At 34.7% G+C, this 71,432-nt stretch overlaps 10 protein-coding genes across 11 annotated transcripts in view; 6 read left to right on the plus strand and 4 right to left on the minus strand.

Moving 5' to 3' along the window:
- Positions 1–1,836: 1,836 nt before the first annotated feature.
- On the plus strand, positions 1,837–3,630 carry LOC120277469 (cytochrome P450 CYP82D47-like). The gene is made up of 2 exons (XM_039284329.1): positions 1,837–2,843; positions 2,919–3,630. Exons 1-2 carry the CDS (start codon positions 1,908–1,910, stop codon positions 3,510–3,512), a joined length of 1,530 nt encoding a protein of 509 aa, XP_039140263.1. The 5' UTR covers positions 1,837–1,907; the 3' UTR covers positions 3,513–3,630.
- A 6,907-nt stretch (positions 3,631–10,537) lies between these two features.
- LOC120277468 (cytochrome P450 CYP82D47-like) lies at positions 10,538–12,562 on the plus strand. Its single transcript, XM_039284328.1, has 2 exons — positions 10,538–11,586; positions 11,672–12,562. Exons 1-2 carry the CDS (start codon positions 10,630–10,632, stop codon positions 12,290–12,292), a joined length of 1,578 nt encoding a protein of 525 aa, XP_039140262.1. The 5' UTR covers positions 10,538–10,629; the 3' UTR covers positions 12,293–12,562.
- Positions 12,563–17,527: 4,965 nt separating this feature from the next.
- Positions 17,528–20,282, minus strand: LOC120277791. Its single transcript, XM_039284631.1, has 2 exons — positions 18,356–20,282; positions 17,528–18,222 (listed from the first exon to the last, which is right to left on the minus strand). The coding sequence occupies exons 1-2, from the start codon at positions 20,280–20,282 to the stop codon at positions 17,528–17,530; spliced, it is 2,622 nt and encodes an 873-aa protein (XP_039140565.1).
- Positions 20,283–21,350: 1,068 nt separating this feature from the next.
- On the plus strand, positions 21,351–24,282 carry LOC120278126 (transmembrane protein 147). The gene is made up of 7 exons (XM_039285043.1): positions 21,351–21,510; positions 21,633–21,702; positions 21,806–21,865; positions 22,433–22,547; positions 23,358–23,473; positions 23,699–23,823; positions 23,973–24,282. The coding sequence occupies exons 1-7, from the start codon at positions 21,434–21,436 to the stop codon at positions 24,094–24,096; spliced, it is 687 nt and encodes a 228-aa protein (XP_039140977.1). The 5' UTR covers positions 21,351–21,433; the 3' UTR covers positions 24,097–24,282.
- LOC120278127 lies at positions 24,250–24,957 on the minus strand. Its single transcript, XM_039285045.1, has one exon. The coding sequence runs from the start codon at positions 24,801–24,803 to the stop codon at positions 24,429–24,431; it is 375 nt and encodes a 124-aa protein (XP_039140979.1). The 5' UTR covers positions 24,804–24,957; the 3' UTR covers positions 24,250–24,428.
- Positions 24,958–25,521: 564 nt separating this feature from the next.
- On the minus strand, positions 25,522–31,911 carry LOC120277792 (putative B3 domain-containing protein Os03g0621600). The gene is made up of 11 exons (XM_039284632.1): positions 31,866–31,911; positions 31,665–31,778; positions 31,090–31,582; positions 30,819–31,015; positions 29,573–29,813; positions 29,310–29,317; positions 28,667–28,973; positions 28,440–28,573; positions 27,755–28,019; positions 26,841–26,974; positions 25,522–26,171 (listed from the first exon to the last, which is right to left on the minus strand). The coding sequence occupies exons 2-11, from the start codon at positions 31,773–31,775 to the stop codon at positions 25,875–25,877; spliced, it is 2,187 nt and encodes a 728-aa protein (XP_039140566.1). The 5' UTR covers positions 31,776–31,778; positions 31,866–31,911; the 3' UTR covers positions 25,522–25,874.
- A 1,079-nt stretch (positions 31,912–32,990) lies between these two features.
- Positions 32,991–36,150, minus strand: LOC120277996. Its single transcript, XM_039284871.1, has one exon. The coding sequence runs from the start codon at positions 35,926–35,928 to the stop codon at positions 33,241–33,243; it is 2,688 nt and encodes an 895-aa protein (XP_039140805.1). The 5' UTR covers positions 35,929–36,150; the 3' UTR covers positions 32,991–33,240.
- A 6,596-nt stretch (positions 36,151–42,746) lies between these two features.
- LOC120276684 (CCG-binding protein 1) lies at positions 42,747–45,455 on the plus strand. The gene is made up of 3 exons (XM_039283356.1): positions 42,747–43,003; positions 44,706–44,779; positions 44,865–45,455. Exons 1-3 carry the CDS (start codon positions 42,787–42,789, stop codon positions 45,177–45,179), a joined length of 606 nt encoding a protein of 201 aa, XP_039139290.1. The 5' UTR covers positions 42,747–42,786; the 3' UTR covers positions 45,180–45,455.
- Positions 45,456–67,304: 21,849 nt separating this feature from the next.
- On the plus strand, positions 67,305–67,955 carry LOC120277793 (dof zinc finger protein DOF1.6-like). The gene has a single exon (XM_039284633.1). It carries the CDS (start codon positions 67,305–67,307, stop codon positions 67,953–67,955), a length of 651 nt encoding a protein of 216 aa, XP_039140567.1.
- Positions 67,956–69,830: 1,875 nt separating this feature from the next.
- Positions 69,831–71,432, plus strand: part of LOC120277438 (nuclear pore complex protein NUP58) — a 6,477-nt gene continuing 4,875 nt past the window's right edge. For both annotated transcript variants that reach the window (XR_005541513.1, XM_039284290.1), the window contains exons 1-2: positions 69,831–70,409; positions 71,140–71,254. Coding sequence is in view for 1 of the 2 variants with exons in the window: in XM_039284290.1 (XP_039140224.1) it covers positions 70,111–70,409; positions 71,140–71,254 (414 nt within the window). In the remaining variant the exon portion in view is untranslated. The remainder of the gene's footprint in view (positions 70,410–71,139; positions 71,255–71,432) is intronic.

Consider the following 71,432-nt stretch of genomic DNA (forward strand, 5'->3'; position numbering starts at 1 on the left):
ACGGAAGATCACCGCAAATATCATTTTCTTTGTTTGAATAATTGTTCTTTTCTACTCTCGTCTTAACCAGCTCCCGAGCCAAGCTGCGGCCCAGACTATTTGTTGGGCAGTTGATCGTCTTCCAGTTACTTATTTGGGTATCCCTATTTCGGGAAGAAGACCGAGGAATCTTGACTGGGAAATTCTTATTGCTAAGATTCAAGATCGTTTGACCTCCTGGAAAGCTCATCACCTATCTCTGGGCGGTAGGTTAACCCTTTTGAACTCGGTTTTATCAGCTATCCCTACGTATTGGATGTCAATTTTTCCACTCCCGAGCTGGGTCGTTAAAAAAATTGACAGGATCGGAAGGGACTTTTTGTGGACTGGGCCTGACATCGATAAGCCCAAGTGTCGGTTGGTAGGTTGGAAAACCATCTGCCGACCACGTGATCTCGGTGGGTGGGGTATCTTTGATCTGAAGACGTTTAATGCTGCCCTCTTTGGTAAGTTGTAGTTGGCCGATTGTGAGGCACAACTATGGAATTTCAAATTGGAACCTGCACATCTATCTACATGGTCGGGCCTCTTTCTTTTGGAAAGGCATCTTCTGCTGTTTGCCGGCGCTAAGGGGATGTTCTGAGCAAATTGTCCGTGATGGTTCCAAATCCTTATTTTGGAAGGACAAATGGTTAAAGGGACGAGCTCCTATGAACATTTGGCCTGATTTGTTTTCGGAATCAGACAAGCCGAATGGCACTATTAGGGAGCTGCTCCATTGTTTAGAGTTGGCGCCATTTAGAGAGGACTTGGATGTAGGGCGTTTTTTGGAGGAGTTCACCCTTCGGGGGGATTCACTTGAGGATGATTTTAAATGGTGGTCCCTAACTGCTTATGGGCGCTTTTCATTTAAATCCTTCTATCCGTTCTTAAGTGATGGTGGGGTTAAATGTCCTGTGGCCAAGGCAATCTGGAACTCCTCCTGCCTGTAAAAGATCAATATCTTCAACTGGCTCGCTTGGAAAAATAAGATCCTCACTCTTGTGAACTTGGCTGTCAGACGATGTAATCGTCTGCCAACCACTACGTGTGTTCTGTGTCACACGGACTGTGAATCGGTGGACCATCTCTTCCTTCGTTACCAGTTTGTGCAACCCATTTGGAGATTTTTTTTGTTCTCCTCTTTGGTTTGCCTGAGCCCCCATCTTCTTTGGAGGAGGTGTGGGGATCTTGGTGTTTTTCTCTTCGACCTCGCTTGCGCTCATTAGGAATCTTTGTGGTCAAAGCAATTGTGTGGCATGTTTGCCTTACTAGGAATGATTGCATTTTCAATGCTGTTACTTTGTCACCTCATTGTGTTATTTCGAAGATTGCCCATGTTCTGATCCTGTGGTTTTCTGCAGCCCCTTCTTCTCCTCAGGCGAGTTTCGATGACCACGCCTCCACTATCCGTCGCAGCTTGGCATTCTCCGGGCATCATGATGTGTCCACCAGTGGAGCTACTCCTGGTGGAGGGGATTCTGTTCAGGGCTTGGGGTAGTGTTGTTCCGTTGGTTGTTTTGGCCAATTGTTGTGGCCGGGGGGTTGATTTTGTGTGCCCACTTTTAGTGGGCTCGTTTGTTGTTGGTTTTTGCTGACCGCTAGGTCGGAAGACTTTTGTATCTTTCTTTTATCTTTAATGCATGTGGACCTTTTAAAAAAAATAATTATAATAATCGTTCTTGTCTTTAGTGCTCAAAGTCACAAAGACATCCAACTGTTCTTGTCTTTGGTGCTCAAAGTCACAAAGAGATCCACCAAAGAGATGAAAGAAACAACAATGCCTACATTTTATAAACTCTTAGCTAAAATGATAGAATAACACTAATACTTAATTTCTCCACAATAAACTCCATCCATCTTTGAAGACACATCACATTCTAAAAGACATGACTGAGAAGTTCCTTTTTCAATTACAATCCATTATTATACTCTTTCTCTTTGTTTTCATTGTCAATCTATGGATCCAGAAGCTCTTGAGAATCAAGAGCAAGGAGCCTCCTCAGCCGTCCGGCGCCTTGCCGGTGATCGGCCACCTTCACTTGCTACGCTCCAGCAAGCCACTATACCAAGTGCTCGGTGACATGGCCGACAAGCATGGCCCGGCTTTCATCCTCCGGCTAGGCTCCCGCCGCACGCTGGTCATCAGTGGTTGGGAATTAGCCAAAGAATGCTTCACCATCAATGACAAAGCTCTGGCTGCCCGGCCAACCAACGCCGCCAGTAAACACATGGGCTACAACTCCGCCATGTTTGGCTTTGCTCCTTATGGTTCTTACTGGCGTTCTATCCGCAAGATCGCCACTACTGAGCTCCTCTCCAACGCTCGCCTTGACATGCTCAAGCATGTCATTTTGGCAGAGATTGATACTTGCATTAAAGAACTTCACAAGCTCTGTAGTGACAATAATAATAACAACAGGGTTGACATGAAGAAATGGTTTGGAGACTTGAATTTCAACATAATGCTCCAAATGGTGGCAGGAAAACGGTTCTTTGGCTCCGGTGGTGTCTCCGATGAGGCTTGGAGGTTTAGGAAAGCAGTTAACGTGTTCTTTAACCTTCTCTTTGTCTCTGTCCCATCAGACATGTTCCCATGGCTTGAGTGGATGGATCTCGGTGGTTATGTGAAGGCAATGAAAGCTGCAGCGAAGGAGATGGATTCAGTAATGGTTAAGTTAGTAGAGGAGCACAAGGAGAGAAGAGCTTCAGGGGTTACCACCGGACATACAGACTTCATGGATGTGATGCTTTCCATCATAGAAGATGACCATGATCTTCAACACTACTTTGATAAGGAGACTCTCATCAAAGCTACTTCAATGGTATATATACATAATATATAAGTTTCATTAAGATCTATGTATGTATATTAATCATAATGGTTGATTTTCATGAAGGCATTGATACTTGGCACAGAAACCACAACCGTAGCCTTAACAAGGATCTTAGGAAACCTGCTTAACAATCAAGAGCTGATGAAGAAGGTTCAGACCGAGTTAAACGAGCAGGTTGGTAAAGACCGAGTTGTGAGCGAGTCAGACATAAAGAAGTTGGTCTATTTCCGAGCAGTTATCAAAGAGTCATTCCGGCTAACTCCTTCAGCTGAACTTTTAGTCCCAAGAGAGACCATGGAAGACTGTATTGTGGCCGGATTTCAGATTCCGGCCGGCACGCAAGTGATTGTGAATGTATGGAAGTTGCACCGTGACTCTGGTGTGTGGTCGGACCCGTTGGAGTTCAGGCCGGAGAGGTTCTTATCAAGCCATGAAGCAACAGGGATTGACGTTAAAGGTCAGAACTATGAACTTATTCCGTTTGGAACTGGCCGGAGATCATGTCCGGGGATCTCCATGGCATTGCATGTGATTCACTTGGCTCTGGCCAGGCTCATCCAGGCCTTTGAGCTCAGGCCAATATTGGACTTGGACTCGGACTCGTGCACGGTGAACTTAGTTCCACGGCTGTCGCCGGAGCTTTACCAGAAACCATGATTGATATCATATTGTTTATTATTTCTTTGTTGTCAAAAGTCTGTTAGAATATTAATTGTTTGTTTGTCATGTAGTGATTGGTGCTTTATGAGATAAAAGATGACAAATTGATTCCTTGTGTTTGGTATAGCTAGAATTATATTTGCGTTTATTAATTAATTTGTGGTTGTGGTTGACTGTGGATTTGTGTGCAAGTTGATTATGACTAATCAAACCTATAGCGCTGATGTTGATTAATTATTAGTATTGGACATTTGACTTATTATTTTATTATGTTTTTGTAAGTTTTATTTTCAAATGGTACTTTCATTATGGTATTTTAGTGGGTTGACCATTTAAAAGTTTGTTATTATCCCATCAACCCATAAAACTCTTATTAAACTATCTTTCATAATATTTATATTATAAAATGAGACCTACAATTAACTCATTCATACTCATTAAACTATTACTCATAATAGTTATACTATAAAATGAAATCCATAATTATTTTATTCGACTTATTAACTATTTACATTTACATATTATTAAAAATATTTATTTAATAAAATCTTAAATATTATTAATAAAGTTATCATATAATATATTTACAAAAATAGATTTCAAATAAATATTTAAAATAATAAAATATATGAATAATAGTAAATTATTATATTTTTTGGAAAAAAAATTAATTAATTTGTGGAGGATAAAAAAAGTAAAAAATAATTTATCAATGATGAAGAAATTAAGAAACAATTTACATAAACTAAAAAACACTAAAAACATTACATAATTAAACTCTTAATATAAAACATTAATTTTCGTCTTCATTCACTCTGAAGTGATGCCAAATATGATCTACCAAGTCTGAACGAAGTTGATGGTGTACTTCTCGATCACGTAATTCTGTATTTCTTCATAAGTATTGTTGAAAATCTTGAGTGCATCCTCGGCTGACAAATAATGGGGATTCACTTTCTTCGTCATCCTAATTTGTGATTGTGTCTCCATCATCAACAATCATCTTATGCAATATTATGCATGTGTACATTATATCCCTCAATTTGTCTCTGTGCCAAAAACCGGCAAGGCCATGTACAATTGCCCACCGAGATTGAAGTATGGCAAATGCTTGTTCAATGTCTTTTCTTCCAATTGCCCACTGAGATTGAAGTACAATCTGTTGTATAATTAGTTAAATTCATTGATAAGTGAAGCATCCAAAACCAATGTTGCTTACAGCTTGTTGTTTTTCTTCTTATACCAAATCGAATTTGTATTGAAATAGTCGATCACTCGTTTCCAAAATGTCCTATCATTTTGGGCAATGCCTACAACAATATCAGTTGAAATTGTAAGCCACGCACTCACTAGCATTTTATCATCTTCCAAGCTCCATAGTTGCCGTTTTTCAACTTGATCTTCTTGTTGGTCTTTATCCAGAACGATATTCTCAATTCCTGGTTGTGTGGGATAGGGTGGAAATTGAGAGTCAAAAATGAACCTATTTCTGTTGTATTCTGTTGATCGGCACGCGAATTTTGTCCAAATTTTCAGTGTCTCTTGAAGAAATTTGAAAGCCACTTGTTTCTGCATTGGTTTGTTATTTTGTCATACCCATGCTTGGATTGAAAAAACCATGTCCAGAAAATAGGATAACTAAATGGAAAATTTAGTTGATTTTGGACATTTGGATAAAAAATAGAAAAAAAAAATTGTAATGTAGGATTATTTTGTAAATTTTGAGGATAATTTTGAAAATTTTGCATATTTGGTAGGAAGAAAGAATATGAAAAATTTTGAAAATTATTTGGAAAATTCGGAGCTTGGGAAGATGGAGGAGTATTTTTTATCTATAATATCATTGAATATTAGAAGACGAAGAAGAGAGGTAGAATGTAAGTTTTGTTTGAGTATGTGGGTATATTTCGGAGTAAAATAAAAAATTAAGAATTAAAAAATTAAAAATGATTAATGAAAGAGAGGAGGCTAATTTATTAAAATATTGCTTTTTTTTTTAATTATTTCCTTAAATGCGCATTTCCGTAATTATTTACGGAAATGCGCATTTTATATTTTTTTATTATTATTTTTTAAACAGCCGGTCCCACTCTAATTTTTTAATATTTAAATTTAATTTTTTAAAAAAACAGAGGGGCCCGTTATTTTTTTAATATTAAGTTTTTATTTTTTTAAAAACTGCGGGTCCCGATAGTTTTTAAATTAAAAACAATTTACATTCAAACCCTTTATAATTTTTCATTAATTTTTTTCTTATAATTTATTTTTTTCTCACTCTACTACGTTATTTTTTTACTTTCACTAATTATAACCGGCTGTTAATAATTTATTTTTTCTCACTTCTACTATGTTAATTATTTATAGCCGGTTATAATTAGTGAAAGTAAAAAAATAACATAAGTAGGGTTGAAAAAAATAAATTATGTAAAAAAATTAAATGAAAAATTATAAGGGTTTGAATGTGAAATTGCTTTTTAATTTAAAAACTATCTGACTCGCAGCTTTTTAAAAAAATAAAAACTTAATATTAAAATAACGGGCCCCTCTGTTTTTTTAAAAAATTAAATTTAAATATTAAAAAATTAGAGTGGGACCGACTGTTTAAAAAATAATAATAAAAAAATATAAAATGCGCATTTCCGTAAATAATTACGGAAATGCGCATTTAAGGAAATAATTAAAAAAAAAGTAATATTTTAATAAATTAGCCAAGAGAGGACGTTTAAATTTTAAAAATTTTATTATGGGTCCTGCGCTTTAATATAAGTAAAGAAAACATTTATTTTTAATTAAAAAAGGATCGTGAGTCCAACCCACTGAGCGATGTTGAAGTTGCTCTAATAGTTGAATTTTTCAATATACAATCATTGAGCGCATGTGAAGAGCCTATTAAAGTTGCTCTTAGAAATATTATCCATCAAATTTCTAAATATTATAGAAAATGGAAATACAGCTAAAGATAGTAAAATATTGTGGTATTTCATATTTGTTTCTAATCAATTTGGTTTTTTTTTTCCTGAATAGGCAACGAACACCCCATTTAAAATATTATTAAAGATTGTGATTTATCCATTTTATCAAATAAAAAAAGATTATTAAAGGGACAGACATATACGGAGTTGCGGCAGCTTACTAAACTAAAGAAATCCTTCTCTCACAACTATGGGGGATGAAATTACTATTTCTCCCACAGAGACTCACACCCAAGTCCATAAATAGTATTAATGAACAGAATTAGCCAATGCACGAACAATATAAGAACAGTATTGTCGGGAGAGGATTTGAATTCTTGCTCCCATTGCATTTTTGTGTTATATCATTGGACTATCCAATGGTTAAAATTTGAGATTTTTGAAAAAACATAAAACACAATTTTTTTTTAAATTATGTTTATGTTATTTTTTACTATAATGAGATGTTGATAATTAAATTTATCCGATATTACTAACTAGTTCTTAATCTATTAGTATCAGATCTTTTGTGTAAAAAAGTGTTCATTCGGAGAGAACCCAAAATTAAATCAAATTTCATGTGAATTAAAGATATAAATATTTGTTGAACTTATTGTTTTTTTAGCGCATATTCCTAACCCTTATTTTTCATATTTTGTAAAAAAATTGTTTAATTTTTATATTATGTGGCATTAATTTATGGTGTTTAATTAACATCTTACAAGTGAAAGACAAGAAGGATCTTAAACTAACAAATAATTAAATAAATTTTTTATTGTGAGCAAGTCATGCAAGGTGGTTAGGTGGAATCCGAGAGCGATTTAAGAAACTAAACAATGAGGTACTCACGATAATCATCCATCAAATATATAGTAAAAAGGAGAATCGGAATGCATTAATTAAAGGGTAAATTACAAAATTAGTCACTAAACTATCCACCAGTTCCTATTTTGGTCACTAAACAAAAAAAAAATTCTATTTTGGTCACTAAACTTATAAATTGCTTTCAATTTGGTCACTGACGCCAACGCCATTAACGGCTATATGACATGACTTAGCCATATCAGCAAACTTCACCACGCCAGCACAACAATTAAAAAAAAACGTATCTTCCTTACTTTCTTCTTCTTTCTTCTTCCTTTCCCTTTCTCAAAACCTCTCTCAAAACGCCAAACATGTTCAACATCCCACACCCATCACCAATGCAACAGCAAACTCTCCATCTCCATCTCCTCCTCTTCCTCTCCTTCCCCTTCATTCACATATAGCACATGCCCATGCAATTCCATGACATAACCCTCCATCAACTCACTACCCCGTCTCTACCTTCTTCTTCTTCACCTTCTCCTCACTCCCTCCCTCTCCTCTCTTGCCACCACCTCTATCCCACCAACATTACCAACCATTTCCATTCCCTCAACTCTCTCCTCCTCCGCGACCAACTCCGCATCCCCTCCCTAACTCATCTCCTCTCCTCCTACCACATTTTTTTGACTTCTCCTTCTCCATAACTCCGGCCTCAACCTTGGCTCCGGTGAATTCTTCATCTCGCATCGTCGGTTGCCCCTCCTCGTCCCTCAATACCTCATCCTCGACTCCGGCAAAGAATGTTCTCTCGGTTTCAATGTCTTCCATGCTCCCAATGCTACTCCCAATCGACCCATGGTAAAAAAAGAATAGTACTTTACCAGCTGCTTGCTGTTTTATTTTCCAATTATTTTTTCAATTGAGAGAAAGAGAATAGTAGGAATTCTCTTATCCCATTCGGAAGGATACTATCCTCATAATTATCCATGACGTCAGTGTCGGCCCAGCAGAGTGCTTTCGCCGTTCGTGTTCTTTCCGATCTCTACGCATTTCACCGCTCCACCGGAAATTCCCTCTGCCCCTACCGTACTCCAGCTTGGTAGTTACGATGCCATGGCAAGAGGAAGAACAAGGTTAGCCTTGCTAACATGGTTAACTCTATTTAAAAGAGAAAGGGAAAGGAAGAAGAAATAAGAAAGAAGAAGAAAATAAGATAGGTTTTTTAATTGTTGTGCTGACATGGTGAAGTCTGCTGATATGGCTAAGCCACGTCAGATCGCCGTTAACGGCGTTGGCGTCAATGACTAAATTGAAAGCAATTTATAAGTTTAGTGACCAAAATAAATTTTTTTTTTTTGTTTAGTAACCAAAATAGGAACTAGTGGATAGTTCAGTGACTAATTTTGTAATTTACCCTTAATTAAAAGTTGAGGCACTTATATTTATGGGCCGTTTGGTTCGTGATAATGACATATTACCACGTAATGAGATTACTATGGTAATATATATGAGTGGGAATGTTATATGATTGGGAATATTGCGGTAATTTAATATAACCATGTTTGGTTGGGAACTCTTATTATCGGAAATAGTTCATTACCGTATTTAGTTGTCATGGTAATCAATTTGTTAAAATATAAAAAATTATAAGATTATCATGGTAATCCAAGATAGACACCAAATTTGATGGTAATAGGATTACCATTTTTTTGGTAATATTTATAAGTTGATAATGTGATATTACCATCCACATTACCACCGATATAATGCCAAAGTGGTAATATTTTCAGATTACTACGTAACACGTGGTAATTTTTCTACATTACCACGAACCAAACGGTCCCTAGAGTTGTAACTTGTAGCATTACTATAGAGATAACATGTGACACTTGGCAAGACAAGGGCTACCATATATAGAAAGATTAAACGCCACCATCAATCATCTTGTGCAATTGAGGCATTCATAATTTTATTTTAAAAAAAATAGATGAAGGAAGCGGCCACATTTTAAAAAAATCAGGAATATATACAAATATAAAATAATATCTTAACACACCAGAGTCCTCATTTGAGTGAGTTTTAAGATTTAATTTTGAATTTTTTTTAAAATAAACACTCACAAACAACTTTGTACTAGTAGGTAAAGAGATCATTAGTAGGATTTACTCCTTTTTATAATTGTTTTTTAAACTCACTTGTTTATTTGAATGGATTTATGATTTACATCCATTTTCTCCTATATATTACTTAGATAAGTAATATTCATGTTTGAAGTAGTAGTTTGATTTGTTATGTTAAGCAAAGTCAGAAACACTTTGTCCTAAGCCAGCGAAGTCCATTCCGTATAAGATGATGATGATTTGACTTGATATCGTTTCACATTCAGTCTGAGTCATTGGTAGTATTTTACAGCGCTAGAGTTGGTTTATCAATTTAATGATGTAATCTATTAAGATTGCAATGTAGCTATTTAGTATATTTGGATAAGGACTCATGAGAAATATCTATATATTGAAAATTGTGGAAAACTCATGCACGGGATGCCTAAAGGATAACCGTACAATATTTATGCTCTCACTCTATACAAGTTAAAATTTAAACCATAAATATTTTATGTAGGGATCAGATGCTAAAAGATCATATAGTTTTTAGCGTAAATATTTATTTATAAAATAAATTATTTTGATTTTTTTAAATAAAACTATTATTTATTGTAGAAATTAATATTATGAAAACAGTCGACAACAATCTTTTTAAAATAATGTAAATTTAGTATTCATTTTCATTGGCCGCTAAACGCCAAGGTGGAACACTTACAACTTCAACCATATACACAGACATCTAAGAAAAAGGTTTTTAATAATTCAATTATCAACTACACTTTATTTTCTGTCAAGTCTCGGGAAATTCAAAAAAGTTCATAACCCGTACCGCCGTAAATATTTGAACATAGTTTCTAATTTTAATCAAACATAAATGTGTGTAAATGTGTATTATATATTTATAAATTTTTTTATTTCGGATGTACCTGCAAAATGGGTTACGAAACATTAACATTATAAAAAATTGATCTACTTTTTCTCAACCAACTCTTGATCTATTGCAAAATGGGTTACTTATAAGTCGATGTCAAGATCATGTTTGTGTATACTTTAATGGCTTATCCGTTTTGTAAAAAAACTTTTGTTTATTTTTTTTCTTTATTTAGATAATCAACAACGCAAGGTGATATCAAATCGCTAATAACATTGTTAATAACTTGTCTTTAACGTTTGCATATATATATATATATATACACACACGAACCTAAACACACACACAGAGGATACATCTAGCTACAAACTCAAATACACCATATGGACCATCACCTCCTTGAGTTCCAATCCATTGTAGCACTGATCTTTACTTTCATCATTCTTTACAAACTATGGTGTAATACCACTTCAAAAAGCTCCATTAACACCAAACAAAAGAAACCACCTCAGCCTTTTTTTGCTTTACCAGTGATAGGCCACTTGCACTTGTTCCTCAATCGCCAACCTTTTTATCTCACGTTGGCCGACATGGTTGATAAGCTTGGCCCGGTGTTCATGCTCCAACTTGGCTCCCGGCGCACTCTGGTCATCAGTAGTTGGGATGTGGTCAAAGAATGCTTCACCATTAATGATAAAGCTTTCTCCTCCCGGCCAATCACAGCTGCCACTAAATACATCTGTTACAACGGTGCCATGGTTGGCTTTGCTCCTTATGGCTCTTACTGGCGTTCTATCCGCAAGATCGCCACCACTGAGCTCCTCTCCAACACTCGCCTTGATAAACTCAAGCATGTCATGTTGGCAGAGATTGATACATGCATTAAAGAACTACACAACCTCTGTGACAATAATAGCAATAATAATAGGGTTGATATGAAGAAATGGTTTGGAGATTTGAACTTCAACGTAGTGCTACAAATGGTGGTTGGAAAACGGTTCTTTGGTTCCGGTGGTGGCTCTGATGAGGCTTGGAAGTTTAGAAAGGCAGCACATCAATGGTTTCACCTTATCTTTGTCTCAGTACCATCGGACATGTTCCCATGGCTTGAGTGGATGGATCTTGGTGGTTATGTGAAGGCGATGAAGGCTGCAGCCAAGGAGATGGACTGTGTTATGGTTAAGTTACTGGAGGAGCACAGGGAGAGGAGAAGGAGGACTGTTTCAGGGGAGCCCTCCGGTCAATCGGACTTCATGGACGTGATGCTTTCCATCATGGAGGATGGCTTCCAGTTTGAAAACCAGCTTGATTCTGACACTGTCATCAAAGCTAACTCACTGGTATATATATATATATATATATATCTTATACTTTGAGAATCAATTGATATATATATATATATAATGATTATTGATTGTCATGAAGGCATTGATACTTGGAGGAACAGACACTACAAGCACGTCCATGACAAAGGTTTTGGGGTATCTACTAAAGAATCAGGATGCATTGAAGAAGGTGCAGACTGAGTTAGATGAGCAGGTTGGTAAAGACCGAGTTGTGAACGAGTCAGACATAAAGAATCTGATCTACCTCCAAGCAGTGATCAAGGAGTCATCCAGGTTAAGTCCTGCATCTGAGTTTCTAGTCCCAAGAGAGACCACTCAGAATTGCACTGTGGCCGGATTCCAGATCCCGGCCGGCACTCAGGTGATGATCCATGCATGGAAACTACACCGTGACCCACTTGTTTGGCCGGACCCATTTGAGTTCCGGCCAGAAAGGTTGTTGGAAAGTGATGCAGGAATAAAGATTGATGTGAAAGGGCATAACTTTGAGTTGGTTCCGTTTGGGGCTGGACGGAGAGCTTGTCCAGGGATCTCTATGGGTTTGCATGTGATGCACTTGACGTTGGCCAGGCTCATGCAGGACTTTGAGTTTAGAGCAGTTGGAGATGTCCCGGATGAACTTTTTGAGGGTTTGTTCTCTTTGCCCTCTCACAAAGCTCAGTTGATGGTGGACATCACTCCACGTCGATGTTCTCTCTAGAGCTTTACTATAAACCCTAGTTAGGGTTTTAACCCATGGAGTAACTTGTGTTTGTAAATAGTGCTATTGCCTTTAGAAAATGTAATCTGGCCGGGTACGTCCACAAAACATCCCATATTAATAAATAGGAGAGAGGGTTAAAATGAAAGAGATAAGAACAATTTGGTAGATGAAAAGTAACATGAACAATGCCATATTATTGTACCCGTTTAAAATAGATGTTTTTTCACGGTACTACTATATTATTGTACCCGTTTAAAATAGATTGGTCAGATGTCTTTTCACAGTACTACTATATTATTGTACTCGTTTAAAATAAATTGGTCAGTTGTCTTTTCACAGTATTATTATTTATAAATATAGTAGTACTATTTAAAAAACAATGAAGCACTGATTGCAGGGACGGAAGGAGGGGGGTCAAGGGGGTGCTTGAGCACCCCTTGGCCCCCATCTTATATAATATATATATATATATATATATATGCATGTATATGTATATACACATATATGACATATATACTTATATATATATATTATATATATTATATATATTTTTTAATTAATATGAATGTATTTATATGTTTATATTTAATATAATCTTGGATATCATGTGGACTTATTTTTTAAATACTATAGTAACAAGCTACTTCACCCAATTAAAAATTTACTTTAATGATTTTTCTATATAAAATCTTCAAATTTTAAAAAACAATTTTATAATCAGTTTTGATTTTATTGAATGCCATAATCTTACGAGTCTTATTATTGAACTAGTTAAAACTAGATTGTATTTGGTCGAATGATTCAACTTTTACTTAGTAATGATAGTTGTTAGCTGTATATATATATATTATATTTTTTAAAATATTTATTATTATTATTATTTAGTTTGAATTAATATAAAAAAATTTCATATTTAAATTGAAACTAGATTGGATTTGACCGAATAATTAAACTCTTATCTCATGGTGATATAATCGTGGTATATTTTTTGAAATATTAATTATTATAATTTTAAGTTTGAAGTAATATAATTTTTTTTAAATTAAAGTTAGCACCCCCTTGATTTTGGCCCTAGTTCCGCCACTGACTGATTGAATTAAAATCCAACCGTTTGCATCTACAAAGGATTGATCCTCATAAGATTATATATATATATATATATATATATATATATATATATATATATATATATATATATATATATATATATATGAATGCATGTGACTTGTGTTCATGAATTGAATACCATGTTAAAATCAGTGTTTTTAGACTCGAACCGGACCAGGTTGACACGGACCCAGCCTTAAAACCGGTCCGGTTCAATATATAAAACCGGGTTTTGATAAAACCGAGGTTGAACCGGCAACCAGGGCGATAGGACTGGTGACCCGGCAGAGTCATCAACCCGGGTTTGCACTAATTTTTTTTTAAAAATTTTTATCTTATTTTATAATATATTAATGTTTGGGGGTTATAATGTAAAATTATAAAACTAAGGAAGGAGAGACCAGTGAATATTTTTGAATTTCTTAGTTGTGTATTTCCTTGTGAATATTTTTTTATGCTTCTCAATTAATTTTATATTAATTTATTCTTATGTTATTTGGTGTATTTCACATTTTTAATTTTTAATGTGATGTACTTCAATATTTATTTATATAAAATACGGGCTTAAATTTTTAAAAATCATGTTTTTATTTTTTTTATTCTTCAATATTTAATTTTTTGAATTATATATAACTAAAAATGATATTATTTTTAATAAAAATTATTGACCCCGGTTGAACCCTTCGACCCCTGACCCCTATCATTCTCCGAGTCGATACCCGGTCCTGGTCTGAAAACTTTGGTTAAAATACAGGGGGTCAGAGGGAGATTACTTTTTACTCCTTGTATGTGTATTTTTTATTTTTATGAACTCTTCTAATTTTTGCCCATTACGATTTAATATTTTTCTAATTATATAATCCTTGATAATTTTTTTTAAATATAAAAAATATCTATGTTTTTTGAAAAAAGTTTTCCAAACATGTAGTAATCACAAATATAGTCCCACTAATACCGGAGCATTGGTTAAAAATATTAGTTTTGTGATCAAGACCGGTCACACAAATACCAGGCAACTTCATGCCATGCACCTGCATGAGTTTGGTCTCTCCTTCCCTAAATATAGGCCTAAATTAATCATTTTATTTATTTTAGATTTACAAATAAAAAAATAAAAATAGGATATATATATATATATACACTATATGTTAACCGCAGTTCATAGAATATGTTACACTACCAGTTCAATTGGTCAACAAAAGGTCAATTAATCAGGGGGTATGTGGTGAGCATGAGCCCAAAGGAGAAATGACTCAGTGGAGAGGAACAACAATGGCAAATCAACACGTGGACGGATCAGTTGTGGAAAAGGCAAAAGAAGCAATGAAGGAATGGAAACAATTTGTAATGAATAAAAGCTAGAATTGCAGTAAACACACAATCACTATTCAATCAGGTTTCACAGAACAACTCAATCCACTGAATAGCTGAGAATTTTCCAGATCTGTTACTATTCAGGCCATTCAAACCTCAAAAGTCTTAGCAGAAATTACAGTATCTAGTGACATTCTTCAAGTAACAACAATTGAAGTTCATCACATTCAGTAATTAAAATGTAGAATGTAACAAGGTTTAAGTAATAAGAACACTCTCACCCAAACCCACTACTAGTTGAGTGAAGTTGACTGAAGAACAAGAAACAATTTGTAATGAATAAAAGCTAGAATTGCAGTAAACACACAATCACTATTCAATCAGGGTTTCACGTAACAACTCGATCCCACTCGAATAGTCGAGAATTTTCCGGATCTGCTACTATTCGTGCCATTCAAACCTCAAAATTCTTAGCAGAAATTACGAGTATCTAGTGACATTCATCAAGTAACAAACGAATTGAAGTTCATCACATTCAAGAATTAAAATGTAGAATGTAACAAGGTTTAAGTAATGAGAACACTCTCACCCAAACCCACTACTAGTTGAGTGAAGTTGACTGAAGAACAAGAAATTCCAGAAATCCCAAGATCCACTGAAGACCTTGCCTCCCTGCTCCCAATACCATGAGAGAAACCAGGGCCTCAATTCCCAATTTCCAAAGATGCCCTTTTTCTTTCTCCTCCCAGCTCTTATATTTTTGTTTTATCATTTGGTATAATGTACTCGCGTAACCGCGAGCTTATCCTCCTCTCTCGACTTCCTCGTCGACACGTGGTACCCTCATTGTTTTCTTTCCATTCCTTCATTGCTTCTTTTGCCTTTTCCACAACTGATCCGTCCACGTGTTGATTTGCCATTGTTGTTCCTCTCCACTGAGTCATTTCTCCTTTGGGCTCATGCTCACCACATGCCCCCTGATTAATTGACCTTTTGTTGACCAATTAAACTGGTAGTGTAACAATACCCCTCCCATAATCAATGACCTTGTCCTCAAGGTCAAGGCCTGGATATTGTTGAAGCAGATGATCCACATCCTCCCAAGATGTGTCATCCGATGTTAATCGATGCCATTGAATCATCACTTTCGTTACTTGCTTGCCCCTCCTAATAACATCTCGGCATTGTAAGATTTTCGCCGGAAAAATGACAGGACCCTGAGAAGATGACATCAAGGGCAATGGTAGTGTGGTTAATTTTGGATCACCAATGCATTTTTTCAATAGAGCTACATGGAACACCGGATGTATCTTGGCGCCTTCAGGCAGATTCAAACTGTAAGCTACCTTACCAACCTTCTGCGTTATCTGAAAGGGCCCAAAAAACTTCATTCCCAGTTTCTGATTCCGATGAAGCAAGACAGAATTTTGTCTATATGGCTGAAGCTTGACAAATACCCAATCTCCCACCTGAAATTGAACTTCAGATCGTTTCAAATCAGCAAAACGCTTCATCCGGACTTGAGCTCGAAGCAGATTACTTTTTATTTGAGACAAGAGTTTGTCACGGTTGGCGAACCATTGTGATACAAGAGGGGGAACATCATCAGTCTCCATGTGAGGAAGAATGCCTGGTGGAGATCGGACATAGACTACCTGGAAAGGTGTCATGCCTGCGCTTGTTTGATAGGAGGTATTGTACCAATACTCAGCCCAAGGCAAAAGGTCTACCCACTTCCCATGATATTCACCTGTGAAACAACATAAAACATCTCTAAGCACTTGTTTAGAGCCTCAGTTTGTCCATCAGACTGTGGATGATACGCAGTGGACATTTGAATTGAAGTACCCATCTTGGGAAACAAATATTGCCAAAACCTGCTTGTAAATGTCTTGTCACAGTCGTACACAATAGAACTGGGAAGACCATGTAATTTCATAACTGAATTTATGAAAACTTCTGCTACCACTGTACTAGAAAAATCACTCTTCAAGGGCATGAAATGGCCATATTTTGATAGGCGATCAACCACCACGTAAATAATTGTATATCCCTTTGAATTTGGCAACCCACATATGAAATCCATGGCTATATCTTCCCAAATCTGAGCTGGAATTGGTAGTGGGTTTAACAATCCTGCTGGAGATGTAGTGAAATCTTTAGCTTGTTGGCAAATCATGCATTTTTTGACATAATTGTGAACATCCCGTCTCATTCCCTTCCAAAAAAATTGTGCAGCTAAACGCATGAAGGTGCGCAGGGATCCAGCATGTCATCCTAGCAGAGAGTTATGGAAATCCTTCAATAAACGTTGTTTCAAACCATCATCATTGGGAATTACCAACTTAGTCTTCCAACACAGCAGACCTTGACGCAGAGAATAATCAGAATTTTGCAGATTTTGATCAATTAAAGATGTCATAATGGGGCCATAGAATTTATCTTGTTGTTGCAGGAGCTGTAATTCAGAAAAAAAAAAAGATGCCTGGGATTGAGAAGAAGTCAGGGTGAAACAACTTGACAGAGCATCTGCAGCCAGATTATCTCGACCAGGTTTATACTCAATTACAAAATCAAACCCAAGAAGTTTTGGTAACCAACATTGTTGTTCCGGCGTTTGAATTGTTTGTTTGCATAAGTGTCTCAATGCTTGTTGATTTGTCCTGATGATAAACTGGTGACCCAATAGATAATGTCAAAATTTATTGATAGCCTCCATGACAGCAAATAACTCCCGCACATAAGCGGATTGATGTTGCATCCGAGGAGACATTTTTCTTGAAAAATAGGCTATAGGGTGTCTTTCCTGGCTTAAGACTGCCCCAATAGCCACCCCCGAAGCATCAGTTCCAAGTACAAAAGGTTTGGTGAAACTGGCAATGCCAGGATTGGTGCAGAAATCATGTCCTGTTTAAGTATATTAAATGCTTGTTGTGTAGTCTCAGACCAACAGAAGGAATCCTTTTTTAGTAAATCAGTGAGTGGTTTGGCCAACGAAGCATATTGCTTTATAAATTTCCGATAATACCCACTCAGCCCCAAGAAAGCTCTAACTTGTTTCAGAGTTTGAGGAATAGGCCATTGAACAATGGCAGCAATTTTAGAAGGGTCCATCTCCACCCCTTTGTTTGAGACTATATGGCCCAAATACTCCATTTGGAACCTGCCAAAACTGCATTTAGATAGTTTGGCAAACAATTGATGATGCATTAATGTAGAAAGTACACTCTCAAGATGTTGGAGATGAAGGTCCCAATCTGTACTATATATAAGGATGTCATCGAAGAAGACCAACACATACTTGCGCAGTGCAAAATGGAAAACTTGGTGCATAAGATTTTGAAATGTTGCAGGGGCATTCGAAAGGCCAAATGGCATAACTAACCATTGATAATGTTGGTGAGTTCGAAATGCTGTTTTAAATTTGTCTTCTGGATGTACTAAGATCTGGTGATAACCGGACCTTAAATCAAGTTTAGAGAAATACACTGCCCCATATAACTCATCTAAAAGTTCATCAACAGTGGGAATAGGATAAGCATCCTTTACCGTTATGGCATTCAAAGCTCGATAGTCTGTACAAAACCTCCACGTACCATCCTTTTTTTTTAACCAAAATAATTGGAGAAGAGAAAGGACTTGTATTATGCTCAATCAACCCTTCGCTCAACATTTCCGTCACCATCCTCTCAATTTCTGCTTTTTGACTGTGAGGGTATCGATATGGTTTCACCTTTACGGGTGCACTGCCTGGAATTAAAGGAATTTGATGATTACAATTCCTTGAAGGAGGTAAAGTCATAGGATTAGAAAAGACCATCTGAAACTTTAATAATAATGCCACTAATTCAGGTGGAGTCTCCAAGGGTAAGCTGTTCTGAATTTCTGTAAATAGATCTGTATCTGTTGTTTGTAGTGGAAGACTTGAATTAGAATCCTGAATTATTTGTAAGGAATAGCATGCACTCACTGCTCGAGTACAACACAACCTGCTTAATTGATTCACTGAAGCAAAAACAGGTTTTGAACTTTTTTCCCCTTTCAAAATCATGAATTGATTGTTATGATAAAACTGAATAACTTTCTTGTCATAATCTACGACATGAGGCCCTAACTTTGCCAACCAAGATGTACCCAATATCAGATCAGCTCCTTCAATTGCTAACACAAAAGCAAGTACTAGCAATGTATATCCCTGTACATCAATAGTTAACTCAGGAATTTGTCCTTCCACATTTAAAGTCTGACCATTGCCCACTAGGACCCTCAACGGTGTTGTAGGTAGTATATCCAATTTCAAAAACTTGACGACACGAGGTTGAATAAATGTATCATCACTGCCACCATCCAGCAGGATATTAACCTGTTGTCCACCCAGATTTCCTGTGAATCTCATAGTTCCTGATACTGTGGAACTAGACATTGCATTGAGAGACATTTTAGTATTGTTTTTTGTACTAAGCTCCTGTACCTCATCTGGTGGATGTGGGTCAATAAAGAATTCACTGTCATAAATTGTGTTATCATCGTCATCCCATTGGAGTAAGAGAAGTCGCTTGTTAGGACACTTATGTGTAGGTGAGTATTTTTCATCACAATTAAAACATAGCCCCTTCGATTTCCTAATCTGCATTTCCTGAAATCCCATTCTGCGGAATGTTGTTGGTGGGCGGTGGGTAACATTGCCTGTAGTGGAATTGGCCATTCCTAATAATTTTTGTCCTGAAGACACTATAGTAGAAGTATTCCCCACAGGAGCTGTAACTGATATAGGTTTCAATTTTGTATCAGGTATAAACATGTTTGTGCTGTAACTTTGTTTCCTTCCCAACTGCAGCTTTTCCTCAAACAATCTTGCTAAGGATATTGCCTGATCCAAATCCTCGGGATGCCATGGAATGATTTCTGCTTGTAATTCTTTAGTTAAACCACTAACAAAACTGTCCAATAAAATGTCATCCGGAACACCCTGAACTCTATTATCCAATGCAGTAAATTGATCAAAAAATTGAGCCATCGTACCATCTTGAGTCAGACGAAACAGTGAATATCTTGGACAATCAAAGGCTGATGGACCATAATTTTTCTCCAAGGCTGTAGTGAGTACTTCCCAAGAAGTTAATTTCCCTGATTTCTGTAGTCGTTGAAACCATGGGACAACCGGTCCATCAAAGTGGACAGAAGCAATTTTCAATCTATGTTTATCAGGTACTGCATAATAGCCAAAAAACTGCTCAGCTTGAAAGATCCACTGCCAAGCGTCAGTTCCTCCAAACCTTGGAAAATCAATTTTTATGTTCCTCACTGAATAGGTGTCCAGTGAGGTTTGAGCAAGGTCATGAGGAGAATCATCAGGTACAGACTGCAATGTAGATGATTCACCCTGAGGTTTAAGAGTCTGAAATGTTTCGATCATTTGAGATAGGCCTTGCAAAGATTGCTGAATAAATGGTAAGGTTGTAAGAGCTTGTTCAATGCTTTTAAATCTCTGTTCATTGTTGTCCATTAAAGTGAATAATGTTTCCACCTTAGCCTGGATTTCCTTCATAAGGGTATTTTCGGCCATTGAAGGAAGTGACAACAAAAGCACCAATTTGTAATGAATAAAAGCTAGAATTGCAGTAAACACACAATCACTATTCAATCAGGTTTCACAGAACAACTCAGTCCACTGAATAGCTGAGAATTTTCCAGATCTGTTACTATTCAGGCCATTCAAACCTCAAAATTCTTAGCAGAAATTACAGTATCTAGTGACATTCATCAAGTAACAGCAATTGAAGTTCATCACATTCAAGAATTAAAATGTAGAATGTAACAAGGTTTAAGTAATGAGAACACTCTCACCCAAACCCACTACTAGTTGAGTGAAGTTGACTGAAGAACAAGAAATTCCAGAAATCCCAAGATCCACTGAAGACCTTGCCTCCCTGTTCCCAATACCATGAGAGAAACCAGGGCCTCAATTCCCAATTTCCAGCATGCCCTTTTCTTTCTCCTCCCCAGCTCTTATATTTTGTTTTACTGCTGGTATAATGTACTCGCGTAACCGCGAGCTTATCCTCCTCTCTCGACTTCCTCGTTGACACGTGGTACCCTCATTGTTTTCTTTCCATTCCTTCATTGCTTCTTTTGCCTTTTCCACAACTGATCTGTCCACGTGTTGATTTGCCATTGTTGTTCCTCTCCACTGAGTCATTTCTCCTTTGGGCTCATGCTCACCACATGCCCCCTGATTAATTGACCTTTTGTTGACCAATTGAACTGATAGTGTAACAGAATATCCACAAAATTCAAAAAGTTAGAGATAAGGAGATATAAACATAACTTGGTATAGTAACAATAGCATTAAATTTTTCTGTAGATGTTTTTAAAAATAGAGTTGCATGTCTAAAATTGGTTGAGTTACTGGGATGATACGGACGTTCGTATACCAAGCGGGTTCATATAAATATATATATATATATATATATTAAGAGAGTGAAATGTTTGGGCAACCTTCTATAGAAGTGTTCATAATGGTAAATGGCCCGGCCTGTGATTTGGATTTAAGAGGCCCAAAGATATCCCAAAATCTAGGCCCATTTGATCTCCATCTCTCCATAGAGAAAGGAAATACATCTCTCTCTCTCTCGCTCTTTCTTTGAGTCTCTGTTTCTAGTGTTCTTTGTTATCTTGGTCCTTCTCTCTCTCTCTCTTCAGGGCGGCGAGGCGACGATGACCGTCTTCCACTTCTTCAACTGTGCTATCCTCACCTTCGGCCCTCACGCCGTCTACTACTCTGCCACTCCTTTGTAATCTCTCTTTCTCTTTTGAGCTTTCGTGAATTTTTCTAGGATTTGGGTCTGTGATTTAGGATTTGTAGAAAATTTTTGATTTTTTTTTTTAAAAAATTTTGGTTTGGTGGGATGTGTAGATCGGAGTATGACACTGTTGGAACGTCTGTGAAGGCGGCTGTGGTTTATCTTGCGACAGCTTTGGTCAAGGTCTGATTTTTTTTTTATTGTTTGGAGAAAAGAAAAAAGTTCTCTTTTTGTTTGGTTTTTTAAAATGTTATTGATTTTGGTTGTGAATTGATGTTTTTTGCAGCTTGTTTGCCTTGCCACTTTCCTGAAAGTGCCTGAAAATGATAATTTTGATCCCTATCAGGTATAATCTGATTCATTTTTTTTCATTGTTTTAAATTCCATTTGGAAGTTTTAGATTTTGTGTTTTATATGTTGTGATGCTCTTTTGTTTCTGAATGTTCTGTAGATTTCGATCCGAACAATGTAAGAATGTTGCTTTATATATAGAATTTTCTTGGAATCCTGGATAGATAGGAGGGTTTGTGGATTGGGTATTTCATGAAGACCATTGTGAGTTGCAAGCAATAAATATCGGCAATCAATAGTACTGCTTCATATTGTGTTGTATCATGTCGTGCTACATTATGCATCTTTTAGCAAAGTAATGTAATTCTAAAGTGAGTAGCTAGCTTGCCTAGAAATGACATTTGTGTAATTGGCATAGAGGTTATAGTTTTTAGATAATGTCTGTTGGAATTGTTTGTCAGGTAGGAGTGAAATTTGTGTAATCAGCATTGTAATATAACTTGAGTATCTTAGACATCAAATTATCTTCCCTTTCTTTATCTTTGAGCTTCTCTTTTCATAATCCTTGGCGGTAATTAATTTAGTTGACCTCTCTTATCTGCTTGCTATCTACCCTCTCCAGGAACTGCTGAAAGCAATGATTGGCTTCATAGATGTCGCAGGGCTCTATTTTGCGTTGACACAATTGACTCACCGAAACATTTCTCAAAATCATAAATTCCAGGCAGTTGGGCTTGGTGAGTTCAAATATCATTGATTAATGTTCTTATTTTTGCTTTTTTGCCCTATTGAATGATTGTTTGTTTTGGACAAAACTATGTAGAAATCAAATTTATGCTTCATAGGTCAAATTTCCTTCACAAATCCTGTGGGATGAGTATCCATGATTTGATAGGTGGTGTTGTTATTGCATCATATCCATTAGCTACATCGCATGCCATTATCAGATATAAGCTTCTATGATCTAAGGGTTAAATGGGCGTGTGACGTGACTTATGTATATTGAAATTTCCATAAGTTGAGATAATTACCTGCATTTTCTTTTTCCTTCTTTCCTTCTTTTTTTAGGGAAGCTATGTAAACCACACTTGATAATAAACAGAGTTCATGTAGTCTGTAAGATTTAATAGTAAGTAATATTGGTACAGAGTTAACATGGAGAATGTTGATATGTTTGTTTTGTTGATCTAAACTTAAGCCCTCAAGCACACCTCAATAACGCAATATTTGTATAAGGACACTTCTGCTGTGAAATTAGAAATAAAATCAAGTTCTAAATGAAGTCATTGTGATCTACTAAAAATGGGTCCGACATATGAGCATAATTCATATGTTCCAGTTTGCCTTGTACCTGAACACATTTTTGTATTTCCTATTGTAGTTTCCTTCTCATGCTTACATGTTATGATTTGGGTTGTATGATGGTTGATGGATAATTGAATAGATTCAAGATTTTTCAATCATTATAAACTATTGAACGGCTTTCGCATATCAAAGTAGGAGTTCCATCATATTTATTATTAATGTCATGTATGAAACATTTGCAGGCTGGGCATTTGCGGATTCTGTTCTACACAGGCTGGCACCTCTTTGGCTCGGAGCTAGAGGATTAGAGTTCACATGGGAATACATCTTGCAGGGTCTCGAAGCGAATGCCAATCTGGTTTGATTGTTTCCTTCTCACTAGCATAACTATTTTTTTGCATGAGTTATTGAATCTATGCTATGTTTACATGATACAATTAGACAGGTAGTCTATGAAATGAGATCCTCTAGTCTGCCATTCTTTGATTACTAATTTTGTCTTTAATTTGCAGGGCATTGATTAATTTGCATAAATTTATTTACTATATCTGCTAGCATTTATACTTTTTAATCTTCTTTCCAGGTATTAAATTTGTCCCTTGCTGCACTGGGATCACTAATGTGGCTTAGGAAGAACAAACCCAAGACTCTTGTTCCAATCATTTATGCATTTGCCGGGATCCTTGCAACGATGCCTTCAATCACTAGGTTTTTCCGCTGATCCTCTTTGCTGCTCCATTGTTTATTTGCCATGTTGGCCTATGCAATCTATTGATTCTGCTTAAATGCAAAAGGATCAAAACCTTGCAATGTTTTCATAGTTATCATGCTTAAAAAGGGTTTTATTCTTTACACAGTTATCTAAGTCGAGGTCTCGGCTGGAATTTTCCAGAGGTGGTCGGCTTTGAACTGATTTCCTCGCTGGTGATGGCCTTCTTCAGCTGGCAGCTCTTTTCCGCATGTCAAAAACCATCAACATAGCACATTGAAATCAAATTAAAGGCAGAAAATTTTTCATTACTCTTTCAATCTTGTCACAATTTGGAGATTAGACTATTAATCAAAACTCATCTAGGCTTATTATTTGCTCTAGTAGATTGAGATTGTAACCTCATAGACAATGACATTATTGAATGAATGCCAAGATCATCGAGTTTATCATCGAAATCATGCTCCATACTTTGAATTCTTTCTATGTGAAATACCTTTAGGAACTCAATGGAACAATACAGACATATGAAATGGCAGGAACAAGAATGCAATGGCATAAAGACAGAAATTAGATAAAACTGCATATTCTGTTTTTTCTGTTTTCAGTTTCCTTCAGTTTCCTCCACCCAAGCTTCAATTCGGAGAAGAATGAAGCCAACAGCGACACCGATGAGGACGAGGCCATTCATGATAGCGGCGATCTTGAATATCTCGGCTGAGGCATTGCAAGTGGAGGTGAGAGCTCCTCCACCAGTCTTCTTTCCCTGAGACTTGGTCTTCTTCAAAGAGGTAACAATATTGTGAAATGAGTGATTGGTGCAAGTAGGAAGGCCAAGGGTGGCAATGCTGTTATGAGCTTTAAGACCTCCAAAGGAGTTGAGTCCTTCAATGTGGGACACTTTGGACTTGGTTTTCATTGAAGAGTTGAGGATGGTGGAGCATGAGATTAGAGTTGTAGGGAGAGTTGTGGCCATCATTGCAAAAGATGAAGTTAAAGAGTGAGTTGATAAGAATGAGGAGAAAGAATGGAGGATTAGTGAAGGGAAGGAAGGAGAGCTTTGTATGAGAAGGATGAGGTTGAGAGTGTGGATAAGGTGAGGGGGATGATGGTTGGCTGTGAATGGAGATTACATTGTCTTATTTTTCTTTTGTTATTGAATGGTGACCAAGAGAAGCTTATGTAGTGAAGTGTGCCAAGCACTTTCTTCTTCTCTTGTGGGACCTACCCTTTTTTTTGTAATTATTATTATTATTTCTTTCTTTTTTCTGGGGTAAGAATACAAAACAAAAGGGTTAAATTATAGACTCGTGATTTAAAAAAATTAAAGCTATTTATAAAGAATTTGGGGAAGTTTAAGTTGTAAAAAAAAATTAAATTAAATTTTTTATGCTTTAACCTGAATTAAATTAGAAGGATGATTGATTTGAAAATAAATAATGATTTTTTATTAAAAATAAAAAAAATTATAATTGATTTTAATTAAGATATCATGCAGTCCTTATAAAGAAGATATATTATGTTTATTGTTTAATACTTATAAAGAATATATATTATAATTATTGTTTAATAATATGTATTGCATAAAATATTATATATAAATAAAAAATTATTGTAATCCAAATTAAAACTTCCAAAGTTGTACTAAGATCAGCAAGTAAAAATTGCATGGTATGCCCATTTAAAACCTCCAATAATAACACTAAATCAACAATATGTTACAATACACAGACTAAATCAACAATTTGTTACAATACACAGACTAACGATGAATTTAACACTGAAAAAAAGTTAGAAAGCCATAAGAGATTGGAGATCCAAATTGAAAAGGATTACACAACATCAATGTTGATAATAATCATCAACTCTGCTACATATTCTAATTAATTACAAAATTACTAGAATACATCCTAATCAGCCTAATAGTCTAAGGGTAGGGAATAACATTATAGTCAGGATGGATTATGTGAGGTGGTCTTCATCAGAAATGCCGAAATAAGACATATATTACAGGGTGATGCAATCATGAAATGCATCCTTGATCCATAGATTATGGCAATGGTACAGTAATGCAGGGCTTTGAATCGGAATTCTGTTGTTCTTTAACTTTGCCGGATCGGAAGATGTGTAAACGGATTGCATCTGCACTAATAAACTCGAAGATACAGGCATCACCTTCTTGCAGGTTGTTGGCATTGCAAACATTGTGCCAACCGGAGGATAGATCGGTGCCCCTTTTTGGACGAGCATGGAGCTCCACAGGCCATGACTTTCCATGAGGATCGTAAACAATCATTTTGTGCTTCTTATCTAGCCTGTGTATTTTGACATGCACCATAGGGATTCTCTGAAATACAAAACAATATGATCCAATTTGTTTTGTCAGACAGAAAGCACTGAAATAAGGTAATGGTAGTATGACAAGGAAATTTTGATAGACACTGGAACAATTAGATGAAAAAGTATGGTAAGCCAAAGAAAACGGAGAAACATTAATTCAGTATAATTTTTATTCTAGTAAGCAGAAGGTCACTCTCGACGGGAGAATAGTCTATTAAGGAAGCAACGCAACAATTCTCCAATCCCAACGATACCATTCCTCTGGTATCAAATGAACATAAATTTTAAAAATCTAACCAATAAGCTAGCACATTTAGTTGTTCTTGCAAAAGAAACTAAAGCAGACTCAAAGGCAAATCCATGCCCCAAAAGGTTGCATGATCTACATGGAATAAAAAAAAAGCATATCATAGACCTGAAAGGAATATGACTTGTTGTACAACAGCCATTACAATGCAGAAGTTGGCTTACAATGCAAATTAATTATTCTTGGTGCATAATCAAAGATTCAAGAGCACAAATTGTATACATTATTTTTGTCTATCACACTGAGTGGAATCTCACTGTAAACTAAAAATTCATGCCAGTAGCTTTATATAACCAAAAATAAAAAATAAAAAATAAAATTTGGTGAAGTTAAGATCAGCATAATCACAAGACTGAGAAACAAACTCACCACTTTATATTTATATGCACGTTTCCAAGAAACAATAAAATGTGAATGCTTGGATTTGAAAGACTTTGCTGCTCTAAAAGCACTCTGTCCTCCATTATCAGCCAGAGGTCTCTTCTGTGGTTCAATATGATTCTCTGCATGAAATGGGACTACAATATAAGTCATAAACAGTGTAATAGCTAAAAAAATTTCATGAAGGAGGATAATTGTTGAAGCTGCTAACAGCTTTCAAAGGCCAACATTATCAAGATTGCAAATATTAAACATGTCAGCACCAAAGTTCTGAAAACATAGCAATTCAAACTGAGCTCCATAAAGTATAAATATGGTTGAAAACACTGTGGAAGATAAGGTCAAGCTATAATAATCAACAAACTATTGGATGACATGAAAAATGCTCCAAGCACAACAACCACCATAGCATATCCCCGAGATTGGCCCAGACATATCACCAATGACTTATAACCTGGACATATTGAGCAGCATCAGTACTATGTTGAAGCTATGAAGAATGATAACGTCCAAATGAGCCACGTCACAATGAAATAACCATCATGGCTTGATCGTCATAGCAGTACAAATCATTTATTAAAACTTACTACAATTTTGGCAATATTTGTTCTCTATGATGCACAAAAGACATTTTACATTGCAAAACAGATAAAACCAGCAACAACATTACATTGAATCTGCAAACATAGGTAGCATTAAAAGATGGTAGAGATCTCAGAAACCCAACCATTATGTCATTGGAAAATTAGATACTTTTACGCCATCATTTCTCTAAATTTTTGCAAATAATTTCTGAAACAGTTACAGTTTTCTTCCATCAGGCAAAATTTAATCCAAAGTAAATCAAGTGAAAGTTAAACTTTGCCCATCGAGGTTGAAATGTTATAGTAAAGAGGTTTTACCAGATTTTGGTTCTGCAATTTCTTTTTTCGTGCGAAATATGTGAACATTTATGACCTTCCCTGCTTGAACGAACTCAAAAAGACACACATCTCCATACACCAAGCCCTTTTCTCGACGAAAAGTGGACCACCCAGTGGCAAAGTCTACACGACCATCCTTCCGAGACTTCACTTTGACAGCCCATGAACAACCCAAAGAATCCCTAAGAATAACAGACCTCTTCTCAAACAGGCCACACTCTCTGACCACTGGTTTAGGCACTGTCTGAAATTGGAAGACATGGCAAATAGCAAATAAAATTGGTAAAACAAACAATGCCAAAAATGATCATAAGAGAATTTTACGGAATAACTATACAACACTTAGGTTCAATGAATTATTGGTACAAGTAACCAGGCATTGCCAAAAGATAAACCTCAATAGCATAGAATGAGGACTATAAGTCTATATAAAGTTAGTGTCAAATAACAGTCTAGCCCAAGATTTTAGAACAGGTATGCCAATTCAAGTACCCAAAATTTGCTACTTTTAACCCTTTCAATGTTCTGTATCTAGAAATTGTCTAAAAAATTCAGCAAAGGTGGTTCTTTTATTTTCTCTTTCAAGGTATATATATACATCATCAAAGAGGACACTGAAAAAGCAATTCAGAACAACAAAATAGAGAGAAAGAGAACAAAGCACCATGTGATTCAAGCGTGTCTTCCTGCAAACACCAAAGAAATGCGGGTGCACAGTCTTGAAATCACCTACAGCTTCAATAATTCCTTCTTTATCAACGGTTTTAGAAGACCTCACATGAACCAATGCAGAATCAACTGCAAAACCACATCCAAGAACCCTAATAAAACCCTAAATCTCCCCCCAAAAAAAAAATTAAAAATAAAAAATAGAAAAGCCAAATTGCAAACCTTCTCGCGAATCAGGAATCGAGCAACCCACGACCTCCTCAGACTTCACCGGAGAAGGAAGCTCCTTTTCGCAGCCATTCTTCCCATAAACCGTGACATCGAAGCCACGATCACCATCAAAGACGAAGACAACGAAATCCCCATCGGTTATCGAGTGTGCTTCCGCGAATGACTCCCATCCACCCCTAAAAAACAAGCTTCCATCCAATTTATCAACCCTAACACGCCAGGCACCACCTCCATTGCTGCTTCTGAGCAAGGACCTCACTCTCCCCTTCAAATGCTTTGCAAAACACGGCGGAATCCTCTACAACAACAAGAAGATCAGCAGAGATAGGACATCAAGAGAAGAACGGATCGAAGGACAAAGAGATCACCATCGACGACTTGAAGTCTCCGACCATCACTTTGAAGAAGGAGACAGTGTTCTTCTTCTTCTTCTTCGGGGGCTTCGCCATCGACGGAGCTCGCGAGTCACTGAGTCCCGAGGAGCGCGTTGCTTCTTATAACCGTGTTGGTATTGGCTCGCGCCATCGTCCTCGCGATTCGTGACTGATATAAATGGACGGTGATGATGAACTCTTTCTTTATTTATTATCATTATTTTTCTTTACATCTACAACCCTATCAAGTTTTAAATTACATATTCACCTGCACAAACTTATCAGTAATTAACAATAGCTTATTTTTATTATATATTTTTAAAATTTAAGTATTTTGTGATTTTAAATTTGAATGACAAGCAAGAAATAAAACATAAAATATAATAATTAATAATATTTGGAAAGTGAGAGAAGGGCAAGTAATTTAGATATTTTCAGGGGGTGGAAAGTAAAAACTTCTTACAAGAACCAAAACAACATGGAATAAAAGTCTTAACAAAAGTTTGCATTGCATATATCTAACTTGGCTGCCAGAAATAAACATTCATTCTGATCTCTTTCTTCTTTCCAATCAGCTCGAACAAACAAATATCACCTTCCTTTAACTTGTTATCGATGACGAACCGTTTCCATTGGCCGGTAAATCCGGTTATATTCTTCTGGACAAGATAATTAACCGCCCAGCTCCGTTCCCCGCCCGGAGTTTGCAGAAGAATGATCTGAGATGTATTAGGAAGGCGCCGCACAAAGCCACTGGGGATTGTCTGCAGTTGAAAAAAATGCCGATAATGAGAATGTATAATGCAGCATGAAAGCGTAAACCGAAAGAATGCGAGACACAGGTTTATATATGCAAGTCCATACTCACTTTGCTAATAGATATAAAACTATTAGTTACTCGGATAGACAATAATGAGAGACCCAGGTACATATATTCAAGTACAAACTCTCTACATTAATAGATATAGAAGTATTAATTAGTTACTCCAATAGACAATAACGAGAGACCAAGGTTTATAAATTCACTCCATAAATTCACTCCATTAACAGATATAGAACTATTTATCACTTTGAAAGACAATAATGAGAGACCAGATTTATATATTCAAGTTCAAAGTCACTTCGCTAACAGATATAGAACTATCAGTTACTCGGATAGACAATAACGAGAGACCCAGGTTTATATATTCACTCCATTAACAAATATAGAACTTTTAGTCACTTCGACAGACAATAATAAGAGACCCAGGTTTAAGTCCAAACTCACTCCGTCAACAGATATAGAACTATTAGTCACTTCGATAGACAGAGAGACCCAGGCTGATATATTCAAGTTTAAAGTCACTATGTTAACGGATACAGAACTATTAGTTACTCCTATAGACAATAATGAGAAACTTAGATTTATATATTCAAGTCCAAACCCACTACATTAACAAATATAGAACTATTTAGTTACTCCAATAGACGATAATGGTAACATAGGCATCAGTGGATTCATCATGCCAATTGTAACTTTGGGTTGGGAAATGAGTATTTTGGATGAAACTCTGGGCAAATTCATTAAGATACTTCAACATGATAAATCATGGAAATTTATCAGTGCTAAGATTGTATTTTTTGACAATATGTTGCAAAATGTGGTCTAAGATTCTTTATGTTGCAATCTGTCTTTATGTCAAAACAAACAGATGGTAATGTATCATGAACATATGGATCAAGACTTCTCTTGGAAATTGAAAGAATGACATAAAACAGAGACAACATACTAAGAAACATCTGTTTGAGACATGAGTCAAATGCATGATGGAAACGAAGAATGGATATTTCGGCCTAACAGATCGAACAAGCTGCACCAAACTCTTCTTTTCCAAAGCAGTGCAATGTTTCTTTCTCGATACGATGATGTTTCCAAGATTGAATTTTCTCGGCATGGCCAATTCAACTTGAGCCTCTGAGTTGATACCTAAACAATTCTTACAGTCAGAGAAAGACCGAAAAAAACTGATACATAGAAAAATATATATCAAGCACACTCACAAGGTCTCCCGGGCTTTCTCTTCTTGTTCAACAATACATCATCAATCTTATGTGAGGAATTCCTCTCTGATTGATTAGCTCTGTGATTAAGCTCACATTGAACACCTTCAGAGCTACTTGAAGAATCACATTCAATCACTGTAGGACTACAAAAAGGAGTATTAATAATCTCAACAGAGTTATCATCTCTCTCAACGCATCCAATATTCCTTTTCTTGTTGTTTTTCTTAATAAAATAAGCTGAAACTTTCTCACATCCAGTACCATCCATGACCAGGACATCAAAACAAGATTTTCCATTATATTTGAACATCAAAACATCACCAATTTCCAAACAATGAGCCTCCACAAACTCCTTCCATCCATTTCTAAACCACAAGGCCCCATCCCTCTCTTCAATTCTCACATTCCATGAATTCCCAATTGGATCTTTCAACTCAATGTTTTGGGACACAACTTTGCAGAAATTACTGGTGAGTTTCTCTGGTATGCTCTAAATATCAACAAGAATAATCCAAGTGAAAACAGTAACTTTTGTTAAATTGATTATTTACAAGAAAAGATGAATGTTTTACCATTTGCTTGGAGAAGTCACCATTCATGGTTTTGAAGAAGTGGATGCACTTGGCATGGTCCCAAAAGTAGTGTTCTCTCCACTTCTTGCAGCTCTCACAATTATCCACCATTTTCTGCTGAAAAGAAGGATCAAAAACAAAATTTTCATAATGCATAAAACAGAGTGATTAACAGAAAAAAAAAAAAAAAAGGAAATTTACAGGAAAAAAGTTTTGGGATGATGAGCTTCCCCTGTTTGCACTTCCACTGAGAAATGAAGAATTTCCAACTTACAAAGCTGGTTATATGAGTTGAAGGAAATGCTGTTTGATGACATGGCAGTGTTGGATATGAATGGGTCCCATTTTTTACCTTATTAAAAGCAATATTTAGTTGCCACGTCATCGAGAAGGCTGAATGGTAAATTGATTCATACAGTGAAATTATTTGCATTAAAAGAAGTGCATGAACAGTAACTTTGATAATTGAGGTGAAATAAAATGTTATTTTTAATGTTGTATCAATTACTTCTAGTGCAAGTAGAAGTTCAATCATGGACTTGTGAATCATATCAGTTCTACACTGATTACTTCTTCTAGAAGAGATATTATAATATTAAATCAGTGATACCTCATTATTTTAGTGAAATCACACTAAAAAGATCACATAAAACATATTGCGGATAAACAGTCATTTACATGTTTTACATCAAAGAAATGTAGTAAAATTTAAGGGAAAAAAAATAGATAAATCACTCGAATTAAAAAAAAAAAAAATTATTCCGAATGACTTGAATAAAAAAATACAATAATGACCGAAGTGCAACTCCACTAGATGTGAATAATACAAATATAAAAAATAATGGACAATAACATAAAAACACAATAACATATGTGTCCCTAAAAACCTGATCACTTGTGAGAAAGTTGAAAAAAGTGAAAAAATAAGAGGAAATAGCACTTCCCTTAAATAGAAGGAGTGATATCGCTTTCAGTATTTCTGGTATTCATTTGTCAGAAAATGATAATAGATTCGGAAAATTTTATGAATTTAAAAAAAAAGTTTTGGAAGTGAAGAGAAAATGAGTTTTTAGTTATTGACTCACTTCCTCCACCTCAGTTAAAAAAATTGTTGAGGTGGGTTTAATTCAAAATATACTTCAAACGAAAGTGGTGGAAATGTCACTTCTCCAATTTTAGGACAAATGAACACTAGAAGTGATCAACAAATTCTATCCCACCATAAAAATAGGACACAAGTAGCAGAAAATTTTCTCTGCAGACAACAAATTACGTACAGATTCAATGCAACAAAAATGCTAACACAAGAACAGGCACAAGAAGAAATGACAAAATTAAGATGCTAGCTTGAATTTCATCACTCTGCAATGAGTATCACAAAATACAGAGGATCCTAGCTTACAATGTCATTTAGATGCAGCACTGAGAGTCTGAGATCTCCATCAGTTGCAAACTCAGAAAAAACAAAAATACAAGATTAGTAAACTGAACAAGAATAAATTAAATTTTGCTGCAGAACACAAGCTATTGACAGTGCATAGTCAGACAAGAAAGAGAGGAAATATGAAAAACTGAACTAGATTTCTGAAGTCTCTAAAACAGTAGATAGTCCTGCAGCTTCTGAAGTCTCTAAAACACTAGATAGTCCTGCAGTTTCGACAAATGCAGGATCGAGAAACTTAGCAGCAAATGCCCACATTCTGTACACATCTTCAAAATTTGTGAGGTAGCCTAATGAGGCAGTGACAACCTCCACTCTGATCACAGCATGCTTAGTATCATGACGGCCATTTTTTATTGGTCTACACCAAACATTCTCACCGATGTCCACTGCTCCATTCAGTTGTTTGCCATTGTTTTCCATGATTTTTATATGACCAAGAAAGCTGATTCCCAAAGCAATGCCATCCTTCTCAGCAAGTCTTTGTACAATTTCCGGGTTAATCACCGTGCCGTTTTTATCCTTTATATTGAATGCCACAGCTGCACCTCTTTCATATTTGATCTTCGGACCATAAATGTGGACTAGAGGCAAACCATTCTTGCCTTCTGAATCTTGTAAGTGCAACTGCAGCAATGAGGTTACTAGCCAATTCACTAGATATCGCAGCCGTAGTGTGGTTTTGTTTAGACCCATCATGTTCACATGATCAAGATGTCTGCAAACAATCTCCGGCTCTTTTCTGTTCCATTCTTCAGTGTCATCATCATCATCATCATCTCCATCACTGATGCTATTGTTATCGACTAACTTTCCCGCATCTAAATTCCGGCTCAGTCTTCCACCAGGTTTATTGTCCTCCAAAATGAAAGAAACTCTTCTACTCATGGTCGCAAGATGATCATTCTCTTCGATGCCATAGAATCTTCTATTTACATCTCTTCTTCCTAACAACCTGAAATCGCTTTCGGTTTCCCTTCTTATTGCGCTTTCCTTCATCTCCATTACACTTTCCGAACCATTTTGACACCCGACAATAGAATTAGTGAATTCCGCATCTTCCTCAATCTTGGTGGCACAATTTTGCTTGCATTTCGGTAGCTCTTGCGATGCAGACAAGACAGCAGCATCAAAAGAAAAAATACGACCATCATAAACAGGATTGTCCAACATCTTAGCTCCAACTCTTGGTGATGTTCGCTTGTGATACTTAGTTTCACTTCCATTAGACAATGAGGTTGATAAAGGTGAACCGTTATCACCTTTGTTCAGCTGGCTGGAGTTTTCTGACTGAATTGGACTCTGACCCAAATCGATCCATAAAGAATTTTCCGATAGCTCATCCTCACTGGAAACCGGGCTCTTCATCACATCCCCAACTGAAACACTCTCAGCTTCCTCGAAGATTGTACTTGCTCCATCCCTATCAGAGCTGTTATCTTGATCGACTTCAGTCTCAAACACATCACGAACTTGAGCTGATGTGAATACACCAGAGAACGCAGGCAATTGAGAACCTTGCTTCGTATCGGTCACTGATACATCTTCATTTCCATCAACTTCTTCATCTTCATTGACACTGAAATCATCTAGACCATCCAATGAGTCACCTAGATACTGAGGAAACACAGGAACAATTCTTACCATTCCTGATCCAGTGCTACCATTTTTGTTTTGCATGCTTGCCATCACTGATTTTTTTATAACAAGACACCCAAAACCAGTAGGATCAGAACCGAACACTCGGTAGAACGATGTTATAATGAAATCAGGCCGAAAAAGGGACAACCCGAGCGAATCCATGTCTTTAGGACCCAATGCACCTGCATCAAGCAACACATGCCAATTGTTCTGCTGCGCCAATGCCATCCACTGATACGAATACTTCGCACCAGTAACACGAGACTGAACAGGAAACACGAAAAGCCCGGTGGCCGAATCCTTCTTCCTCCTCTTCTTATTCGAAGACAACTGCCGCCTCAGCTCAGTCGAACAAAGTCTGAGTGTAGGCCATCTAAACCAAGCATTATAAATCTTCGCCCCCTTCTCCTTCGCACTCTGAGCCATCCAATGCACAGACTGACTCTCATGATCAAACATTGTCAACAACTTCTTGTTTGTATGAAATGGATAAGAACTAGCAAGCAATTTAAATGCAGAACCTCTACTGACAGTAAACACAAGACCATACTCATTCTCAGGAATGTTCAGATAATTCATGATTCTAGCTTTGATATCATGCTCAACAGTTCCATCTTCAGCACCACCAAAGAGAGCATGGTTACTAAGATTAGCAGCAGTTATCTCCGAAAGACCGAAAGCCGAAGATTCATAGTTTTGAAAGCTCTGAAGGTAAGAAAACAAGCCGAAACCACAGTAATCAAGGCATACCTTAGCACCAGCCTCTGAAAGGTGATAATACTCATCATAACGAAGCTTGTCAACCTTCTCTGAAGCTTTGAACTTTGGGTAGATTGTGAGGAACCTTTTGTAGGACTCTTGAAGGTCAGGGATGGAGTCTTCTGAGCTGAAGCTCATGCTTGAGAACTCAGCAGTGGCACAAAGGAACTCCTTCTGAGCAAGAACCTTACCAGGGGCAATGGCTTGAGAACCCAAATCCTGGGACTTGAACAAAGACCCATCTTCAGAAGCCTCATCAAGAGCTTCCCTTATTTTGATTTCTTGAAGATGTGCCAAGATTGATGGCTTCTGCTTCTTCTTCTTGGATTCTTCATGGAACTCAGAGAAATCCTTGTCCTTGTTCTTCTTCTCCAGGATCATGGCTGCACAGTAAGATATAGGCTTCCATAGAGACAGATGCATGAATGCAGCACCAATCTCAGACAACAGCAACAAAAATCTTGCTAAAAATCACAACTTTCTGAGAACAAACACTCAAACCAGTAGACTTGAGGAACAACATTCATTGACCAATAGCAAACAAGATGATTAGTACAAAGGCAACACAAACACTCAGCATTGACTTTTTCAGAATTTGTTTTTTTTCTTTTCTTTTCTTTTTTGATATAACTCTCTTACTTTTTTGGATCTCTTGGATTCCATTTGTAAAGCCTTCATATGTCCATAGTTCTCTTTTTCTATTCTTCAGTAAAAAGGTTAAATCTTGGAACCAGTGTTCATATTTTTGTCCTCTTGAATGATTCAATGCTTGACAAGCACATAGTAATGGCTGTCAACCACTACAAATTGGTAGGTGTGTTGTATTAAATACATTCATCTAATGATAAGATTAAAAAGCAAGTTCTTTAAACTACAAACTTTTGTAGACAAGATCAAACATCTAATCAATTGTTTTATTACCTTCACATGTGTAATCAAAAACAAGATATTTCTTTCTTATATATATATATATATATATAAAATGAACCACAACATGAAAACAAAATGTTTTGACTGTAATTTTAACTTATTACATGAAATAAAAAAACAATCTTTCCTGTTTGTTAGGTACAAATCAACACACAAAACCATTAAAAAACTAAACTTGAAGTTTGTTCAAGTCAAAACAGATGCCTGACTCTCCCAAGAAACCTTGTGTCCCTCTTCATTTTGTTCTCTTCCTTACACTTTGGAACTTTGTGGTAATAAAAATGTAAAGAAGTAGTTGTGAGATTCAAGCTTGGAATCACCATTTTATTCTCACATATATAAAGACTTTAAATCCAGTTTACCATGTGATTAATTTTACTTTTTCTATCCATTCACTGTATTAAATGCAAGTGGTCATTGAATAAACTTTGTTTTTTTTTTAATGAAAGTGTCTATTTGTTACATTGGAAAAAAAAATTTGAAAAGCATAAATATTAGCAGCAAAATAAGAAGAAAAAAAAAAATTAAACAGACAAATTAAGTTCGACTAGAGATCACAAAATTTACCGGAAAGATGAAGAGTAAACCGTAACTGAAGCAAAACATCTCATCTTAAATAGCACAGAAGAGATGAGAGACATTTACTCCTTAACTAGGTATGAGGTTATGCATTGTATCACATAAATCAATTGACCAACTTAGAAAGTCAAATTTGTATTTAATAGTCTTAATGAAGTCCTCTAAAACTAGTTTTTTTTTTTTTTTTTGCATTCAAGGTTGCAGATATAATAATATAATTTTGTTATTTCCATATAACAAACTTGTCATTACTGATTAAACAAAATGTTTTCTGTTTGAGAACAGACATAGACTTCAAAACTCAATGCATAATACAACAATAACTCCCAAAAAATAATTGCATTTTATATAAAGCATTGGATGCTTGTTGACCAAAATGAAAGTTGGGCAATGAATAGTAAGGAACTGGGTACACCTAACCTAACTATTAAAATCATTTAGCCCCACATATCAATCAAAGGGAAAATTTGCAATCATAAAAACAACTGGATAGAAAGGACAACTCACATTTATGCATATCCATGTGCATTGGCAATATAACCAAAACATTTTGACAAAAAAAGAAAAGTTAAAAGATAAAGAATAGTTTCTTGCATCTTTTTTTACTGTTTTGTAGGGGACCCTGCATTTGTTTCTGCCATTAAAGACAACCGCAAATGCAAGAACATTCTCTTCTCTGTAATGAATGCATGCAATGGATTTAAACCCCTCAGAATTGTCAACAGAAAAACAAACCTGTATTCTCTCAGTGATGGACACAATACCATGATGAAACCAGCTGTGATTTTGTGCAGACTCTGAAAATGAAGACATGTTTCATTGTTTGGTTCTTGAAACACAAGGATAAGGAAGGGTAAAGGATGGAATAAAGTGTCTTAAAACTTGAGATTTGTTGAAGTTCTCAAGATGATTAGTGATAATGTGGGGGTGCTTTTGATGAAAGAAACACAAGAAAAGAGAATTAAAGTGTTCTTCTTTGAAACTTTAGAAGCAGATGGTGAAGTGTTGTTATACTTGTTGTGATTATGAGTAGTGTAGTTATGATTGGGTACTTTAATGATGTTTTCTATTAAATAATCTAATAATTAGTCATTATCACTCCTTTAGATGTTCTTTTAATACATGACTGGTCAACAGATGAAATTCTAAAATTTCATGGGTGGTAATTGGTAAGTTACTATATCTAGTTTTTTTAACATACAAAATTGTCCACACTTAATATTGGCAGTTTGGCACTATATGCAAATTTTCACTTTAGTACTTGAATAAAAAAATGTATTATTTTGGTCTCTAAATAACACAAATAAATATTGAGTAGTTGTAAGATAAACTTCCATAGGCAAAGACAGGCTTCGAATCCTTTCGAGCGCGTGTAAAGTGGCTTGTCTATGTTAAAAAAAATTATAAAAATAAAATATCATGGTACTAACTAAATTAATAGAAAAAATTTATTATACGAACAAATGTCATAAATTGAGATGCTATCATGACACAAGTTAAACAGAAGATAAACATTTTCACATTTTTCCAATTTTTTTTTTTTTAGTTTAAGGGTCAAAGTGCAAATTTGGATATAGTTCAGGGGCTAATAGTAAACTTTCACCCATAATGAACCTTAAAGTAATTCTAGTTGTTCTGGGCCGTGCAGCCCACGGGCCGGCATAACATAGTGATGGGCCCGGTAGTTAAATGCTCCTTGGTCCAACATTTACACAAGGCCCAAGTATTATTACATGTATGCATATATGTAAAAGAGAATATCTATGAGTTCATTAAAATTTACAATTTTCCTGACCGACTTCTATAACAATTTTTTCATACTTTTCAGTAGCTCTTTTTTAATTTTATTTTTTTTATCCTATGTCATCTTAATAATTTTCTTAATTTTAGAAATATTCATTTCTAATGTTAAAACTCAATCTTCTAATGACGGGAGTATAAATGAATTAGTATGTGCGTACACGGAGAAGTTCGATGGAAGAGTATTTCAGTAATTTGGCAGGTGACGGGATTTTATGGTTCAATCGGATCTATTTGATGGGAAATGTGTCAAGGAACAAAAGTCACAATTTGTGTCCCACAAACTCGTGAATCATACCAAAACTTGGCCAAATTCCATGTTTAGGCCTCGAAAACCTTAATTTTGCCATTTTTAATAATAATTTATTTCGTTATATCTTAGGATATAAATTTCTGATTTGTGAGCCATTTATGGCAATAGTCTTTATTTTGTTAGATCTTTTATTTCTTGCTAATATTTGAAAATTTATTATTTTTGGTAAATTTTCAAATTATCTCCTTTCTTAGTGTTATTTTCGCCTATTTAATGTAAGCCTACGGGAAAGATAAAATCAGTTTTGTGATTATTATTTAATTAAGTAATAAAGATTTTACTCTTTTCAATTCTTAGCTATTTTTGATCTAACAGGTGTTGGAAGCTTGTTATTGGATATTCATACGCAAATCAACGGTCTCAAATATACTGTTCTTCTAATATACATTACTGATAAAATAAGGAAAACTTGTCCATTTATGCCCAGCAACAAGTATGTTGATGAACTTACCGCTCTTTTGACTTGTCATCAGCATACTATCATTCATTTACAACCAAAATATCAGCATGAAAATTAATTTGTAATTATGATTTGTAGTTTTATATTTTATAATTGCCCTCAAATATATGTAAAATGCAGTTTTTCTTCATTAATCAATGTTTTGAAAATTTATGAATTTTAGATTGTTGATTGCACGCATCATTTCACCAAATCTGCACTCTACACATTTGGTGATAAAAAAAATTAAATAATTATATAAAATAAATATTTATACTAAAACAAAAGACATCATATACCCAATTAAAATTAAAATATATTAATTATTTTATTATAATATTAAAATACAGATACAACTATGCTTTCAAATAGGACAATTGGTATTTCATTTTGCATTATAGCTCAATAGTCAAGGATCCGCATGTGGTTTATCCATATATATACATATATATAACACTTTCAATACATACGGGAAATAAATCAATTTGGAAAAAAAAATAAAAAATTAATTTAATGCTATTAATTTTTAACATATCCTCCGAGAATGAGATCTCCCATGACCTCACAATTTTTAACTTCTAATATTCACCATGTTTTATTAGCATTGATTTGCTGCTCCTTTATATTTTGAAAAGTTATTTAAAAATAATAATAATAATAGAATTTAAATCAACAAAATCTTATAAAAAATAAAAAACTTATGTGACGTTCCTATATAAATTAACTATAATATATTATAAGATCAGAGAACCTGTCTTCATACTTAGAAAAGCTATATCAAATAATAATGACAAAAATTAATTTTAATATATTATGAAATAACCTATCGCAAGATAAATTAATCTAAAGCTATATTTTAAAAAGTTATTTTAAAAATATATTACTATCATAAATTGAGCCAATATTAAAGTACATGCAGAAATTAACTTTAATACTTATTATAAGAGATAATAATCTATCCATATTCTTAAAAAATATTTTTAAAAAATATTAAATTGAAATTAGTTAAGGAGGTACAAAAATTAACATAAAAGATAACCTATAAAAAAATAATTTAAGATATTTAATTTTAAAAGTACATCATGTACATACTAAAACTTAATAGATTATAAAATAATTTATGTTTCTGTTTTGATAAATTATTTTTAAAATAAAATAACTGCTAATGATTTTTTATTTATTGGCATCGGATATTAATGTGTTAAAAAAATTGACTTTATATTTGTGTCACGTTGAGGCTAATTGATTAAAATATTGTAATTTTTAAAATTATTTCTCAAATTGCGCATTTCCGTAATTATTTACGGAAATGCGCATTTTATATTATTTTATTATTATTTTTTAAATTAATGGTCCCACTAATTTTTTAATATTTAAATTTTATTTTTTTAAAAAAAAAACAGAGGGCCCCATTATTTGTTTAATATTAAGTTTTTATTTTTTTAATATGTCTACAATGTAGATGAATGTATGCACACGCTGCAAGAACATGACGACAGTGTTTGAATTCATCCCAACAACTCCTTTATTATAAAAAAATATTAAAATTATTTATTTAAATTATTAACAGTCGGTTATAATTAGTGAAAATAGAAATAACATAGTAGAAGTGATAAAAAATAATTTATAAAACAAATTAATAAAAATTATAAGGGCTTAGAATAATTTAAATAATTTATAATAGAAATAACAGTGTTTTATAAATTATTTTTTATCACTTCTACTATGTTATTTCTATTTTCACTAATTATAACCGACTGTTAATAATTTAAATAAATAATTTTAATATTTTTTTATAATAAAGGAGTTGTTGGGATGAATTCAAACACTGTCGTCATGTTCTTGCAGCGTGTGCATACATTCATCTACATTGTAGACATATTAAAAAAATAAAAACTTAATATTAAACAAATAATGGGGCCCTCTGTTTTTTTTAAAAAAAATAAAATTTAAATATTAAAAAATTAGTGGGACCATTAATTTAAAAAATAATAATAAAATAATATAAAATGCGCATTTCCGTAAATAATTACGGAAATGCGCAATTTGAGAAATAATTTTAAAAATTACAATATTTTAATCAATTAGCCTCACGTTGACGTGTAGATATATATATATATATTTAAAATTTCATTGATCATGATTTCATTAAACATACAATGAAAATTTAATATTAACTTAAAATGGATATTGTTTTAAAAACTCAACAAAATTATTTCCATAATATCCATTTTTCTTTAATAAAAAGAAAAGAAAATGTTTTGAAAAATTTCCTATAAAATATCTCAATTTGAGCACCAACTCCGAGATAAATATCTCCACGTCAGCTCGAAAGGTATGGTCGAAGGCGGTGACCAGAACCCGATTCGATGGATACTTCCAACGCCCGCGGTTTTTATACCTCCGGACAGAATCAACGGCTACGATTCTCCGACTTTTAATTCTCAGCATCTAATTCAGAGACTTCTCCAGACACCCAAAAAAAGTCACCCTTTTACACTTAAACACCATAATCAAGTTAATCCCAAATATCATAATTCTAAATTTTTACATAAAATCAATTATAAACGACCAGTTATTATCATAAAGGAAAAATTAAAAAATTATTATTTTATTATCTTTATTAATGATATATTAATATAATTATGTAAAAACATCATTTGCGGGGAGATTCGCAAATGATGAAAAGTAAAAAAAATAAATGATGGCACTGACAGGGTTGAAATGTAGAGAGAGAAAATAGAACGTAAATTTTCAAAGATTGAAAATTTGCAGACGTCCTTAGATGATGAATCTTATATATATTTATATTATATTTTAACAAATATTGATACACAAAATGATATAGACATGCAAAGGTATAGAGTTTATGTGCAAGCTCAACAACACATGTGCGCTTAACTTGTGCGAATATGTCTCATCATGACATGAACATTCTAGCCAAAGAAACCAGTGCCAATAAATCAAGTGATCATTAGCTAATATATTAATACGGAACTTATTTAAATTGTTTATTTTAAAAAAAATTATAAATTTTTTTTTTGAATATTTTAAAAATAATTTCCAGCTCAGCTGGGTCAAAAAGCGAGGTCACACTATCAGGTTCAGTTAGAAATGTTCTTTTTTTCTTATAAAGACTCATCCTTATCCGATATTTATTCCCGCTTTTTCTATATAAAAACGTCTCATTCGGTGCATCGTCTCGCAAGAAACCCAAGCGATGAGGACCGTTTCTCTCCGATCGCCGGCGCCGGCCACGGTTCCATCTCAATTCTCTGGCATGCTCTCCCGATCTAGGTCGCCGATGATCGTGCGCTGCTTGCAGAGAAGGGACGAAGTCTCCTCCATCCCCAAGCTGGAGCCCTTCAGCCGGAGTCGGATCGATCGGCTCGTCAAAGACCCTCCCCTTTTGGAGAAAACTAAGGACGATTTCACAGGTCGCTTCTTTTTCTGATGATTATTCAATCTCTTTGATGCTCGTTATTTATGGATTTATTTTATTTTATTTGCTTGTTTTTTAATCCGTGAAACATCTCGTTATTATGGAAAGTTTGGGTAAAATCGATTTATTAAAAACCAGGATTTGATTTGGTATGCGATGATCCAAATCCAAAATTTTGAATCTTTTATGCTGTGCAGGTTGTGATTTTGATGAGAATAGAGTAGCTTATGCATGATGATACCTCTGCTTGCGTTTGTGGGTATTGAAATTTGGCCCCAAAAAGAAAAGGGAGAGAAATACTGTAGATTGTGATTTTCTTCTTTAATAGGTCTTTTGGCTGTGATTTTGATGATAAATTTATTTGAGTTGAAGAATGAAGTGATTGAAACTGTTGTTTGTCTTTATCCTGATGGCAATCTGCATAGTAATCCTTATTTTCTCTGATAAGTGTGAATTATCTAGTAAAATTGAAGGTTTTGGGTAGTATGAATGGGAGGCAATCTGATCATGATAGTCCTCTGGTCCTGTTGTTTTAGCTGTACTTTTACCACGTCTAGTGGTAGTTTGCTTTATTTTTTTAATTGAAGTAGTTTATTCACTTTTTCAAAAAATAAATAAATAAATAAATAAATAAAATCTGATCATGATATGTTTGAATGAGGGAAGTAACTGTAACCATCCCATGTTTTGATGCCAGTGCAATGGGTTTTGCTTTTGAATCTCGGAAGTTTATCGAGAAAAGGTGTCTCCTTTGCTGTGTGAGGATGTTCTTGTATACATTTGATCCTTGGTTTGATGTTGATGAGAGCCTTATGTGCCAGATTGTATTTTCAGGGCTGATAAATAAGTCTCTTGTTTTAGATGTTTGAATCATTATTTTAGCGTGCAGACCCATGGACTTGGATTGCTAATAAAATATCTGAATCTTAGGTTAATATATTGATTGTTTTGATTTGAATTATTTTATAGTACAGATGATGCTTTTTTACTTATGGTGCCAACTCTGTTAGAACCTGTTCGCTTGTTGTCTTTAAGATAGTGATGGATAGGGCTTTTGCTTTCAATAAATTTGGATGATGGAAAGTAGAGACAATGTAATTATAGGAGCTTCTGTGCTTGTTAGCTTCTCTAATTATTGATCCCAAAAATTTAGCAGCTTTTATTGAATCATTTACTTGGCCCATGCATTGTTTTTGAGGTACATTTCTGATTATTCATTAAGCATTCTGAGAAGTGGTTTGCCATTAAATGTATATTTATGGCTACTGATAAATAGATTGAAATTCACAAACGATTACTTGCAGGTGTTCCAGGTGCTAAACTTTGAGACAATAAATTACTAAAACAAAATCTATCATTGAAATTCACAGACAATCGCAAAAATTACATGATCTTGATGTAGTATAAGACACATTAGAAAGTGCAGAGGAAATCCATTGTTAGGCTTTGTCATGTTGAGTTGGTAAGCTAAGTGAAAACATGTCTATGTGAAACTGGGCATATGCAGGCTTAAGTTGTTAATCCCACTATTTATTTGAAACATGTCTATGTTTGATTTAATGATTTGTTTGAAATTTTATCTTATCGGAAGAGTGCGGTCATCTTATTGTTTTCCTTGTTCTTTGTATGACCTTTTTAGTTCCAATTAATATACCCAACGCATCATATTAAATGTCTTTTGGCCGTAACTTTTGTAGATTATTGCTCCACCCTTGAAGGAGAAGAATCTTGCAGGTGCTGGACAGCCTATTTTGAGTTAAGAGATCTCGAAGTAAGTTCATGCACCATTCATCAATTCATTTGGATTATTTCTATCCATAAGCACAACAAGTAAACATGTTTTCTTCGACGAACAGAAGGAAATGTCACAAGAAGATATCGAGACACTTATAAGGCAGTCAGGTGGAATAAAATCTCTTATAGACTGTGTACATGGAATCACAGCAATGCAAAAGAAGCAAGAAGGCAAGTTCGCTATACCCACAGTATCAAACAAAGAGACCGAAAAGAAGATACCATTTCCGGTCCCCGATGGAATTCCAAAATCAAAGGATGAGCTTGAAGAAGAAGAGAAAGCAAGAATGCCTGATTCTTCGCACACCCGGCTTCTCAGAGCCATGGGCAGGTTTCCTGCTTGGTATTCCCAAGCTCCAGACCATGAATCAGATTGATGAAGGACAGAGTCAGGGTAAGTAGATTGTATATATTCTTAATGTTTTTTATTTGCATTAAGTAGTAGGTGTCTTATTAGTGTTTCTTGTTTAGATCTACAATTGTGTCTCAATTGCTTGGTTGTGCGAGTTATAAAGGTTTATTGTCTTGTTGTACTTGTTATGTCTTAACATGTAAAAAAAGACATAATTGTTAAGGACACTCTTGTTTGGGAGTTTTCAAACTATAACAACAACAAAGTTGTTACTTCCAATTATTTAGGGTTGGCATATGAATTATTCTCTTCCACTTTGTTAATGGTGAAAACTTACATATAAATTAAGCTCTTAGTGTATCACTACATAATTTTTTTCCTAAAAACTTTTTAGTCTATTCTTTATATATATATATATATATATATATATATATATATATATATATATATATATATATATATATATATATATATATATATTATAATTTTTTACTAAAGGAATTATTATTTTTTTATGAGGGTATTTACTAATCATCTAAGGACTTCACTTGCATAATTTTATTGCTCTTAATTTGTTCTTAATAAATATCACTCCCAATTTATTTCGAGTAATATTTTTTTAAGTAATTCTATGATATCCATTTTAATATTCTCATCTCAGCTCCAATTGTTATTTCCATGTATTGTTTTTTTAGCCCTTCAACATTTTAAGTTGTATGTTAATGCTGGTTAAAATTGAATTATATTATTATTATTATTAATTATTGATCAACAAAGACCATGAAAGCTTAAGCGGTCGCATTACCGCACTAATATGATTTTCTTGAATCTTTTGATAAAAAGTTAAATTCATTATATATTAATAAGTGGATTCAGGGCCATGCACACGTGTGCCATTTTATATATGTTATCTGGTGTCAATAAATCAAAAATTTGTTAGTATTAAATATATAACTATGGTAATAATTGATTGATATTAGTGAGAAATATTTATTCCAAACTAACTCTAAAAATTGTGAGTCATTGTTGTTGGTTGAATAACGTGGATTAGTAATTAAAATAAGTTGTTTTGGATAATACTAATTAAATTTTATTTCATTAACATATCATTACTCGTTTAATTGTTTTAGATGAGCAAAATTTCTTTAAGCAAAGCTATTTCTGTTCCAATTGTTTCTTAGGATTACAACTTGGAATTATTTTCGATAACTAATTTCATGAATTTTCACAATTAAATATATAATGGATTAACTAATATAATCATTATTAATTATGGATTATTAATTGAAAAATAAAAAGTAAATATATTTTTAACATTTTGTTTTAATTTATATTAATTAAATCAAATTTTAAATTTTCCTTGCACTCTTATGCCCAATCGTGCATCCCCTAATTCATGGTCCTAAATGCACAAAAACATGTAATTATGATGTTTTTAAGAAATTATACATTGATTAACAAGAATGATAATAAATTTATTTTAAACCGTAATGATTTTTAAATTGGATAGAGATTTCGTTTTAAAAGAAGAAGTGGATAAATTATGAATATATTAAAATTAAGATAAGTTACCATGAATATACTCCCTCCGTTCCTAAATACATGTTGTTTAAAGATGTTGCACAAAAATTAAAGATAATATCAAATTATCTAAACTTTAACATAAAAAATAATCAAATTACTAAATTATCCCTCTCTTGAAACCATATATTTCTCTTGGGATTATAAATATTACTCTATTCATTTATATAACTTAGGAAATTAAAGATGTGTAAAATTGAAAAAAAATAATAATAAATATTGCCTTGATATTATAAAACAACAACTACTTTGGAATAATTTTTTTTTTTAAAACAACATATATTTTGGAACGGAGGGAGTGTTAAAAATTGAGAGAAGCTACATGGATACAATAAAGAAGAAGAGACTAAAAAGGGGTAAATATTACTGTTGGTCACCAAATTATACCCGATTATCAGTTTGAGTACCACATTTTGATTTGTATCAAAATGGTCTCCCAATCTTCATTTCATTTCAAAAAGATGCTGCCCAAAGGTTTCCGGTGAGTTTATTCTGATGTGGATGCCGGCAATCCAATGTGGTTGCAGGATTTTCACATCACCTGCCTAGTAGCATGTGCCACGTGGATCATAATGCCACATGTGCATTACTAAAGCCACTTCAACCCCCTTCTTCTTCTTCTTCTTCTTCTTCTTCTTCTTCATCTTCTTCTTCTTTCTTCTTCTTCATCGCTTACATTCAAGAATCCCGAGAATCCAGAACGTGCTGAACTGCAAGTGCTCTATGAGGGTGTGATCCGGGTATAAAAGCAGCCGATCTGAAGTTTGTATTCAAAGCTTGCTTTGCTTCAGTGGGAATTACGAGCACATCGTCACAAATCAAAGTTATGAAGATGGCTGAACATCATTCACATTGTTTTTGCATTTACTTTTGCTTATTGTGTCTATTTTTTTGTAAAATTACTTCAATGTAGTTGATATCCCTTGAGCACAATTATTGATCTAATAATATCCTAAATGTTTGCGTGATATTTTTCTTTCCGTGAAAGTGTTGTGAAGTTGTTAAAGAGCATTAAAATTTATATTAATATCTTTATATAAACCTTAGTAATTACTTAAATTTAAAAGCACAAAAAAAACCTGCAGAAACTAATCTGTAAAGATATACATAATATGTTGGGGCTTTCTTCTCAATGATCCTGATCTCCCAGTCCATAGCCATAGGGCTTTCTTCCTCCCTATATAACTTCCCTGATAGTTCAATGTGGTTTCTTTCCTTCCAGTGCGCTCCTGTTTTTGAGAGATAGATCACTCACAGTTCAACACCCTCCTCTCCTTAGTGTTTCCATGGACTTGCTTTGGATTCTCATGATTCTTGAATGTGAGAGATGAAAAGGAGAAAGAAGAAAGATTTGGATTATCAAGATTCTCAGATTTGAGAGATGAAAAGGAAGAAGAAGAAGACTTGCTCTGGATTTTCTTGATTCTTGAACGTGAGAGATGAAAAGGAGTAAGAAGAAAGATTTGGATTATCAAGATTCTCAGATTTGAGGAAGAAGAAGAAGAAAGGGGCTGACATGGCTTTAGTAATGCATATGTGGCATTATGATCCACGTGGCACATGCCACTGGGCAGGTGATGTGGAAATCCGGCAATCACGTTGGATTTCCGATGTCCACGTCAGAATAAACTCACCTGAAACCTTTGAGCAACATCTTTTTGAAACGAAATGAAGATTGGGGAATTATTTTGATACAAATCAAAATGTGGTATTCAAACTGATAATTGGGTATAATTTGGTGACCAACAGTAATATTTACCCAAAAAGTCATTGGCAGGGGTGAACAACTAAGCCACTACAATACTTAACACACATAATAGACAACAATTTGGTGGATTAACAAAAAGAAGCTGCTTTTTACCAATTGACATCCGAGATGAAAATTAACCATAATTCAAATTGGACATTGGGTACTCAGAATAACGCACTCCATTTTCATAGGACCCAAGAAGCAAATATTATCCCTCTAGAGCTATAATATTGGGTTAAATTTTTGAGGAGGTCACTGTGTTTTGGCCAATTTCCACTTTGGTCATCATTTTTCAATTTGTATCAAAGTGGTCATCTAAATTCGATTTCATTTCACCGAGCGGTCACTCTTTGATTTCCGGCCAAATTTAGCTGACGTGGCAGCCGGAGTAGCCACGTCACATTAAATAAATTATTTCCTCACACCCAGCTGGACTTGACACGTCAGCAATTTCCACGTCATTTTAATTAACCCACTCAACAAGCTCAGTCAGCGCACAATCACCATCTTCTTCACTTCCCCTCTTTCAAGTTCATGTTTTTCAGCAGAGCTAAGGGAAGAGAATCGATTGACTGTAATCGATGGATGGTTTTCCCCGAGCCGACGTGGAAACGGCGTAAAAGATTGAAAAGAACCTAGACCTTCGTACTTAGGGGCATCGTCGGATGGAGTCGAAAGTTAGGGCATGTGAGTGAGTTCACGAGGGAATGCTTGTAGAAGTGATTTTTGGAGTTTTTTCATGATTGTATAACCCATCCGGTCTTTAGAGGAAGGTGGAAGAGAATGACTAGTGATGTGCAGTGAGATGATGTTCCAAAAGCAATCATAATTCTTTTTGTGCGCTTTGAGATTATGGTCGCAGATTATACATCAATCATAATTCTTTTTATGTCTTGGGTTGAGATTATGGCTACAGCTTATACATGTTGTAATTATACATTAATCATAATTCTTTTTCTTTTTTTTTGTGCAGTTTGAGATTATGGCTGCGGATTATACATGTTGTAATTACACATCAATCATAATTCTTTTTATTTTTTTTGTGCGGTTTGAGATTATGGTCGCAGATTATACATGTTGTAATTATACATGTGTGCAATGAAAAACCATGGATGAATTGCTCGCAGATTAATAGTCTTGAATTGTTGCGATTTCATATTCATAGTCTTGAGTCGGGTACATATTGCGATTCATAGTCTTGAATTCGCTGCGATTCATAGCCTTAAACTGCCGCAGATTGCGATTCATAGTCTTGAGTTGCTCGCAGTTCGCGATTCATAGTCTTGAATTGCTGCAGATTCATAGCCTTGAATTGCTGCAGATTACAGATTCATAGTGTTGAGTTGCTGCAGATTGCATATTCATAGACTTGAATTGCTGCAGATTCATAGTCTTGAAATGAATTTAATTAAAAGTGCTGAATATTGCAAGTTTATACAACTGTTAATGCTATTCTGAAGATAAAAAATAAAAGTACAATAACTCAACCATCATAATGGGGAAGACCACATAATAATTTGAACCCATTAATACAATAACATGGACAAAATAGTTTCTTCCATTTAGAATGTTAGATTCACAAAGTTAACAAATGGTAACCTTCACAATTTTTAATCAATTGAGACAGGTAACAAACAGAAGAGGACACTGTTTTTTTTAAACCTAATTTAAAGCTGCCAGGTCCCCAGGTCCCCAGGTCCCCACTGTTGTGGTCCATACACAATTTTAAAACAAAAGAACATGAAGCACACTGCAACATCACACACTTTAATAAAGCCATGATTATGGCTTCCCAGATGTACTACTCCCTGGTGGAAGCCAAATTTTTCTTTTTTTCCCTGCTTCACTTGCTTTGTTTCTATCTTCTAAATTTCTTAGCATTCCTTCATTATCGATCACAGGTGGTCTTGATGGGAAATGCTTCCTTGCCTGACTCTTGGACAGGGGTTGAGTTTTTGATCCTATTGTTGTTTGGTGAGTTTTCTCATTCTGTTTCATAGGGGAAAATATATTTTCCATCAGAAAAGTTAAGTGGTTCATCTAAAGTATCAATGAAATATTCCAACCGATATACCTGTGCTACTTGTGCAGCTGAATGACTCCCAGTTGTTGCATGATCTGGGCTGTGGCTAACCTGATTAGGTGGCCTTGCAGGCACATGCTTCCTTGCCTGACTCTTGGACAGGGGTTGAGTTTTTGATCCTATTATTGTTTGGTGAGTTTTTTTATTCTGTTTCATAGGTGAAAATATGTTTTCCATCAGAAAAGTTAAGTGTTTCATCTAAAGCATCAATGAAATATTCCAACAGATATACCTGTGCTACTTGTGCAACTGAATAAGTCCCAGTTGTTGCATGATCTAGGCTGTGGCTGAGCTGAGTAGGTGGCCTTGTAGGCACATGCTTCCTTGCTTGGCTTTTGGAGAGGAGCTGATTTTTCCCTGCCATTGTGATGACTTTTTCGAGGTTTGCTCTTCCATCTCCAGTTGTTGTTGTTGTGGGGGTGGATTCATAGGTGTTCTTATTCGATCTACCCAGTGATTCATCGTGGAAAAAAATAAATGTCTCGAATAAAAAATTGTTCTGCATCACTGAAGTATTCCAACATCAAAACTTATGTTACTTGTGTAGCTGCCTAACTCCCAGTTGCTGTAAGACTCTGCAGATCATGAGCTGGGCTATGGATGACCTGAGTAAGTGGTCTTGCAGGTATATGCTTTCTTGCTTGATTTTTGGAGATGAGTTGTTTTTTCCCTCCCATTGTCAAAAGCTTTTCCAGCTTTGATCTTCCATCACCAGCTGCAGTTGTGGGGATTGTTTCATGATTGATTTCACTCCCCTACAATTTCCACATAATCAATTTGCATCACAAATCTGCAAAAAAAAATTTTAGGATTAAAGATTTCAGCTATTACCTGTGTTAGTGTTGCATCTGCATGATTATCACTTACAGTAGGTACGTGGATATCATTTGCTGGGTTGGGTATTTCCTGGGGAGGTTTTTGTATAGCAGGAGTAAATTAACAATTAAATTTCAGTACAAAAATAAACAACTAAATAACATTCCATAGAAACATACTACTACAATTTAAAACCAAATACCTCTACAGTGTGAATAAAATGCTCATGAAGCACTTCCGGATTAATTGTGTCCATGGGGTCCATATGCTGTCTAGCATCCTGTTACAAACCAAACAATGTTTTTATCATATACCACCAAAGAAAGGAAAAACATCAAGTCATACAAGCTCATCATTATACTTCTTCATTTTGTTGTTCTCCAGTTGTCCTTTGTCTCTGTAAAAATAGGTGTCATGTAAGTAATTAATAAATTATAAACAAGCAATATTTCTGAAATGTGAACAAGTACTCACTTGCAAGCCATGGAACCTCTTGTTGTGTCCAATAGTCCCACAAACACTGCACCTCTTGTTGTGCCCTTTCCTACTGACCTTCCCTCTTGTGTAGCCTTCCTGCTCATCAAGTGGATCCTTCCTCCTCATTAAGGGTTTCCTACCCCTATTTCTGTTTGATGGTTCTGGGGGTATCATTGGACCTTGTGGACTCTTGGGCCAGCAATTGGAGTCTTGGGTTGGGTTCAATATATGGTTATAGGTAGCTAGGAAAGATCTAACAGTGTAACACTCATCTATGTAATCGTCAGGATTTTTTTTGTTGTAATAAAGTGATGATATTGCATGGCCACATGGTATACCTGTCAATTGCCACTTTCTACAGCTGCAAGACATATCTTTAGTGTCAACAATAAATTGGCCATCAAAACAAACAACCTGGTACTTGTCACCACCTGACCAGGTTGTCCTGCAGGACCAACTGAGCTGTTTGGCTTTCTCTAACTTGTTAACAATCTTAGGACAATGTCTTGTGGTGCATTTTTTCATTGAGTCTCTTTTTCTTTGGATCCTAATCATGAGTTGTGTCCTAATCATTTCATTTAGAGTAACTATGCCTTTGGTCTTAGCTTCCAAGATCTGGCTGTTAAAGCATTCACATAAGTTATTAAGCAACATGTCACATTTAAATTTGGATTTAAAATGTGATCTGCTCCAGTGTACAGGGGCAATATTTTTCATGAAATTGTATGCCTCCTCTGACTTATCCTTGAGTGCTTCCATTGCCAAATTAAATGCAGGAATATAACTACTCCTAGCACAAGCCCATAGCTGATCCTTTAGCCCTTTGCCTCTAAATCTTCTTCTAAAATTTGTATGTATATGCCTTATGTAATACCCTGAACCTTTACATATCTGTTGGAAAATATATTCAGGGTATTACTACAGTTGCAGTAAGAATTTTCTACAGAGTAATCTTGTTGAGAAACCCCAAGTGGACAGAACAAGGACTTAAGTGTAAAAGTTTTTAAAAGATTTTGGGTTAAAGAGTAATAGAAAAAGGATTGATATGAAATGCTTGTGAAAACTAAGGACTGAAAGGTAAGATGAAGGGACCTTTTTGAAATATTGTGTTATACTTCAGGGACCATTGGATAAATTGAAAGGACCTTTTGAGAATACTATTTCATAATTCAGGGACCATTGATGAGTTTTTCAGGGACTGTTTTGTAAGAAATTATATTTCTAGGGATTGAAATTGAATTTCGGCTGAATCATAAGTTAGAGAAAAAAATCTCAGACTCTTGAGTGTTCATCTTCTTCATCTCCTTCTCATTCTTTCCCTGCTACATGAGAAACCGTGAGTTAAAAATGGGAGTGATGGAGCTTTTGATGTCGATGGAGGAGAATAGGATGAAGTATTGTTTGGTAAAGTATTGTGATGATTTATTTATCGTATACTTGAATGTATGTGTGTGTGTATTTGGTGGATTTGATGAAGAAAAAAATGATTTATTTGGGTTGAAAAAGCATGTTTAATTATTGTAGATGATGAGTGTATTTGAAATTGTTTTTGGAAAAACCTCAGTATTCGAGTTGAAAAATCGCTTGAAATGGAGATGAGGGTTGCTTGAATTCATCGTAGAATTCATCGTAGCACCGAGATTAGGGTTTGGTTTGATTAATTAAGTTGATGATGATGATGATTAAGGTGTTAATGAAGATGGTTGAATTGATTTGTTGGGTTTAACCAAATTGATTTGGTTGGATCAAACCAAGTTGAAATTGATTTGGTTGAGTTGAATTGATTTGGTTAAGTTGGGCTTGATCAAATCAAGTTGAGATGGTTTGGGTTTGGGTTCAGTTGATTTGGGCTAAGGGTTTTGGGCTGAACCAAGTTGGTTCAATGGATTTTGAATAAGAATTGAGTTGGTTCAAGCTGGTTCAGTGAAATTGAGTTTGGTTCAGTGCAATTGAGCTTGGTTCAATGGAATTGAGATTGGTTCAGATTGGTTTAACTGTGTTTAGTCTAAATTGAGTTGGTTTAAGTGCAATTGAAAGCCAGTTTGATTATGCAATGTCGGATTTTAACCGATTGGAGTGAGTGGGCCCAATAGAGAATTGATTATTATTTTTGTATTTTCTTTTGAGTTTAAATATATTATTTATTTTTATTATATTATTCTGTTAGGTGTTGTTCAGTCTTGGGAGGGAGTTCCAGGTCTAGCAAGGAACCCAAGGACACCAGGTGAGTTGGTAGTGGCTATTATTTTAAATAATTGATTAATTATTATTATTTTGAAATAATTATTTAATGGCTAGTATTTTGAAAATAATTGTTTAAGTATTTCTTTTTATCATGTTTAATTGGCGTATAATGTTGAGGTATACGTATATTTATTTGCCGTTGATGTTCCTGACAATCGTATTGATACATCAATTTCGTATAATTATACGTATTTATAAATAGTATAAATACATGTATATGTGATTTAATTATTCGGTTCATGAATTTATTTTTGGATGGTTATATATGCTTTGATTTGGAATGATTTGTGAAATCATGTGCGTGTATTAAAATATTTTACCGACAATATTTGTGGGACTGGTTTTCATTCCTGGCATAGGAATGGTATTTTGTATTTGGACTTTACTGGTATTATGCATGTATCGTACTGTGAATGTTTGTCCTGGATAAGGACCATATGTTATGATTTATACAGTTTGTATTGTTGCTGCATCTACATGTTGGTTTGGATGGTGACGGCGGGCTAAAGCCCGACTACTGCAGTAGTGGGTTCCCACGGGCCAGCCTTTAGAGGTGGCGTGGTGGACCTGGGTGTTGATTTGTCCAGATCAGGTGGGAGCGTAGAGCCCTGATTGGATGATACATCGGGATCCCGGAGTCACCACACGGGACCGGTGGGCCAACGTCAAGGTTATGAAGACCTTGGCGGCTCCCAACCTAGTCGCGACGGCGGCTAAGTCGGGGAGAGTTTTCAGGCTATGGATTTGAGAATGGTTTTATATTATCAGTTATTTTGACATTGATTTATGATGAATTTATGTTTCAAAAGTTCTTTAAAAATGTATTTTGCTAGAATTCTTGTATTTTGGAAAAGTTGGAAAATTATTTAAGCAGTTGGTATTTATATACTTTATATACACTATATTTAAGTATTTGGAATTATTAAGCCACTACCGACCAACTGAATGTGCTGTAGCTGCAGGAGCAGGAACCTAGATTACCTGATCGGGTTTAGAACGAGTCAGGGTTCAGTCCAGGACTGCAGTGGGTCCCTCTTTCTTTCTTTCTTTCTTGTTATTGGTGTCATGATCTTGTAGCGGTTGTACCCGCATATTAGAGTGATTATATTTATTGTATTTATGTATTTGAACATGTACTTGGTGAAAAATTGTAAATTGTGATTTGTAGGTCTGATTTTGTTTAAAACAGGGTGTCAGTTTCCAGTTAAAAGGGAATTTTAACTGATGGGTGCCACATTTACCTCGGTAGAAGGGGTGGGTGTGACACCTTACGTAAAACCTATGTTCACTGTGAGGAAATACTTCCTCGATTGCATTTAGAAGGCCCTATGGGGTAATTTAGGTTTTGTAAAAAAGATCCAATAACCAGCAAACAAACACAACAAAAAGAAAAAACACCAAAGAAAAACATGATATTAAGGAAAATTTAAGGATTCTTATGAAATGACACAAACAAACTTATATTGAAATTATACACTTACCTTCTGCCTGTCGCTCATGAATGCCCAGTGATGTGAGTTGCATATCTCCAAGTCTTCAGCCAAAAGTTCTAGAAAACAGACCCAATTATGATAATTCTCCTTCTCTACTACTGCCCATGCTACTGGGTAGATGCAATCGTTTGCATCAATGCCAACAGCTGTAAGGAGCTGACCACCATACATCCCCTTTAAGAAACAACCATCCACTGAAATTACCTGTCGACAGCCTGCCAGGAATCCTGCTCTGAGTGGGGATAAGCATACATACATTGCTGAGAACACACCCTCATTACATTTAAATTTTATTGTCGACTGTGGGTGTGTCCTAAGCAATTCCAACCTGTAGTCATATAGCCTACTCATCTGAGTGTGCTCATCCCCATCAAGCATTCTAATTCCCAGCAGGATCAAAACAGGAAAACAAATTCAATGTTATAAACACCATAATGCATTCAGTTTGCATGTAAATTAAAGACTTACTAAAGATAACTTGATAAACAGGGCAAAACAAAAGGCATTATTATACCTTAGGGCAATACTTTTGGCCCTCCATGCTTTTAATCTGGATATTTCAACCTCTTGATTTGTTCTGACAGCCTGTATTATACCTCCAAGTTTCCAGGATGGGTCTGCTCTAAACTGCTCCAGATAATGCTCTGCTATCCAACGAACACTGGCATGCCTGATATTATGGTCCTGTGTGCATTCGTGTTTAAGATATCCAGCTTTGATCTGAATAGTATTCTTGTCCTTTAGCATTGGAGAGGCCCACAGGTAAAATGGACAGCCCTTTCTGCAATAAGCCTTACATCTAACCTTACTATTAGGCCTGAAATTCATCACAACCCTATTTTTTACCCCATAATTTTTCACTGCTTGCTTGAATTGTGAAAAACTCCTAAACTTCATCCCTATGTGAAAATGAGGATCCTTCATATCTGTCTCTCTGAATTCAGGATATCTGGCCTTGGGTGGATTTATCTCATCCTCATCAGTTGTGGAACATGACTGTAGATCATCAGATGCACCATAGTCAGTGAGCACCTCCTCCTGATCAACACCTTCTTCTCTACTAGTTTCCTCCTGGACAGTTTCTTCAGGCTCATCAGCACAATCTTCATTACTATCAACCCCACCATCATCCTCCTTACTATTCAAACTGTAGTCAGAGTCATTAATATCACTCCCATTGGCTTCCTCATCTTCAGGATCTTCATCTACGTGGTCCTGCACACCTTCATTGCCTGCATTTTCTTCTGATTCATGTTCCTACACATGTTCAGGGTCTTCATTCAAATGATTAACTTGTTCTGATTCATGTTCCTGTACACCTTCATTGCCTGCATCTTCTTCGTCTTCAGGGTCTTCATTTAAATGATTAACTTGTACTGATTCATGTTCTTCAGGATCTTCTTCAACTTGATCAATGTCTTCTGATCCATGTTCTTGCACAGCTTCATTCATTTCTTCTTCTTCAGTATCTTCATCTAAATGACCAGATTGTTGTACTTGGACGTCCTGCACATCTTCATTGCCTTCCAAATCTTCTGTAACTTCATGTAAATGATCACATTGCTGTACTTGGACCTCATTCAATAGCTTCACATAAATACTTATATGCCTACTCTGACCCACATTCTAAGCCATTCTAATGACATCTGAATCACTTTTTATTTCTCTCACACTACTGCTGCTTTCACAGAACCGAAAACTGCATCCCTCTGTGTAAATACTCAACTCACGGGCCATATGTTCAAGCTCTATTCTTGATAAAAAATCACCATCACAGAAGTCCACAACACCTGCCATCCTATACTCACTCCTCTTTTGAATGTCACCCATCCCGGAGAACATGTGTATTGAAAAATAGTTAGCAATTGGAACTGGCAACATCAAAGCAAAGTGTGTTAAAAAAATTCATCATATAATAATAACCCTCAAAACTAAATTTTCCTCATCAATTGAAAGGGCTACACAACTATCAACTATCAATAAAATACAACATCACTGATAATTTCCAATTCACAACCCATTCAAAATTAGGATTAGGTCATTTGAAAAAGTAGTGTTTAATCACAAGAGACAACACCCCCCAAAAATCTTCTATGCCATGCTTCTTAAAAATGTTCACAAGTGTAAAAAAACAACTATGGATGTAATCAATTCCACAAAAACCAAATTTAACATGTTTGTTGACAATCTTCTTAAAAAAGTTTGAACACCTTTCATAGATTTAAGACATTCCCACTGGCGCTTCATCTTGAGCAAATCAATGTACAAAACGATGAGGTAATGTGACTTACGGTATACTGGAGCTTCATCTTGTGCACCTCTTACCCGCCAAGCGTTCGACATGATGTACGGAGATGGCTACCACCTCCGTGCCGTGCCCTAACTCCAATCGTTCGCAAATACAGAATTTGGACTCCCTCCCTCTTCCTCTCCCCGTTTCCCCACAACTCTCCGGTGATCGGCTTCTCAGATGATCGGCTGTAAGTTAGGGATTGTAGGGTCGGGTATAGGGCCCTCTCACGAGAGAAGGGAAAGAGGGGAAATAAGAAGATGGTGACTGTGCGCTGACTGTGCGCTGATTGAGCTTGTTGAGTGGGTTAATTAAAATGACGTGGACTTCGCTGACGTGTCAAGTCCAGCTGGGTGTGAGGAAATAATTTATTTAATGTGACGTGGCTACTCCGACTGCCACGTCAGCTAAATTTGGCCGGAAATCAAAGAGTGACCGCTCGGTGAAATGAAATCGAATTCGGATGACCACTTTGATACAAATTGAAAAATGATGACCAAAGTGGAAATTGACCAAAACACAGTGACCTCCTCAAAAATTTACCCTATAATATTGAAGACAAAGTCCTTTTATGGCCATCTCTTGATTTTTTTTTCTTCTTTTTCTAATGAGTAACATCGATAGAATAAACAAATGATTAATTTTTATTATGATGAATATTGACTAACCCAAGATGGAATTAAATAAATATTTTTTTTTTCAATTGCTAGTCCTGTCTCAAAAGAGAATGGATGAACACATTTTCAATACTAATTTAACTTAAATAATAATAATAATAATAATAATAATAATAATAATAATAATAATAACTAGTATGGATGCCCGTTGTTATAACCAGGGTTTACTATAGATTCCTTTAGCCCATTGCTATAGATTTTCAGCCCAAAACTGTAGCAGTCTGATCCTGTAGCAAACCGGTTCTGTAGCAACCTGTTCCTGTAGAAGCCCGGTTTGGTAGAGGTCTGTTACTGTAGTAGCCCGCTACTGTAGCAACCCGAGTTCTCTTAAAACCTATCTTCTTCTTTTCTTCTTCTTCTTCTTCCCTACTTGGCCGAACCCTTCCCTCTTCCTAAATTCTTTTTCCCAGCGAGATTCTTGTCCTCTTCCTTCCTTCCTCACTCTTGAACTTGGTAAGCTTGGATTTATGGTTTTATCATCGTATTTATTCTTGTATTTTTCCTTGTTTTTAGTTTTTCTTTTTAAAAACCTAGAATTTCTCCTTGGATTTGCATGTTTATAGGTTTAAATTGAAGCCTTTGACTTGTTGATTTTGTGTGAGAATGTTTGTGATGAAATTTCTTGAATTGGTGTTGTAAATTTGGAGAAAAATCTTAGTTTTAAGGTCGGTTTTCTTTCGTAGCAATTCCGAGGTTACTTGTAGCACCGGCAATCTTTAGTTGTTTCTTTTGATTTCTTTGGATTAGATTGAAGCTAAAACCCCTAGAAACTCATTGGGAACCTTTTAAACCTAGTTTTTTGAGCCAACCCTAGGATCGAATTAGGGTTGTTTGTTAGAAAAACTTAGGGTTTTTTTCTTGTTTGTTTTGTTTTTGTTAAATTTTGTTGTATTTTGTTATGCTTTGGCAAGGAGAAGAAGTCTTGGATCGAGGCAAAGGCTTAGCCGAGGAGTAGCTTGCGAGGAAGACAAATTTCCTTTTCTGTGAGTGGAATTATTTAGCATAGCTTTATTAGAAGAATGCCAATAGCTATATATATATATATATATATATATATATATATATATATATATATATGCATTTCATGTTTTAAGTAAGTTTTATTGATTTATACTTGTTTGGTAATTTGGTGAATGATAATTATTGTTGAGGCAAATCTTGGATGTCTCTTTTGGCTTTTGTTTTGTTATCGTGGAAATTGTGATTGATATATGTATCCATGAGTTTGTGAAATCTTTATTTTGTTTGAAACTTGAGTTTTGTTATGGAAATCTTTGATTTGGTGAAATCCTAGGCTTGAAACAAATTTTGGGATTGTTGAAAGGAAAAGGATTTCCATGTTGTTGCTTGTGTTGGGACTTGCAAATTATTTTGTGTTAAAAGTTTGGGCTTTGCTTATGTGTTTATCTTGTCCTCGTGCAAATGGCGAGGCATTCTTGATTTATGATCATGGATGGATATTGTACTCGAGTGGAGTTGTATTTTTATTGTGGTGATTGTTTTGGTGATATCCTCTCGCAGAGGGCGGTCTTCACGGCCACCCTATTGAGGTGGCGTGTCGACCGGCTGATTACTACGAGGGCCGCTCGGTGGGAGTGTAGAGCCCCGATCGGATATTCATCGGGTAGCCGGAGTCACCAACCGGTGAACTCGATGGGTCAACGTCAAGGGCATGAGTACCTTTGGCGGCTCGAACCTAGCCATGGCCACGACGAAGGTTTAGAGAGTTTTCTAGACCATATTATGTTGGGTGAGTGTTGGGTATTGTGTTTATTTATTTCAAACCCATGATATTTTTGTTGTTTTACTTGTATTTAAAAACCATGCTTTTATGATTTTTTTGTGTTGTAAACCCTAGTTGGGGTAAAAAGAGTTTTCTTGGTATTATTATGTTTTTTTAATTCTCTTGAAGGCTTCTATTATATGTAATAATGTTTCTAAACTTGTATTACTTTGGTAAAGCATTTATTTTGATGATTCATTGTCATTATTATTATTTTTTGCTGTTGGTGTATTTTTTTCTGCTAAAGTTGTGCTAACCTCCCCTCACTGAGTAACTTGAGTTACTCATCCCTCTTCTTCCTCCCGGATCTGCGGTGTAGTAGGTGTGACCGTGTGGCGGCAGTCTTGGGCATTTACTACTATTCTATCATCCGTTGTATTTCCTTCGGTTCATGTATGTTGTTGTTGTCATGGAACATGTTATAAGACCTATGGATCCACTAGTGTGTAGAAAAACTTGTTGCATGGTTTAGTATTTAAATACTCTTAAACTTCATGTATTACCATTTCCTCATCATTGTTAGGGTTGTTTCCCGTGTATTTTGTGAACCTCTATATTTTTCCGTGATCCTATTGTTGTTGTTGTTGTTGTTGTTGTTCATCGTCGTTGTGTAACATTGTTTCTTTCTCGCTCTATATCCGCGATATGTATATTGTTGAATTCAGGTGTGTTGATTAGCCTCGCGGCATCCTGAGGGTTGAGTGGCGGGGTATCCCTCCTCGGGATTGCTGCGGCGATTGTCGCGTCCCGTGGGCCCGCGGGTCGGGGCGTGACAATTTTATTGGGTATCCCTCCTCGGGATTGCTGCGGCGATTGTCGCGTCCCGTGGGCCCGCGGGTCGGGGCGTGACAATTTTATTGGGTATCCCTCCTCGGGATTGCTGCGGCGATTGTCGCGTCCCGTGGGCCCACGGGTCGGGGCGTGACACCCGTGCTTGTGCTACGGGTTTCATCTAATAATACAAATCATTTTTTTTAAAAAAAATCACTTAACAAAAAATACAAAAACAAAGCACAAACACCAATATTATTAAATTAATTAAATAAAACAAATATAAATAATAATAATCATATATATAAATGAAAAACAATGAAAAACAAAAATTAAAAATAAAAAAACACAATATGTCTTAAAAAAAGAATATTAAAATATACAAAAATCATGTTTATGTATATATATATATATATATATATATATATATATATATATATATATATATATATATGTATATGAAAAAAATAATTAAAACAATTAAAACAAAATTAAAAAACAAAAAGATAACGTATATAATATAATGTTATATATATATTAATATCATATATATATATATATATATATATATATATATATTGAGAGGGGGATGATAGGCTGGTGTGGGACTCACTCAATTAAATGAGAATGTGAGGGCTATTGAGTAATTTTATTTGGTTTGTTTAACCAATCGTTTAACCAATCTTGTAAGTCCAAGTATCAATTGGAGAGGCTAGGGAGTACTATTAATCAGACATGGGCACGGGCCGATTAACCGGGCCCCGCGGTGGGTTCGGGTCGGTCTTTGGCAGACCCGTAATCGGCCCTGCTAACCCGTTGGGTCACAGGTCACCGGAGGGTGACCCAAACCCGGCCCGGGTACAGTGTCAAACCGGCGGGCCGGGCCAGAACCCGCTGGTTCACAGGCCGGCCCGCCAGGTTTTTTTATAAAATTTTAATATTTTAAATAAATTTATAAATTTATCAATATAATTTTAAATATAAAACAAAATATCCAAAACAAATAATAAAAAACAAGGTTGGTATGTGACTGATTTTATAAGCAGTTGTTATGCAATTTGTTTGAAATTAGTTGATGCGGGACTAAATTACAATAGTAAAAGACTTGTTTATTGATTCTAGTTTTTAGTATAGCATCTTTGTCAAAAGAAAATTTATTGCTGGATTGGTTAGAGTAGTATATGATTGGTTTTAATGGTTGATGGAGTCTTGAGTTCAAATCATGACCACAATTGTTGTTTTTTATTTGTTTTAAATCAAATCTAAACTTTAAAATTTTTAAAACTATTTAGGATAATTTCAAATAAATCACAAAAATTAAAAAATTTTAATATTAATTTATTTTTTTAAATGCTTATTATTAAATATTTTGATAATGTTTTAAAAGATGATACTTGTTAGTATAGGATTAAATTTAAATATTTTCAAGAATCATAGATTTGATTAAAAGGGAACATAAGACGATGGAAATTGAAAAAACTTATTATATACGAAATTTAATTTTCTATAAAAAACAATTAAATATATAATTGAGAAATTAAAATAATAATGTTTATTTTTTTCCGTTATTTAACATTATGTTATGATAAATATTTTTTAACATTTTTCTTACATTAAAATATATTATTAACAAAATTTTATTAGTTATTTATTCTTCAGGATTTTGGTGAATATAATAATTTTAAGTTAATAATACATCTAGAAATACATAAAATTTTAGAATTTTCACCCAAACATATACAAAAATATGTATGAAAGATTATAGTTTTAAATTAACAATAAGGTTATACTATTACACATTAATGACATTATGTTTTTTTTTATATTTATTTTAAATAATATTAATAACGGAGATAAGTAATACATATAAAAACAATGGATTATAATATTGAGTAACACAAAAAAAGGTGAGTAATACCTTTTTTTATAATGGTTGCTACTAGTAATTAAAGTAAATAATTTGACACAAAATGCAAAGATAATGGAATCTAAAAGGATATATATAATTAAACAGAAAGTGAAAAACTAATTTTTTATTCTTTTTAAAGTATGTTTATATATTTTTCCTATTTTAATTAAAGAAGGAAAAAGTTTGGGTTGGTGGATACAGTGTTTGAAGGATGAAAAGGTCATGGGGTCAAATCTTTGGTGCTTTGAATTTAAGTTTTTTTTTAAATAAAAAAAAGACTCAACCCGCAAGGTTGCCGAGTTGAGACAGCCCCAACCCGTAACCGGCCCACTACAGTGCATGCCAGTTACGGGTTACCAGCCCGGCCCACTGGGTCAGCTAAACTGGCGGGTTTCGGCAGACCGGTTTCGGGCCGGGCCTGGCCAAAAGACGGCCCGTGCCCCCTCTACTATTAATATGTTGTTTTTTTAAAAAGACCTCTACTATATAATAATAATAATAATAATAATAATAATAATAATAATAATAATAATAAAAAGAAAAGAATGTGACGTGGAGGTGACGACCATAGTTACGCAGTGGGTATGCAGGCATGGGAATGAGAAACTTCAGCCAGTGATGATGTGACACGCGTCAACGATTGAGAGGGGGGACATGTTAGCAGAACAGCACCTGCAGCACCTGTTAACACAGAGAGAGAACCCTGTGCTTGATGTTTTATTGGGTGGGTACGCTGATTCGTCCGGGCTCTGACCGCCTTGGGTTCGCTGGCCCTGACCCATAATAGACCCGTGAACTAACCCTCTTTACCCGAATCCGAAATTCATACCGGGTTTTACCCAAATCCGAATAGAAACCTAGACCCGTTATCTCAAACCTAGTAATGATTTAAATTTCTAAATATTTAAATACTTAATTTATTTATATCTTGGTTTCGATTTACTTATTTGGCAATAATGCAATTTTTTTAAATCATGTTGCTTTCTTGAAAGAAAACAGCGTAGGACAAAAGAGACTGAATGAACATAAATTAACACAAAAACAATAATAAAACAAGTCAAATTCCGAATTTTTTTTAAGAGTCGATAACAATAACGACTAACACAAAAGTTTTAAAAAAAATTAAAAAAATAAGATCAAATGTTGTAAATGGTGAGCTATTCAGTCTGTCTGATGAAAAAGTGTTATTTGAATATTTGGTGAGCTATTCAATCTGTCAAACTAATTTGTCAATTGAGAAATAGTTATTTGGATTTATCGGTGTAAACGGCATGTTAAAGTTTTATAAATATAATTATTTAATAGTAAAGAATATATTTTTATTTGTAATCATGATAATATAAATATCATATGCAAATTTTCAAAATTAAAATAAAATTAAATCAAATAAAACATTAATATGCCACTGAGGAAATAACAGGGCAGGTAAAGCCTTTTAATTTCCATAAGGTAAGCTAAAAGTATATCTGTTTGGAGTGGTATGTTACATTGTTAGAATAAAAAAATAAAAAAAATAAAATAAAAACATTTAATATCAAAACAAGTTAAAAAAAATTACTTGTTAAAAAAAAGCTGAACCCAATGAAATACTAATAATAAGATTTAAAAATAAAACAATTCTTTGATGGGTTGATGTTAGATTTGAAACATTTGATTGATTTGATAGCAAGAAACAGTACAAACAAATAAAAAAACATTTCTATTTAATTGAAGATAAATACCATATTAAAAAAGCTAAAAAAAAAAGAAAAAAATAAAACTAAATTAAATAATAAAAAAATAAAAAATTCTACTAGAAAAAAATATAATTAACAGTCTACCCGCTTAGCACGGCTAATTTGCTAATAATTTTTTTACATATGAATAGTTCTCCATTTCTTTTTATTTGTTTTTTTTTTATTTTGATATAAAAAGGTAAAGAGGGAAATGTTGTAATAAAACATTTATGATTTTTTTTGGATAATAATATTTCATTATGACTAAAATTTTTTATCTTTACAATGCGATACTTAATATAAAATATAGATGGGTTGCAATTCAAATTCTCTCAAATATATCAAAGAACTCTTTCAAATACAATACATTGAAACTCCAAAAAAGTTAATGCATTTATATAAACAAAAATAGATTTTGTATTTAAAAAACAAATTATGAATAATGTTCGATAAAAATTTGAAAATTTTCCCAACAAAACAGATACCATTATTTTAAGAAATAATTATTATATTAGTACTATTTATTGCACACATGCAAAAAAAAAAATCTATATTTTTTCACTGTATGTGAAAGTGAAAGTCATGAAAAGGATAAGAGAAGCTTTGTCTCAGAATCCCATAAAAAAAAAAATATGAAGCCAAGCCCGGACTCCCAAAGTTCAGACAATTCATCCATCCATCCATCCACTTTGCCATTGGACCACTCCCATTTAATTAATTAATTAATCAATCAATTATTTATATATTTAAATTACAATAAATTTTTAATCTATTAACATCTAGTTATTTATGTAGAATATTTATTTTTATCGATAAAAAAATGTTTAAATTTCAATACAGATGTATTAAAATAATAATTTTACACCAGTATACATCTTTGATGAAAGATTTGTTCATATTTCAAACTATATATATATATATATATATATTATATTTTAGCTTCTAATCTAATACATCTTATATGATATGAAAACACTAATTTTTAAATAAATAAATAATGTGGAACAAGTCTAGTCTTTGTTCTCAATGATTCCAACATTTGGTCTAGATCCCCAAGCACCTTTTCAGTTAGTGCCTACTTTTCTCTCTCAAACATTATATAAACTAATAAAAACAATGACTAAATCCAACCATGAAAAGCTTCACCTAAATGTCATATATATTATAAATATCACATCTAGATTGATTAAAGATGGACATAAGAAATTATTGTTCAAATGGATGTGGCGTGAGAATATTTGACTACAAAAAGTACATCAAACATCACACATCATTGTTTCCTTTCAAGAAAACATTCACACGCCAACACAATCACTAACTTGATGCTTTATGCATGCAAAAGATAGGCACACAGTCTTCACTCTTCATTTGATTCAGAACAACATATTTGAATAATATCATTACAGTGTTTATTTCTCTTTATTTTTTGAATAATTATATTGAAAGAGTATATATATATCATTACAGTGTTTATAATCTAATGTTTTTGTTACAACAAAAATTAGAAAATATTTAATTACAGTTGGTATAGCAATTTATGCATTTTTTAGATATTAATTATTTTTATTCTCAATAGTTTCTTGTAGTTAAGACAGTAGGGAAAAAATAAAAATAAATTCATAGTCTTATATTTGTTATCCTGAATAATTGCTTACTAGAGTTTATTTTTCTGAGAGAAAATGAATTAATTGCTTAACATATATTAAACAAAAATAAATACAAATGAAAAAGTAACGGTGACTAGAAAAAAAAAATATATATGAATAGTAAAACTCAGAAGCATTGTAATCATAAATGATAATTAGACATAATTAAAAGAGAGAAAGAGGGAAAAATGAGAGTTTAACAAGAAATAAAACATGTGAGTTTTCAGAAGATGACAACTGTATCCTTAGTCATATTCTGTTCACCATTGCCAAAGCACATTTCACTGCCGAAATTTTTTTTTACCATTTTGTTCAATATTCTCATAGTGAATAATTTTACCCAACTTTCATGAAAAAGCATTGTTAGAAACTTAGAATGCTACAGTCATCACTGTTGCAACAAAGAACAAAACATCAACCATAAATTAACAATTAACTAAATCAAACCATGTCCACAGTAAACCAAAAAAAGAAAAAAAAAGAGAGAAAAAAAAAGAGAATATTTGACTGAAAGTACATCAGAAGTCCTTCAAAAGCACCCACAAACAAGACAAAAAGACATACATCTTTACATATTCACATATCACATATATATATATTTATATATTTATATATATATATATATATAAACATATTCATATTATTGATTCCCCCCTGACACCATGACTGCAAGAAAGAACAACTGAAAACCCCTACAAATACCTCTTCCCAATGCCTTCACTCCTTCTCATCATGTTTCAATCAATGACAACGACCCAAGCTTCTCCTTTCCTTCTCTATATATACACCTCCTCTTAAACCCTAAACCCTAACCCTAACCCTAATACATCCCACTCTCTTTATATATCTTCATATCTACAAACATACATCCATATATATATATATATATTAACAGTAGCTAGAGAACTTGGAAGAATGCCGTTGGAGAGTGGAGAAGGGAGGAGGAGGGCGGCGGTGGCGGCGGCGGCGGCGGTGGCGGAGAAAGGTGGCGAGAAGTGTCCACGTTGCGAGTCACGTGACACGAAGTTTTGTTACTATAATAACTATAACACGGCGCAGCCACGGCACTTCTGCAGGGCTTGCCGGCGATATTGGACGCTCGGCGGCGCTTTGAGGAACGTGCCCATTGGAGGGTCGTCGAGGAAGAGGCCACGTCATGTCATGGCGGCTTTGAAGCCGGCTACGGCGGCGGCTAGAGGGGTTTGCATGGCGGGGTTTGAGATGGGAGGGAGGAGTGGAGGGTTTGGGAGTTGGCTCGCCGGAGCTCAGCCGTTGATGGCGTTGGAGGAGTTGGGGCTTGGGTTGGGGTTGGGGTGTGGAGGGAGAGTGGAGGGGAATGCGCCGGTGGGGATGGAGGAGGAGCTAGGGTTTGGGTTTGGGACGAGCTCGGGGTTTGGATGGGCGGGGACGATGGTGGAGAATGATGGTGGGGACACGTGGCGAGTTAGTGGTGGTGGGAGTGAGTGTTTTGCTGTTCAGACACTTGCTGCTGGTGGGAGTGTGGGAGGTGGTGCTTGTTGGGCTGGGCCTGCTGATGCCAAAAGTGGGCCTCGTGTTGGGTTGTAATCTTGTTTTGTTGCCACGTGGCGTGTTTGTAATGTTTTATTTTTCTAATGAGAGCGTTTTTATTTTTAATTTTTAATTTTTATTTTTTTATATATGTTTTGGTATGAAAGTTCATTGTGTTTGTCAAAGAGATTAATGTGATGTTGTTGTTTCGCTTGGCCCAACTGCTGACACCCCGCGTGCCAGATGCTCTTGCTGTGAACCTTTCCCTTATATCTGTACCGAATTCGATTTCTATTAAAGTGCCCTGGTGTGAAGATTTAAGAACCCAAATTCTAATATTACTGGATACAGTGTTGATAATGGGTCTTCTGTTATGGGTCCAGGTTTGAACTTATCATTCTAACTCTGTATCGTTAGATGAAGACATATGATCTAAATAATTAATTTTTTGCATATGCGTATGTCCTTGAATAATTTATGTCATTTATAAAAAAAATATTCGTTGTATTTTGATGTAGTTTTGTTATTAAGTAGAGATCAATGAATGATTTCGTCCGTCTCGGTAGTTGTAATATTTAAAATTAGAATTTTTCTTTTTATAATTTAAAATTTTTTAATATTTTTATATCTATACATACTATTAAAGTAGATGTATAATCTACTCCGAGAACATTTCAAGGAATAATTTTAATTTTTTTTAATTATATTTAAGTTTTTATTTATACTTATAATATTAATAATTAAAAACCATTAATTACACATAATTATTTATGTAATAAATATCTATATGACCTTTGAAATCCAAGGTATAAAATAGTTTCCATGTAGAAGTTATTTAATTATATTATTTTATATATGATATTATCTCAAAACTCCTCAAAAAATTAAAATCTTCGATAGGAAGTCGGGAAAAATACCTAATTTATTATAAAATTGAACGAACAGAATTAAATTGCAGGTATATTTAGTTGGAGGTAACCCAACTCTCATGCACGTTGAGTTACATATAATTTTATTTAAGCATCAATTCAATTTATGCGTAATTATATACAATCTTCAACAAAGAATAAGGTTTTTTAATGTTTTTTCTTTCGCCTATTAAATTATAATAATTTAATTTTACATTCTAATGCGCATTTAACGTAGAGATTTGCTGAATTTTATTTAAATTTAAAATAATATAAAAAAATGTGCTTTTAAAGATAAGAACTTATTTGACAAGGAATTTCACAATCTTAAAATCGTCATAATTACAACCGTGAGAATTATGCTACTTAAAAAATTTCATTAAATCATCAATTTTTAACTTTTTATTAAATTATATTATATATTACAAATAACTATGTAATTTTATCAATAAGATTTGACAAGTTTAGAGCAATTCAAATAACTCCCTCGAAGACTTTATTTATATTTATTTTTTTATTTTAATAATAGGTAATAACAGTTATTTTTTATGAATATAAACAATATCAAACAGTACTGGAACCCGAATGTACAGTATATGTAATTTATATTTCATTTCCCACGAAAACTAAAATATATGAAATGGGAATGCCATATGTCTTCTAGTCAAAACGCCATTAACATGTTTTTAATGTTTTTAATTTAAAATATTTTTAAAAAATCATATCTAAGAAAAATTTAATATATTTATATATTTATCAGAAATTTAATTTTCATAAATTTTTTTATATTAAGTTTTTTTATATCATAAATTTATTTTTCATAAATTTTTTTATATTTTTCATAAATTTTTTTATATTATAATACATTTGTTTTTATGAAAGTTCAGCCCAGCATGGCCCAATTACCGGGGCTAGTCGGCCCAAATACTAAATAGGTAATTCTTATTATTTTGAAGGGCTATTTTGTCTTTTCAATGCGCCGCGCACTGAGTATTCGAATCTAAAAACAAGGGTTTTAATTTTGAAGGCCACGCCCAAAAATCCACGAAATCAAAAATCGCATTGCAGGTCTCAAGCTCCGGCTTGCCGCGCCGCCGATCACCGCCGGCGCCATTACGGCATCTTCTCGGGGTTGGAGTTCTCCACCGGGGTGGAAGCTCTGTATCACATCTTAGGCGGCGGCCGCCGTGGCGGTTGTGGCGGAGTTGAAGATCTCCGATATTCGAAGTGGTAGTTAGGGTTTGGCCGCTCTTGGAGGAGGGTAGTGAGTGCTTGATATTGAAGAGCAGAGGAGGAGGGAGATAATGGCGTTCAATTTCGCAACGCCAGCTCCGCAGCAGCAGCAGCAGCAGCAGCAGCAGCAGCAGCTGCCGTTATTTGGGCAGAGCTCGCCGATGCCGTCTTTCCAGCAAACTGGGTTTCAATTCCAGCAGCCACAGCAGCAGCAGATGCCGCAAATCCAGTTTCCGCAGCAGCAGGTGCAACAGCAGCAGCAGCCACAGCAGCAGATGCTTCTTTGTACGAAGGATGGGACTGCAGTGGGTTACCATACGAAGTTTGAGGAACTCCATCCTGACTCTCAGAAGCTAATGCTCCAGATCCAGTATGGTTTTCCTTTTGCTCTTTTTTGATCACTTTTATGTTCTTGAATTTTAGTAACTGATGTTTTGGATGAAAGATTGGGAATTTGCTAATGATTTTCTGTTAATCTGTGTCCCATTAATCGTTCATGCTGTAGCAAATTGGTTTCCCCTTAGCCTGCTTGGTTATTCCTGTTCCTCTATGAGCTTCTTGCTTTCCAGTGTATGCTATAAAAATAGGATTTTTCTTTCAAATTATTTCGTGTTCTTGATTTTTTTCCGTTGTCCTTTGGTATCATTGTAATTGCTTCGTGCTAGGATTTGTTAAAAATAGGATTTTGTTTTTGCCTTCTTTCTGATATGATTTTTGTTCTGTTCTCCATGCCAAGGGAGTTTCTTCCCTGATGTGCTTGATTCATGCTGTAATTATCCAAAGTTAGTTTGACTGCTATTGTCGCTGTTGTTATTCCAATTTGTCATGCCCTTGTTTTGGCTCATTATTGCAAGTGGACTAGTAATTTGTTATGAGACTGGTGCCTATAATGTTAAATTAACTTGCTTTGGTCAAACTGGGAACATTTTTTGAGATTATGGAATTTTAAAATTGATGAGTATGAATGACTGCCATGGGGATTGGTGCTATGCAATTGTGCTTCGTAAGATCATAGGCCTTTGTTTGTGATACTGCCAACTGGGTTCCAATATCATGTTTTTGAAGTCACTACTCACCATCGTCTTGAAAACCTAACACAGAGAGCGAATTAATGAGTACAAGGATGAAAGCCAGAGGCTAGATCAGTGCAGCCGTCTTTATGATTCATCAGTCTCTAGTGATAGCTTTGAGGTTGAAGCAAGTCGTATCATTCAGGTTAGTCGCAGAATTCCCATAACCATCTTTTTCAATTTCTTCATTGTTTTTTTTTATCTCGCTAATTTCTTCTTACTCTTGATGCAACTAGTTCTTAATATGTTAGTCATGGTGGTCTGAATGAATTTAGTGGTGATTCATAGCTTTCCCCTTCTTTTAAATTTGGCTATTCTAAACC

Source organism: Dioscorea cayenensis, chromosome 15, assembly GCF_009730915.1.
Source record: "Dioscorea cayenensis subsp. rotundata cultivar TDr96_F1 chromosome 15, TDr96_F1_v2_PseudoChromosome.rev07_lg8_w22 25.fasta, whole genome shotgun sequence".
Classification (NCBI taxonomy): Eukaryota; Viridiplantae; Streptophyta; class Magnoliopsida; order Dioscoreales; family Dioscoreaceae; genus Dioscorea; species Dioscorea cayenensis.

Coding starts and splice junctions, on each gene's coding strand:
- LOC120276684 (XM_039283356.1), top strand. CDS start 42,787: ATGAGGACCGTTTCTCTCCGATCGCCGGCGCCGGCCACGGTTCCATCT. Junction 43,004..44,705: donor AACTAAGGACGATTTCACAG/GTCGCTTCTTTT, acceptor TAACTTTTGTAG/ATTATTGCTCCACCCTTGAA. Junction 44,780..44,864: donor TTGAGTTAAGAGATCTCGAA/GTAAGTTCATGC, acceptor TTCGACGAACAG/AAGGAAATGTCACAAGAAGA.
- LOC120278127 (XM_039285045.1), bottom strand. CDS start 24,803: ATGATGGCCACAACTCTCCCTACAACTCTAATCTCATGCTCCACCATC.
- LOC120277469 (XM_039284329.1), top strand. CDS start 1,908: ATGACTGAGAAGTTCCTTTTTCAATTACAATCCATTATTATACTCTTT. Junction 2,844..2,918: donor TCATCAAAGCTACTTCAATG/GTATATATACAT, acceptor ATTTTCATGAAG/GCATTGATACTTGGCACAGA.
- LOC120277791 (XM_039284631.1), bottom strand. CDS start 20,282: ATGGCCGAAAATACCCTTATGAAGGAAATCCAGGCTAAGGTGGAAACA. Junction 18,223..18,355: donor GTTGATTGAGCATAATACAA/GTCCTTTCTCTT, acceptor ATGAACTTTTAG/ATGAGTTATATGGGGCAGTG.
- LOC120277792 (XM_039284632.1), bottom strand. CDS start 31,775: ATGGTGGATAATTGTGAGAGCTGCAAGAAGTGGAGAGAACACTACTTT. Junction 31,016..31,089: donor GAGAAAGCCCGGGAGACCTT/GTGAGTGTGCTT, acceptor AGAATTGTTTAG/GTATCAACTCAGAGGCTCAA. Junction 26,975..27,754: donor AATTGCAGAACCAAAATCTG/GTAAAACCTCTT, acceptor CATTTCATGCAG/AGAATCATATTGAACCACAG.
- LOC120278126 (XM_039285043.1), top strand. CDS start 21,434: ATGACCGTCTTCCACTTCTTCAACTGTGCTATCCTCACCTTCGGCCCT. Junction 21,511..21,632: donor TACTACTCTGCCACTCCTTT/GTAATCTCTCTT, acceptor TGGGATGTGTAG/ATCGGAGTATGACACTGTTG. Junction 23,824..23,972: donor ACGATGCCTTCAATCACTAG/GTTTTTCCGCTG, acceptor TTCTTTACACAG/TTATCTAAGTCGAGGTCTCG.
- LOC120277468 (XM_039284328.1), top strand. CDS start 10,630: ATGGACCATCACCTCCTTGAGTTCCAATCCATTGTAGCACTGATCTTT. Junction 11,587..11,671: donor TCATCAAAGCTAACTCACTG/GTATATATATAT, acceptor ATTGTCATGAAG/GCATTGATACTTGGAGGAAC.
- LOC120277793 (XM_039284633.1), top strand. CDS start 67,305: ATGCCGTTGGAGAGTGGAGAAGGGAGGAGGAGGGCGGCGGTGGCGGCG.
- LOC120277996 (XM_039284871.1), bottom strand. CDS start 35,928: ATGCATCTGTCTCTATGGAAGCCTATATCTTACTGTGCAGCCATGATC.